The sequence below is a fragment of the Hydra vulgaris genome, chromosome 09 (assembly GCF_038396675.1).
Source record: "Hydra vulgaris chromosome 09, alternate assembly HydraT2T_AEP".
In the NCBI taxonomy this organism is placed as follows: Eukaryota; Metazoa; Cnidaria; class Hydrozoa; order Anthoathecata; family Hydridae; genus Hydra; species Hydra vulgaris.
In genome coordinates this window covers 51,016,833-51,075,381 of record NC_088928.1, presented here as the reverse complement: position 1 = coordinate 51,075,381, position 58,549 = coordinate 51,016,833, and the positions used below count along the sequence as shown (strand labels likewise).

General features: G+C 27.4%; 1 protein-coding gene across 1 annotated transcript; it reads left to right on the top strand.

Moving 5' to 3' along the window:
* Positions 1-3,927: 3,927 nt before the first annotated feature.
* Positions 3,928-34,181, top strand: LOC124811570 (equilibrative nucleobase transporter 1). Its single transcript, XM_065806003.1, has 11 exons — positions 3,928-4,309; positions 4,572-4,618; positions 16,206-16,282; positions 21,320-21,415; positions 30,425-30,603; positions 30,716-30,801; positions 30,944-31,039; positions 32,128-32,360; positions 32,887-32,960; positions 33,706-33,829; positions 34,019-34,181. Exons 1-11 carry the CDS (start codon positions 3,975-3,977, stop codon positions 34,151-34,153), a joined length of 1,482 nt encoding a protein of 493 aa, XP_065662075.1. The 5' UTR covers positions 3,928-3,974; the 3' UTR covers positions 34,154-34,181.
* Positions 34,182-58,549: the final 24,368 nt, after the last annotated feature.

The following is a 58,549-nucleotide window of genomic DNA, read 5'->3' as shown; positions in this document are numbered from 1 at the left end:
GGGGTGTCACACCCCTTTTCTGCGCCGGCCTTAGTTGCCAGGACGTGTTTAAGCACAAAAGTATTAATTAGATTGCGATGTCAGCTTCAATTCCACAATTGCTTAATATTCTCTCGCCTTTCACAACAACGTAGTTTTTTGAGGCAGCGATTTCAACACTAAATATAAAAATAAAATATCTATTTGCACTTCCAGCGATAGGGCCAATAATGCAGAAACAGTCATCCCACTAATAACAATCAGCATTGTCATCTTTTTGCTTTTAAATAATTAGTATTGAATAAATAAGGCTTGTAGAAATACAATTGTTTTAAATTTAGTGTTGTTTTTTTGTAATTTAGTGTAGTAGTATTTGAATATTATAATCCAATGTATTCAAGATATCAACATAGTATAAAAAAAATTTAACTTTATATATGTAATGGAGTGCATACTACGATGTTTTAAAATGTTATATACCAAAAATTTGGTTTGGGTTTCAATGTCAAAAGGGTTTCAAAATCGGGCCACAGTTTAAACAAGGTTAAAAAAGACCCTGGCCCATGCCTTTAAAATAATGTTGATGCACTTTAAACAGTTCAACACTAAGTCAATAACTGCTCCTAAATTCAAAAACTTACGAAGCAAGAATAATACTTAGCTTAAACACACTGAAAAAAGACGTTAAAGAGGTGGGGTTGCCACTGTCCTGGTTTTTCAGAAATTAAACGCAATAAAAAGTTTAATTTAATTAGTTTAGTGATGCGTTTTCTACATAAAAATTGGGACAATGGTTACCTAAAAAGAGATTAAAAAGAAGTTTAAGATTAAAAAAAGTTAAAAAAAGAGCCGTGGTACAGCAGTAGCTCACTTGCCTCAGAAACAAAGGATCCGCGGTTTAAACCTAACCTCTGGGCATGTTTTGCGACATCAGTTAGGAAGGAGGCGTGAACTTCCAAAAAAGTGCTCATCCGCGGTGCTCTGTGATAAGATCGTAAGGACTTCTTGGGGCACCTAAATAAAAAAAAGAAAAAAAAGATGGTTGAATAGAAAAATAGAAAATAACAAAAGTATTCAATAATATTGAATTAAAAAAAAAAATTTGTCACATATTTCAAAATCGGAAAAAACATTGTGAAAAAATGTCATTATTCTTAACAGTCTCTCCAATAAGGAATAAATTGATATCACCTGATTTTATCATTAAATGTTAAAAACATACTCTTGTTTTTTTTACCTGTTTTAAATGCCAAAATTATAATATTTATTTTCCTAAATTAATAATAACTTAAAAAACTTAATTTTCCTTATGTATATAGGAAATCTCAGAACTATTTATATCGGAAATCTTAATACTGTTGTTTATTCAGTTTCTTCGGGGTATTAAGTTTTGCTAATGAGTAAAAATAAAATAATTTATAAATAAGCGAATCAGAATGGTCAACGTTTCCTCAATTTGAGATTTGAGAAAGTCAACGTTTCCTCAATTTGAGATTTTCAAAATGTTTGTAGGGCTTTCTTCACAAAACATTATTCTGTTAAATTTTTTTTGATTTACACAATGCTGATTCTCACCAGCTCAAACGGTTGTTGCAGATTTTTAAATATTTTTTTTTGTATCTTTTATGTTATGTTTTAAAAGTTGTACTAAACTTAGTACAATTTTCATTTCAGTGGAATATTTCTTTAGCCCAAAATAAAGATCATACAAGCTCGGGTGAGTTTTCTGTTTCTGATAAAAACAGAAAACCTGACTTGTTTTGATGAAACATTTCCTGGCAAAAACACAGTTACAACCTTTGGTGAGTTGCAGATGTCTCAAAACATGTGATAGGTTATTCTAAAATAGAAGCTCTCGCGAGTTAGTTTAAAAATTAATAACATATTTCTAAAAGTTATTTATTAAAGTATAATTTATTTTAAGATTTTTTTTTTTTTTTTCAATATAAAACATTAAACTTATGTTTAACATTTGAAATTATCATTTGGCAGCTAAGGTATGGTTCATACCAAGGTATAGTTCATTCAAACTTACTAAGGTCCGCTAGATATAACGGTGAACGATGTGACGTATTATTTGTTTATTTATAAATTATTTATAAATTAAGACAACATAAATACTTGTGTTATGCTTACCCATTGAAAATATTTTCTAAAAAAAAAAACAGCAAACATATTATATTTTTTAATTCAAAATTAAATATTTTATTAAACACATTGAAACATTTTACATTATGTAAAAGATTTTACATTATGTAAAAGTAATAAAAATTAAATCTTCATAACTACTTTAAAGTAAAACTGTTTTTAAATTTGAAAACTATTATGTTAAAATTGTTTTTTTTTTTATAAATTAGTTATGGCGGGCATTGTTTACTAACACTTTACTTTTAAAGTTGTTTTCAATAGTTAAATGTCTGTCAGATGTTTACTTTATAAATCATAAAAGTGCTAAAGTATATTCAAAAACCATAACATTAAGAGTCAACTTTAACAAAATCGAGAGGAACTTTTTTATTTCAACTTAAAGACACTTATCAAGTGCTAGTTATTGGTCTTTAACATTAAAAATTCACCCGAGAATCAAGAGGCCGTATGTCTGACAAAAGCAAAAACGAAATATTTTTGTATCAATTACTATAAGCTATTCAAATTTTATTACATTGTTGAAACTCAAAATGTTTTATTATGTTTCTAAATGAATACCAATTCAAATTTTAGAAAAGAGAATAATTAGTAAACAAACAAAAAAAAAAAACCAGAATAATTTTGTCGATCAGTTATATGTATATATATATATATATATATATATATATATATATATATATATATATATATATATATATATATATATATATATATATATATATATATATATAAATTAGTAAAAAACACCATCTAACTTTTTTCTTCAACTTTAAGTTTCACCATTGCGGGATCATCAGGAAGAGTTACTAAATCTAAAAAAAATTCAATTTATAGGAAAAAATATTTTACAGGAAGTTATAAATTATTATAAAAAAAATTTTAATTACTATATTTTTTTGGTTAACGGGAAGTTACAGAAAGTAATTATTAAATAAATTTCTTTGGAATAAGAATAGTTTAATTTGGTCATTTGTTTTTATAATTTTTTAAGAGGTATTTATTTTCGTGCCTACATTTAGAAATTAATTCAGATTTTTTATTTAATAAATTTTCCTGATTTAAATGAGTAATTATTTCAAATTTTTCTTGCAAACATAGCATACATTTTTTGGAAATGGTATTATAGGCAGGGGCAGATTTTAGAATAGACCATTGTAAATTAAAATTTTTATTTTTTTATTTTAAACCCCAAATATATTTTGACAGCATAGTCTCTTTTGAATATTTTTTGTGTTTAAACGATTGTTTGTGGTTGGCATAACGTTTTTTCCATTCCCCCTAGGTTAAGCCAATATATTGTTTATCAGGGTTATTTTGTGAGGAAACAATGCACTTGTAAATTACATTTTTTGAAAGGCATTTTCCATTTAAAGGGCAATCAATTTTTTGTTTACAATTACAATAATCAGTGTTTTTTTCTTTTATATGTTCATTTTTATTAATTAACGCGTAGTTGTGGCCTTTTATAACTCTTTGATAACACCTCATCGGTGTTATCAAAGGCGCTTTATTATTTAAATGAGGTCATTTAAATAAGCAATCTGAAAATAGAATAACCATAAAAAAAATTTAAAAAAATATATTTATCCTAATTAAGAATTGTATGAAAACATTGGTCTTCAAATGCTAGAGTCGTAAGTAATTATAATCTGTAAGCCTTATCTCTTATTTAACAACGAGTGTTTTGGTTATCACTAAATCTTAATTCTATAAATTTTATTAAACGTACTGCAAAAATATATGCATATTAACTTCGCTATTAATCATTGTAGATTATTTGAAAAATATCTGTTTTAACTAGAACAAATAACCAGTTGATTTTGCCATTACCGTCATTAGAACAAAGCATGGCCATTTTATCAGAATCAGACTTTAAAAAACCCTTTGTTCTGATTCTGTTTTTAATTGCATGCTGTTTAGAAAACTTTATAGTAGGAGCACCGGTATATGGATATTCGTCGATGCTAGAAATTTTCAAGGCATCAAAATTTTTTCATCATTTGTGTGGTATTACTAACACAACTTTAACTACTCGAAATAATTTCGAGAAAACTTGCGAAAAACAGGATCTGGCATTAAATTGGGTTTTTATTTCTGGTATGTTCTTTCATTCGATTCTAAAGTTTCCAATTGGTTATTGCGTAGACCGTTTTGGACCTCAACTTTGCCAATATGTTGGATGGTATGATTATTACGTTTTTTAATTTATTTTATAGCTGATCACTATTTTTCAAGAATGGTTTTATAAGATTAAATATTTTGAAATACTTTATTAAAATCATATTAAATATTTAATAAAAAAGAAATAAATTTATAAGAATTTGATGCAAACAAGACTCGTTTATCCAAAAGTTATTGCATTGTTTTATATTACAACAAATATCTGTTTTTATAAAAGCCTCAACATGATCAAGCTTTTAATGTATGAATGATTTATTTTTTAGCTTCTTTCTTGCTCTTTTTGGAGTTTGTCTTGGTCTCGCTTCTCCAGGTTAACTTTTGCCTTAATAAATTTACGACATTTTGTTGATATAAAATATTGGATACTAATTATAGATTTTTGATCAAATATATTACGGCCTCAATTTTGTCAATTCTAGAAAATACACAAGTTTAGCAATTTTATTAAAAGCTAAATTTAATTTAATTTTAAGCACACTTAAAAAGCTTTATGTTTTTGTTGTAAAGTTTTTTATAGTATGAATAAAATGTTTAACCCTCAAGCATAATTAAAGTTTTTGAAATAATACTTAAGTTTACTTAAAACGTTTAGCTTTATACTATCATACTTTTTTATATAAGGAATTTATCTCTTAACAAAAATTAAAAATTAATGAATGAAGTAAAACATAAAAAAAAAAAAAAATGCAACGTAGACAAATTATATATATATCTAACATGTCTAAAAAGTTATTAAAGATGGAAATTAATTAAAAATTTCAATCTTAAATTCTATTTTTCTGATTCAAGACAAATTCACTGGTTCTCATAAAAAGTGAAAAAGTTTGAAATATGATTTGTGATTTGTTTCAAAAACTTAACCTATTTTGATTTATATAAAAGTATATGTTTATAATTTCAATGCAACTTCGATAAGCAAAACTTTTTTTTTACTGTGCTATGAGATTAGTAGTGAATATAATGCAGCAGTGTATTGCATATATAATGCAACTGTAAAGTAACTATAACGCTAGAGTTCTGGCATAGAACCGAAAGTTCCGAGATTCGACGCCAACACTAGTCCAATAAGCGATTTTGGTAGGAAGAAGGCTTAAATTTCCAAGTTAAATGCTCTTCCACGGTGCTTTGAGATAAGACCGTAAGGACTTCTTGGAGCAGCTTAGTGAAAAAGAAAAAATCCGGTCTTTAAATTACATAGGTTTGCAAAAAAAAAATTTCAATGTGTCTAGCGCTACTTTAGTGCCAAAGCAAGCTAAAGTGGCGCTTGTCACATTGAAATTTTTCAATGACTATTAAATTAGCCCACAAGTAATTTTTAATTAAAAAACGTTTTTAAAAAAGATTTGATTGAATATTTGTAGTATTTTACAACTTTTGCTTGATTTAAAAACGTTATATAAAATATTTGTTATACAAAATACAAGTAAATGTCATCAGTAATGTTGACTACGTTAACACAAAAACATTAGTTAGGCAACCTAATTAATAGTATGAATGGCACATCGAACATCTAGTGCAATATCATTCCGCTTTCTCTATGCTATCTTTCCAACTTGACTTCTTTTGACTTTTATTCTAATTCCTTCGTTCTTTTAAAATCACTTACTCTTGGTCTGTTAAGCGGGTTATGGTGCTCTTTAGTGAGCTGAACTCGCCTTTGGCGAACCTTGGTAATGAGGCCTCTGTATGGCAGTTAGCCATACAGAGGCCTAACCAGAGGATAAACCACAATACCTTATATAAAATATTGGAATGCAAAACGTAAACTAAGATTTTTTTTCTAAATTTGAACTATATAAAAATATAGATAGTGATAAAAAAAAAATGCATTGATTTTGATGTCATAAATTTTACCGCTAAATATGCCTATTTATATATACCTAAATTCCTACAGGTAAATATGTGCCTCTTTGAGACTTACTTTCGAGACTTTGACCTAACTTGCCACAACCTTGCTAGGACGCAGTTGACGATTAAAATTAATGTTTTGGATTAAAAAATAGTAACTTTAAAAAGATTTAAATTTTTCAACTGATACTAACATGTGGACAATTTATGTGTGCGTGTTTTAAAATAATCATACTAGTGAAAGAACTTTATTGTTATTTTAATGAATATTAAGATCAATTATTGGGCTATAAAGCAGCACAAAGAAAGAAAAACGTTTAAATCATATAAAATATTAAATAGGTTTCCATGCAACTTTTTGTTTAATGTGTTTTCTAATGTCACTTTTATATAAGTTATTATAATATAATACAGGTAGTGCTTTTATAATATGTAATTTTTATAACTTACTTAACTATAATCAGCTGATTTGAGGAAAAAAAAGTTGTTAATCCAAATATGACTCAACATTTCTTTTTGTAAAAAATGTTAAAATTTATTACTCTCATTATTTTTCATCTTTGATTTTATCAAGTGGATAAGCAATTGCAATGGGTAAATATACTTCACTAATTCCCGGTTGTTTTAGGCTGAATGTGTGAGCCACGATTGAGTATATGAAACGCCTTGCAACAACTTGAGAAGAGAACTTTGAATCATATGTGAAGTGCATGAACGTATTTATTAAAAAGTTAACTTTTTTGTTTTTCGGTACAGTTCTGGTCTTAGTTTCCTCAGATATTACCATTTTCTTATGAAACTTTGGCCACCAAGTTTTGAACTCGAGTACTTCGTTGGTGTCCAATTCTTTAACAATAAACTTGTGTTTTTTGCTTGACTAGATAACAATGCTGGTTAGTTCATGGAGGCTGCAAATCCTGTCGTAATTTTTTAGAGCTCTTTTTATTATACCAAAATCACGGTCACAAGGAAAGTAAGAGTGACCTCTCACAGAGAAAAATTGCTCAATTTTTTAAAATCTTTTTATGTCTGTATTATTTTGTCCTCCACAATTGTCTGAGAGCACACGAAGCTCTGTATAGTGAGATGAAACAATGTTCAAGTAGTAATAAACCATTGAACATACCTCATTTGGACCTTTTTTGGCAGCTCCTTTATGATATAGTAAAATAACTGAATTGTTCTTCTTGATATCATGAATTCAAAAAACTGTAGTAGTCAACTGCCTGAGGTAAAAAGTTTCTTGCACAGGGATCCTAGGCAGTCGGACGTTTTGCATATTTTCAAAACAAATTGATAAAGCATAAGACTGTTCTTTTTCTTTCACTTCCTGATCAAGACGTTTGTAAAATTTTGATGCCTTTCTTTTGTGTATTACCATTTCGGCAGCTGCAGCTCGTTTAGCTGCTTCATTTAGATGTGTACTTTTAAGTTTGTTTTTAAGTTCTTCGCAAGTGCAGCAACAGTTACTCTGCGGTCTCCCAAAGTGTAAGTTAAAGTTTTCCTCAAAGAAAGTAGAAAAATATGTCTGACTTACTTTGTTGCCTGTGTGTTTTTCAATGTACATTGAACACAACAGTTTTTTGTTTAATCGAGCATCAAAATACCTGTAGGGTTTTGAGGCATTCACTTCTTTAACGTCAATAAGGTGTTGTAGGTGTAAATCCTGTTTGTTTTTTGACAACAAATCACAAAAATGTCTTAAGATCTCTTCTTTTTCTTCCTCTGTCACAATTTCAAAGCAGCTCTTCCTCTTACAGCTGAAACAATTCGATAAAATAAGGTTACATTCCCAACTACATTTGTTTAGGGCTCAAATTAAAACAATAAAATTAAAGCTGATTATCAAACTTGGCAGGTCTAACTATTGCTTACTTTTGTCACTTCTCTCAATGGCTATAAAGGATAGAATCAATAAATTAATACATTATAGGCCTTAATATAATAGCCCTATTGTAAGTAAATTTATTCAGTATTGGCCATTTTTAGAACTAATCATTTGCTGAATTGGCTGGCCTAACTAGCCTAATATTATGTACTGTAATGTTACCTGCATGCAGTCCCTGTTATCTTTTTAGGAATAATGTTTCCTCTTGCATCAACAAACTCATCACCTCTTACTCTTGCTTTTTTCAAAACATTCCTTTTCCATAAATCTTTGTTGCGTTTTCGTTTTTTACCGATTTTGTCCTCATTATCCTCCATCACTTACTTTATAAAACAGTCAACAATATTAAAGTAACGTTGCGAAATGCACAACAGTACATAACACGTTTCTGAAGACAAATTATAAGTTATGGCAAGACATTGATTGAATAAGCAATAAACCTATGTAGCAGACAGCTGAGAGTGTACGCTGTGCATTAGTTGACAGACGGCAGTATTGTTAACTCATGTGGTAGAAGGGCTTCAGTCACTGACTGAGGCCCTTCTAGCACATATTTTAGTGGCCAGTATCTATGCCATCAATGCATGTGACTGAGATCCTTTTAGCACGCAGCAATGGAGCTATCTTTCAAGATGTGGTTTTCATCAATAACTTAATTTATGTATTTTTTTGACTGAGGCCCTTTTAGCATGTGCCAATTCAAATATAAAAATAGCCGTGGCAAAAAGAAGATACATAATTGTCTCATTACCAAGCCCCTAATATTTTAAATAATATAATAATAGTAATAATAATAAAAAAGTTTATGCATGTGTATTATATGCAAAATTCTATCTAAACTTGTAACGAGGGGCTGGATGATAAAACAATGTCTTCTGCTCCAGCTGGAAAAAAAAACTTGTTTTTTTAAGGAAAAATTTTGTTTCCAATTTAGCAACAAAATTTATTTCTGCAGAAAAATGCAATAAAAACATTAACAATTAATTTTATAACACCTGATTTTATTTGGGCGAATCGGAACAGTATTTAAAAATCCTAAATACTATTCTGATTTTCTAAAAATGAGTTACAAGCTCGAAAATTTTTTAATTTTCTAAAAACAATTTTCCATTTTTAGTGAAAAATAGTATTATAACCATTTAAAAAATTCTTAAATACTTTATGCTCAGAAGTTGGCTTTAATATTTGTAGAGATTTATACCAAATAAAATCAACTGTTGATGTTTTTATTGCATTTTTCAACAGCAATAACAATATACCTAACTTTTTGTAACAGCTAGCATAATTTCTTTTTCAAAAATAAATAGTAGAGATAAACGCGAGCTTACAAACGAGCAACGTATGATTTACAATGATTTATCATCCCAGAGCATTAATGGAAAACTGAAAGAAGTTTTAACTAAAAAAACTGCTGAATTCTTTTGCACCAAGAAAACGAAAATTTACGATCAAACGTGTGCTTGAAAAAAAATTTCGACAAAAGAAGACAATTTTTCAACTGCAAGAAAGAATCTCTTAACTTCTTTTGAACAAACGGAAACCATTCAAGCATTGGCAGGTTCTTTAAATTTTCAAACAACAATCCTTATCGTTGACTTAAAAATGGTAAATTTTGTCAGCTGTAAAGCCTTTTTTAACAGTTAAAAATAGAAAACAGCTTATTCAATTCATTCTTTCTCGATTACAATTCTTCAAAAATGGTACAAATTAGCTTGTAGATATGTTCAACACAGTTCATGTTGATGAAAAATGGTTCTATTTGACAAAAGAATTAGGACGGTACTACTTAGAGCTTGATGAACCTGAACCCCATCGACAGGTGAAATCAAAGAGATTTATTACTAAAATGATGTTCCTGGCAGCCGTTTCGAGACCAAAATTTGACGAATGAATGGTTTAGTGGAGAAATTAGCATTTGGCTATTTGAGAAGCAAGAGTCTGCAAAGAGAAACAGTAAGAATTGAATTAAGGGAACACTAGTTACAACTCCAGTTGTTGTAGATAAATTTTGTACTTTAATCAAGTTTTTACTAGCCATACGTTCAAAATGGCCAGGAAATTGTATTGAAAAGACTCAAAATATTTTTATACAACAGGACAATACGAAACCGCATATATCAATTGACAATCCAGAATTATTGGTCAACACTTCTCAGGATAAACTTGACTCTAAAATATTCAAGCCTAAGATATTTTAAAGCAACTCAGAGTAAATATTTTAATAACAGCCCCACTAATCTTGAAGAAATAATCCACCTTTTAAATGAAACGTTTGACAAAATGGAAGTTGGTACACTGTATTATGTCGCTATGAAATTGTATGATAGAAATATTGAAAATCAATGGGGGAAATTGCTATAAACAACCTCATACTGGAAAGAATTGACTAATCAATGAAAAAATTATGCCAATTTCTCTTTTTATTAAACGAAGTGTGCTTAGAAAAAAAGGGGTTAACCCCTTAAATTTTTTTTTTTTTAAATGTCTTTACAGTTTTTAAAAGAATTTTTAATGAGAAAAAAATTGATGGAAGAACTGTTTAATTGGACATCTACGTGACAGGGTATTTCCGCACCATACCGCAAGCTAATTAAGGCTTAAGTCTTAAGCAGCTTGTGTTATGGTGCGCAAATACGTATAAGAAAGAGTACAAAACCAATCAGCAAAAAAGAAGCGGTAAAAACAGAAAATACAATGAACCTCAAAATGGCGTCTGAGCGTCAAACAAAGCCTGGGCGTCTGGGCTGTCATGCAAAGCTTTAAAACATTTAAATTCTTTAGCACCTTTGGAGTTGCTAAAATAAAAAAAATATCTCATAACAAACTTAAATGAACACTGTTGGTTAAAGAGTGGTTAAAAGTAGTTTTTTTGTGCACCTTATTTTGTGTGAGTTAATTTATGAATTTAATTTAATTTTTAAAAAGTAATGATGCGCTGTTGAGACTGAAATGTAATTCTAGAATATGAAAAATCTGTCTTTTACAGCTTATTTTTAGATAATCTGGTATTCTATTGAATTCCTCTCTTAGAATCTATTGAAATCCTCTCTTAGAACTCTGTTTAGACATAAAGCAAAAGTTGTATAAATAAACAGATTGTCAGACTGTATAAACGAACAGATGCTGCGGACCAGAAATTTCGCTGTTTGTGGTTACAGAGACAAAACAAGACAAAAAACAATATAAGAACTAACATTAACTACGTTGAGCTCGAAAGGTTTTTTTCAAGTGTTTTTCAATTTTCCGTTGAAGTTTTATACACCTGAATTTGGTTGTCTAAAATTACCACGGTTAGTTAAAAAATACTAGAGAAAATTTTTTTTTAATGTTTTAGCATTAAAGTTTGTTAATTTATTTTATTATTATGCAAGTATTAACACAATCGAAACAATGTAGCAAACACACCACGTTTTAAATGGAGATCCAATGAACATATATTAAAACCTCAAAAAAAAAAAAAAATATATTACATCAAAAATAATTTCCAATAAAAGCAAAAATTTTCAAAATTATTATTTTTTATTATTGATGCTACACAGGTCAGATTGACCTTTAAGGTTTGATTTTGAAACACCCCAAATATTTTTATAGATTCTATTTAAGAAACCTTCGGATTATAAAAAACCGTGAAAATTAAAATCTTTCAGGTGGCACATTTGTAGAAAAGACTTCTAAAGGGGGCGGACCTGTGAAATTATCATGTTCAATTGAAGAAACTACCAGAAACGTTGTTTCTGGTAGTTTAAAAACCTTAAATTTTTACATATAATACTTATATCAAATAATGATGTTCTGCATACATAGAAAATACAACGCTTTCGGGGCACCGACCCCAAATAGGGCATATAAAAAAATCTGAAAATTTTTTTTTTAACAATCTCATAGTAAATGAAATTTTATTCATAGAATTCAAATTATAAAAAAATATATATTACAGTTCAAAAGTTATGACCAAAAAACGTTTTATTCCCTCCCCTTCCAAAAAAATGAGGAAACTTGAAATTTTATAATGAATTGTGATTTTGTTTAAAAAATTACAAAAATATTTTTCCAATGCACATATCCCCTCTAAATCAGGGCAGGTGGCCTCAAATTTTGAGGTTTTCTTGTTCTCAGACTTTAATCACAATTATTTTTTAGACACATTTGTCTTTTTATAACTATATGATACCATGTGGTTATATGACTCTATATGCAAAAGATTTTAGTTTTCAAAATGTCTGAATATCATAAGCCCTTTTATTGTTAATAAACATTTTTTGTTTTGCTTCGCTAAAAAGAATTTAATAAAATATAGCTCAATATGATCATGCCGGAATAAGTTCAATTTGTTTACTTCTTTCACCGTACTTTGAGCTAAGGACAGTAGCTACATTAAATCTATTCACAACAGGCCTCATTTTTTGATACGAGGCTTCTATTGATTGTTCATTATATTTTGACAGAGAGCAGCTGTGCATATCTATAGCATATAGCATAGATAGCTGTGCATATCTAGGCTCCTAGATGAGAACTTATTGCACGTACTTTCCATGTCACACTGTGGCTTTTACTTAAGAACTAAAATATATAAGTGTATTTAAAGAATATATAAAGTAAAAGAATTTATTAAACATTATAAGGTTATATCATACTTACTCCTTACCATTATATTTGAGAGTGTTCCAAACAATCTGTAAAGTCTTGGATATTATTGTAATACTGTGGATCTAGTAGTTTAGTAAATGTACCAGTTACAACTCTGTCAAACTTCCTTAATATATCAATTAATGGGAACAGCTCTGTCGGAATTTCTAATGCAAGACTGTCTACATTTTTTAATATTTCTCTTGAAACATTACCATCATATGTACCGTGATAACCCTTCCGTAAACATCAAGACTATTAGCCCATTTTTTTAAACCTAACCATAGCGATATGATATAATTACAAATGTGATTTACCAAACCCATAGGAAGATAAAGTTCTGGTAAAGGTATTACGCTTATGACTAGCTTCTCAGGATTATCTTCCTTTATAAGACAAGGCTTCGCTACATTCTAAGTGAAAATAAGTGGAACACATTATTAAGATTTGTATAAAAAGCTCTTCATTAGATTACAAGTATATAAAAAACCTAATAACCTTAAAATTCATCAATTAGTTTCTCAGGAAAGCCAGCATCAGCATACTGACGGAAACAGTTATCTAGGTCTCAAAAACTTCTGAGATTACCAGATTTCAGAACAGCTTCCCCGTTACACCAGGAACAACTGTATTTTCAATAAAAAATTTTAAGTTTTAAAAATATTTATAGATTTAAAAAAATAGTTCATTTAAAGAACAAATTGTAGTTATTTAAGTAATTTTAATACCAAAATTCCCAAAAAAATGTTGATGAGTTTGAGGTCTGATGCCAGAGAATATTTACAAGTATGAAGTTAAATATTTTCAATTAATACTGTGAGGTTGGTACGTGTTTCTTGCATATTTTCACAAAATGCTAAGACAAGAGCAAAATTTTTTCCAGAGTAAGTTCCTCTATTATTCTCATCATTGACTCTGTGTTGGTTTGGGTTGAACAAGTTTGCAATAACTTTCATTGAACCTCCACATTATTTGTTTTTATTTACTTATTATTCTTGAAATTTATAGTTTTCATTATTCATCTACTGTATTAAAAATCAAATGCTCAAACCTGAATCTATGCCAACTCTTACAAAGGTATTGAGGAGATCCTGCTTTCTGTACTCAATTACAAACTCAAGATATTCTGTAATATCTTTTACATAGATTAAATCTCTTTTTACATGATTAAGTATCCCTTTTTTTTATCCTCCAAGTTCTTAAGTATCTTTGTTTTATCATCCAATTTCTTTTCCATATTACTTTCAAACTCAACTCCATTTTACCTGAAGGTCTTCAAGAAAACATTTAATTTAAACTAAATCAATTGCAAACAAATAACTGACTTGTTAAACTCTGAAAACGGTATTTCTGTCTGTTTTATACTAGTTTGACCTAGAGTTATTGGGACTTTGGAACCACCTATATAATTTACAAAAACGTTTAGAAAGGCAAAACACTTTACAAATGTATACAAATAAATCAAGATTTATAATATACTATTGGAAAACAGCATTTCTTTACCTTTTTCATATCATTGTTTGAGTATCTTTCAGAATATTGGTCATTACTAAGCGTTGAATCTAAACTATAGGAAAGTGAAATATTAAAATGAGATGATAATAAAAAACATTCTGATTTTAAATAATAGTATTATTAATAGTTTTTAAAGAAATATATTTTATAAATATTTTACTTTAATATCTTTATTTAAAAAGATAAGTTGCCAGATTCTTTGATTCCTTTCCAGGGTAGCATTTATGATCTTTACCAATAACTTGAAATCATTTTTGACAAACTTTAAAGCAAGCAACATTTGAACTCTTACAAACACCAAATTTTCTTGAAATGAATTTTTTTATTTTTATTTGTCTATTTTTATTTAAAGGACTATTTGATGAACTTAATTCAAACTAATTAAAAAAAAAAAAAGCATAATATAGAACCTAAGATTTTACTATTTGCCAATTTGCAAATTTTGCATTTTTTGTAGCTATTACTTCATTAGAAATTGCTTAAAGATTCTTTGTTCCATTTCCGTTTAACTGATGTTGAAAGAGGTTTTCCAGCTTTAACCAGATACAGATTTCTTTTACACGTAAGACATAGTCTAGCTGGATACTCCATAACCCTAATTCTTTAGTCATTATGACAATGCTTTACCACGAGCCTTCCCAAATTTTATGTAACTGGAATACACTTAGAGTTTTTAGTATAGCAACAAGCACAGTCTAAAAGTCTGTTTAACTTATGAGATCTTTTAAACTTAAATCTCTTTCCTATCTTCGATATTTAATGAGGCATTATGAATTCTATCTATAATTTTAATAGTTACTAAAGTATCAGAAGTAAATTTACAAATAAACTTTAATTAAATAAATTTAAATACCAATTGCAAACTTTGTTTAATTCTGATTAATCATCATTACCTTTAAATAACTATAAACAACTAATAAATGGTAATTAATGAAGTTAAGCTAGTTTTATACAATAAACTATATTTTTTTGTATAAAAATACTAGTGTCAAAAAGACAAATGTGACCAAAAAAGATGTTTATTAACAATAAAGGGGCTTATGATATTCAGGCATTTTAAAGAGTAAAATCTTTTGCATACAGAGTCATATAATCACATGGTATCATATAGTTATAAAAAGACAAATGTGTTTAAAAAATTACTGTGATTAAAATCTGAGAACAAAAAACCCCAAAATTTAAGGCCACCAGTCCTCATTGAGAAGGGGACGTGTGCATTGGAAAAATATTTTTGTAGTTTTTTAAACCAAATCAAAATTCATTATAAAATTTCAAGTTTCCTAAAAAAAATCTTATGTGCTTTAAAAGTTATGGTCATGTAAAATTTTAAACCTCCTCATTTTTTCGGAAGAGGGAGGGGCAATAAAACGTTTCTTGGTCATAACTTTTGAGCTTAGTACAAATTTTTTTACAATTTAAATTCTATGAATAAAATTTCATTTAATATGAGATTGTTAAAAAAAACTTTTTCAAATTATTAAATTTGTCCTCTTTTGGGGTCGGTGCCCCGAAAGCGTTGTATTTTCTATGTTCCCAAAAATATATATATATTTTTTTTTGCAGAACATCATTATTTGATATTAGTATCATATGTAAAAATTTTAGGTTTACAGCGTTTCTGGAAGTTTCTTCACTTAAACATGATAATTTCACAGGTCCGCCCCCTTTAAATGCCTATTCTAAAAATGTGCCACTCACAGAATTTTAATTTTTACAGTTATAATCTAAAGGTTTCTTCAATTGAATCTATAAAAATATTTGGGGTGTTCCAAAATCAAACCTAAAAGGTCAATTTCTGACCTGTGGCTAATGAATTTAATTAATTTCTAAAAATAATATTTTAAGAAACATTTATAATTTATTTTTGCTTCAGACTAATTTTTAAATTGTTTTCAAAGAAAAAAGAATCCCTTTTAATTTTTGGCTTTTAAGTAAACTTTTTATTTTTATATTATTATACTATATTATATATATTATTATATTTTATATTTTATATTATTATATTATATTTTTTATTTAGGAATAGAAATCTTACTATATTTGGCGTTTGTTTTTCTAGCTGTGGCTTCTTCAACTTTGATGTTAAATGTGTATAAGGTATAAAATATTTAGATATTGTTTTAGTTTAAATTTTATGTCTATCCTCCCTGTATAAAATTGCTAAGCAACTAGCAAGCGATATTTGTAACGATAAAGTCAGCGGTTTGACTACGAGGATCACGAGTTTTCCTAGTTCGCAAAGCCTTATGCCAAAGATTTAAAGGATTAGCTAGCAAAAGTTCTCGTCACAATGTTGAATTACTTATTTGTTTAATTATTTATTAATAATTAATATAATAATTAACTAAAATATAATTATTTATTTATGGTAAGTAATTATCTTTTCTTTTAATTATTTTAGTAGTTCTAAAAAATAACTATAGTTGCAAAGCTGCGATATGAAGCTATCCAATAGAAACAGGCTTATCGCAATATTATTGTTAGCTACAAAAAAAAAACATATATATACGCTTGCTAAAAAGCTGCAGTGTGTATACACACCGCATCTTTTTAGCTATCAGTATCGACAACTTATAGATTTGTTTTAATGTTAAAAATATCGACAACCTATAGGTTTGCGTTAATATTTGCAATATCGACAACCTATAGATTTGTGTTAATATTAACAATATCAACAACCTTTAGATTTGTAGTTAATATCAACAATATCGACAACCTATAGATTTATGCTAATATTAACAATATCAACAACCTTTAGATTTGTAGTTAATATTAACAATATCGACAACCTATAGATTTGTGCTGATATTAACAATATCGACAACCTCTAGATTTGTGTTAATATCGAAAATACCGACAACCTTTAGATTTATTGATTATATCGACAATCTTTAGACTCTTGTAGTTATGTTTTAGTAAGCTGCAAAGCTACAATATGAAGCATAAAATTTTAGGTCTTCTGGCCCCTGTTGCCCTCCAAGTATTCAAGTTTAACAGCAGTTTAAAATACTTTAACAATTAAACTTTAATTGAGTAACATAAAAATGCAACAAAAAAAAAAAATTAATAATAAATAAAATAATAAGTCAAAAAACAAAAGTAGCAAATAGAAGTAAAAAACATCAAAAAAGAAGAAAATTAAAGAATGAAAAACAAAAGTAAAACGTAATGAAAATTAAAGTGCCAATCAAATAAAAATTAATTGCCGCATTCTCAAGATGAAGTAGTTAAGGAAAGTACCGATTTCGACTTTATCAAGTAATACCAGACCAAAAAAGAATGAGAGCCAAATCTACAACAAATAGTCAAAGTTTCTAATTGAGATTATTATTTATAAGTTCTTAATTTGAAAAATTATTACGTAATAAAACTACTAAAACCATTTTTAAAATTGAAAATAATTTTGTATTTTATTTGTTATTTTTCTAAGAAAATTATCATTCCGCGGATAGACGGAAAGCTAAGCTTACAACACTATGAAAACTTCTATGGATTGAGCTAATAGCAAAATTTGATCATTTTGTTGCCCAACATTTGACCACTCTCGGTAAAAAAGGAAAAGGAAGTACCTATCTGAAGCATATGTGAAAAATTTATTTGATTACCACCAACATTGTGGGATTTAATATGAACATCTTTAAAACATTGTAGTATATACTTTTTATTTACTTTAAACATAATTTCTTAGTTTCCAAAACCAAATTTGCGAAATATTTCTCAATCATCATTGATTCTACTCCGATGTGTCATATATTTACTAACTATAATTTGTTCAGTGCTACGTTTTAATATACGGAAAAGCAGTTGATTCTTGACCTCAATTTCCATGAATAATCTTGAATTTCCATGCTTAGAGACATTTGGGAAAAATTAAGTATGCATAGGATCAACATTGAAAGTTACCGTAGATACGACAAAACTAGTGATATGTTTGAAATCTGTTCTGGTTTACAATCAATTCTTTTGCCAAGTACATTCAATATGCTGCCTAAATTTATGAGCCTCGTAAAAGTATCGTCAAGTCCAACTGAGTTGCTGACAATTTCTTTGGCTTCTTGATGAGATGTCTTAAAGTCAAGTTTTTCCTCTCTAGAGTCTTTGTCAAAGGCCTTAAGCTTCTTCTTAAGCTTAAAAATAATCCTACTCAAAAAATAAAAATAAAAGCAGGGGCCTTCAACCTTTTGACCAAAATGAATCAACTTGAAACAGTTGTTCTTATCATCATTCAGAGCAGCACTGGAGTAGTATTAAGGTAAATAAGAAACTGCATCCATCAAGATTGATATAGGTATGGTCGAAACTGTACAAGGTCCTAATGCTTAAACGGAAGTCATTTCTTTTGTCAACACAAATAAATATGCTTCTGAAAAAAAGAATCTAAGAACAAGCAAAAAGTTTTACAATAAAATCAACAGTTTGAAAGATTCTGGGTGGTTTAATATGATTACTGAAATTAACGAGATGGAACAATACGTGAATAAACTAGTTTAATGGAAAAATAAACCCCAACATGAATCTCACAAACATTATTATCTACGAAATCATCTCCACTGCACAAAACTTTTTGCTCGTTACCCAACTGATTTTAATGCTCTCTTATTGAACAAAAGTCTCTATTTTGGAATGTCTTTATTTCAGAATACCAGAATGTCGCGAAGTGTCAATTTTGAAAACAGAGCTTTTATGATTTAGTTATATATAAGCTGACCAATGATTCGTTTCTTTATATAAATTTTATATCGATTATGATAAAATCTTTTTAAATACAAAATATACTCTGAAAAAACTTGGACGCAAAGAGTAAAGAAAAGCCATACACCGAAGAGCAAGTCGCGCTAACGTAATTTGCTATTCGGTGCATGTATGTTTGAAATACCATCATCTCCACAACCAGAATCTATGCCAGTACCATAACAATCAGCATCACTAACTACACCATTTTATTCCTTGTCATATGAATCTTTTTTTTTAACAACTATATTTTTTTTAGTTTATTGTTTATTTAATTACGCATAAGTTTGCGTATTTCATTATCCCCAAATCTGAAGGTAGAATGAAATATTTTTATATATATATATTATAAATAACGCTAGCTAGTCGATAGCCAATTTCCTATAAGGGAATATATTTTACGTATTATTACTATTATATATATATATATATATATATATATATATATATATATATATATATATATATATATATATATATATATATATATATATATATATATATATATATATATACATATATACATACGTATATACATATATATATATATACATATATATATATATATATATATATATATATATATATATATATATATATATATATATAATATATATATAATATACATATATACATACGTATATACATATATATATATATATACATATATATATATATATATATATATATATATATATATATATATATATATATATATATACATATATACATACATATGTATATATATATGTATATATATATATAGATGTATATATATATATATATATATATATATATATATATATATATATATATTAGTAGTAGAAAATCACTTAACAAAAATTTTTTCCAATTTAACACTGTGTTTCATCAACAAAGATTCATCAGAAATGGATGATCGAATTAATAAAACTTCAATTTATACCAAAAATTAAATTACATGAAGTTGCAAATGTCTTAACTACTGTAAATTTTCACACATTTGTGGAATTTGCTGACACTATTATAAAAAGAATTCTTTAGAAATGATTACTTATGCTATTTTTTTAAAATGTTTTTTTAAAAAGGGTATTTGAATTGGTCAATCCTTAAAACAGCGCCTGCATATAACAATATTTCCAAAAAATGCATACTATGCCTACAAGAAAAATTTGAAATAATTACACATGCAAATCAAGAATGCTTATTATACAAAAGATCGGAATTAATTTCTAAATATAGGCACGAAAATAAGTTTCTCCTAAAAAACTATAAAAATAAATGAGTTCAAATAATATTTACATTAACTACCCATTTTAAAAAAACATTTTAAAAAAATAGCATAAGTAATCATTTCTAAAGAATTCTTTTTATAATAGTGTCAGCAAATTGTTTAATTTTTATTTTTAATCCATTTATTTAACCAGAAAATTGAAAAAAATTACAGATTTATTCATAACTTTACAAAATTAGGTTCGGTGTCACTCGTATAGTTAAAAACTAGTCATCGGAGTGACACCTTAATAAAGTAAACAAATAAAGCAAAAAATAAACAAACAACAAATATATATATATATATATTTATATATATATATATTTATATTTATTTATATATATATTTATATATATATATATGTATATATATATATATATATATATATATATATATTATATATATATATATATATATATATATATATATATATATATATATATATATATTAGGAGTATGCATTGAAAATAAGCCTTTTCTTAAAAAATTAACAGCTTATTTTGAGAAGACTATCCGACTCAAATCATTTAAAATACAGTCCATCGGCAGCTACAACCTTCTCCCATCTTACAGGTATTATGCAGATTCCACGCTCGTAAAAGTCTTGGTTTTTTGAGACAATCCAGGCATCAACTCATTTTTTAGTATCGTCATAGGAAAAAAAATCGCTGCTCAAACAGGTCATGTTTTAACAAAACATGGCCTGGCTGAAAAAAAAACTATTGTAGTTCAACGGAACAAACTATCATTTTTTCCGGTCGATGGAAACTTATATTTATAATTAATGAATAATTCCGCACTTCCCATTGATGGAAATTTATATTTATAATTAATGAAATATTCCGCACTTCCCATTTGAAGTTCTTCATGTAGTTTTTTGCAAAATGGGATCGTGCATTGTCATTTGGAATAATCTTGTCATGTCTTTCGGCGTAACTCGATTTAGAAAACCTTTCCTTTTTTGTCGCGCAAGAAGCTGTTTACGAGTGAAGAATTGTCTTTCAATATCCCTTGGTTTTAACTCATGCGGCACCCAATTTGATTGCTTTTGAATCATTCCCAATTATTTCAAGCGCCCAGATACTGTTGATTGATCGACTTCCAACGCCGTAATTTATCCCTACAAAGTTATTTGCTTTCTTTGTTTTTAGGTTGTTAACGTTATGTGTTGGAAATGGAAATCAGTTGGAATATGCATGATCAGCGGTGCGGTGGATAGTTCCTCGGCTATTTTTTTCATTTTTTTAGTAAGAATTAGCTTTTGTTTATTTTATATAAACCATGGATTATTATATATATTATATTACATATATAGATTACATATTGTATATATATATAGATTACATATATAGATTACATACTATATTATATATATAGATTATATATATAGATTACATATTATATATATAGATTATTATATACATGCATTATCTATGCGCAACTGGAATAAAAAATTGCTATTGCTGGAATATTGTATTTTTATAAACTTAACAAAAATGATTTATATATATATAGAGAGAGTAAACTGGAGTAAACAAAAAAAAAGTGAACAGTTTAGCAATTTCGTTTTTTTTGTGCATTTATTGAAAGGTAAAACAAAAAATCTTAAAAAATGCGAGGCACTATATTGTAGAGCATTTTATGCTCTATGAAAAGTTGTTTTAAAAAGTTAATAACTATTAACTAATTATAACGTAAATAAATATGATAGCCTTTGATATCTATCTAAAACCTTTAACTTACATTTGTAAAAAGTAAACAATTTACACTAAAGAGCAATCGCAACTTGCAGTAGTAAAAATCAAAAAAGGCAAAATATCACTCAGTAAAGCTTTAGAGGCAAACAACTTACCATGGCAAATCTTCACAAGCGTGTGCACAACAAAGTCCTATCACACAATAGAGGTACAACTACCCTGCTAAGTACAGCGTTTGAATGTATTTTTGTTTCAATAATTATCAGTTTAGCCAATTGGGGATTCGGCAAAATGTTTGCAGATGTCATCGCAATAGTTATTTGGTATCCACAATTAAAAATCATCTGTTTCTACCAAACGGTATGTTAGAATGAGAATGGTATCAAAGTTTTACGAAAAAATGAAGTCACAAATTAGGTGTCAGATTAGCAGGCAGTATTTCTTCTTTCAGAGCTTCTTATTGTACTGTAGTCGAAATAACAGGTTATTTCAATACACTTCAAAAACAATTTCTTGAAGCAATTATCAAAAAAACACTTTGTGCAATTCGTGGAATTTAAAAAAAATTGGATTTTTAGGCGATTGAGGTAAACAACATAAAATATGCAGGCTTGGTGCTCAACGTCCTTAAAAATTAGTTGGTAACAACGAAAAAATTATTTAAACAGTCGGTAATTAAGTAACGCTACCGGCACCATTCTGCCACCATACTTTGTTTACAAATCTATATTTTTTGTAGTTATTTAGATGCTCCCAGAATTCCTTACGGCCTTATCACCGAGCAACGCGGAAGAGCAATTAACTGGAAGTTTGCGCCTCCTTCCTTACCAATGTTGCTTGTTGGGCGTCGAACCGCGGACCTCTGGGTTCTGAGCTAGAACTCTAACCACTTAGCCACGGCTGCTCTCAATATCACGTCTGTACAACGACTGGAGTGTAGGAGGACCACTAAACATTTTGTTTGCAATATCCAAGTTGGGTTGGGGGAAAAGAAACAATTTATTCAGTTTAGTCTAGTTAAATTGAGTGTTTTAATCACTTAATCAAACAATTTTTTTAATTACAGGAATTCACATTTTAGTCTTGGACGGACACGTCAAACTTTGATTTCAAAACACTAGTTTGATTCCACTTGATATAAGCAAAGTTGATTAATAAAAATTACAAATTGCTCTCAAGTACCATTTTAGCCTGCTTCAGTCAGCATCAAACTCCAATGATTCGCCAACTTTAAAATTTAACAACAACACCAGTGACTCCTGCCAAACGTATTAAATGTTGCAAGACTTCACAGAAAGACTCGAATACAATTTGAAAAATGTTTAACTGCGCCACCATTTTGTCACATAAAAAGCGTCACAAAACCCAAAAGAGTAAATATTTTGAGTTGAAAGCCAGTGTCAAAGTAAACTAAAGTAAGACGATCAGGCCACAAAATAAAAGCAATCGAAGAAACGCAAGATTGACTTCATTGAAGCTTCGGATAAAACTCAGCAAGTGCAACATTCAAAAAACTAAGACAAGACAAAGACATCTGAGGTGCAAAAAATGTTGCACCTCAGATAAGTTTGGGGTGGAGCATTGCCGACTCAAAACAACATGTGGTACCAATACAAAGCTTCTATTTGCAAGTCTTGGGTTTGTGGATTGTGTTTACTAAACAATAGAAAACTGATGAATATTTTTTTTTTTGCATAAAAAAATGTCGCGGCTTTTTTTCAAGAAACGACTCAAATTTATTTAATAAATAAATAGTTTTTTTTTGTATATTTGATAAAAATAGTTTTTTTGTAACTTTAATTTCTAATAAGATTAGTTTTCTTTTTTTTTAAATTAATTTTCTTAATATATTAATCAATCGTTATTTAAATTAGTTTAATTTTTATATATTTATATGATGTAAAAATCTCTCTATAAAAAAAATCAAAAACAAAAGCAAACTATAAAAAAATTTTTCTTTAAAAAAATAATTGAATTTGAAACTAAACTTAATCTTACCCCAGTTTACTCATTTTCACTGAAGTATTATACTTTTAATATTTAATTGTGTGTACCTTAAATTTTATGCAATAATTTGTATCATCAATTGTATTTTAACAACTAAAATAGTATATTATTAAAACTTACTATTATTTAATATAATTTTCAATTTATTTTCAACTTTTACCGCAAAATTATGTTTTATGAAAGAAATTTTTGAGAAAAAATGCTAAGATCTGCATACATTCAAAAATAAAATCATTTGTAAAATAAAAATAATAAAAACAACCCTATATAGGATTGAATATATATATTCAAACAAACATTGAACATCGAGCCTATATTTAAACATCAAGATCTTTTTTTGAACACAGTAAGCAGATAAAAACATTTTTTATTGTTAACCCAGACGTCGTTCCATCTCTCGTGAATAGTATTTGGATATCGTCATTAGGAGGTTACATAGTAATAACCGGCAGTTACCAATATATGCGTATATATCGACAGTATCTATACATATAAATACTGTCGATACTTACGCATATATTGCATAAGTATCGACAGTATTAACTGTATATACTAGGTTATATTTTTAAATTATATAAATTAAAGAGGTTCAACTAACCCAAGTGATAAAGTTTGCTGATGGGCAACTTTGTCATTTGGATCAGATAAAACTCCGTAATTTATATACTTTAAAAAATTGCTAGATCTTTCATCATAAAAAAAGCTATAATCTATATTAACATGCAAATAACATATTAGTTTCAACAGTAAATGAATCTCTGAGAGCTGTTAAATTTTCAGTTGCTAATATCCTCACTTTGTAAGAATATTTTGAACTAGATTGATACGGTGTAACACGTCTTAACTTATCTCAAACTTTAATAGCAACTTTGTGTGGTATATGGTTACTTTTTCAAAAACTTGTTGAACAGAAATGATGTAAACTTTTTTTGAGCCTTGCCATAATTTTGATATGGTAAGATACCTTTGATATGGTACATAATAATAAAACTTTCTCATAAGTCTTGCCAGCTTTTTTTTTTTTTTTTTTTTTGCCAAATAGCATCTTTAATAGAGCTGTTATCGACTTCGAATAAATCGACCAAAAATCGATTAAACGAAAGCCGAAATTAATCGACTTTAATAGGCTATTGATTTCCTATTATTCAACAAAAAGTCGATTTAGTCGAATATAAAATCTTTATCTACTTTTTCAATCTGTAATTTTTGTTTTTTCATTTAATAACAATAGCATGTACTATTATGACTTTCACTTGTTGCCAAACTTTTTGTTTACTTTTTTTTATCTTAACCCAGGAAAAAAAGTTCTATAGAATTTCTATAAACTTTTGAAACATATGGTCTATAGAAGTTTTAAAGAATTTTATAAAATTTCTATAGAATGTCTATTAATTTCTATAGAAATTGCTATAAAACTTTATTTTCTATAAAATAAAAAGTAGAAAAAAAAGTTCTATTGAACTTTTTTTTCTACTTTTTATAATAAACTCTAATTCTCTAATACCTCATTCACTCCATAAACTCTATGCTTGTGATTTTCATAAATACTTTTATAGAGTGCCGTTCAAAGATGACTCGGGGCCCTGTGAAAAAATTAAATTGTGAAGCTCCAAAATCTAGATGTCATCTATACAATCACATTGTTTATATAATTGTATTTTGATTTTTTTTTTTTTGTTTTAAGAGAATATTAAAATTTTATAATTATAAAGTTGAATACCATTTTTGTATGCTTCCTAATGAAGGTTTATTTTTGCTACACCTTTAGTAAAATAATTTTTGAATAATTAGTTCTAAAAATCTTTAACATGATACACAGTGTCATGGCTCATTTTAGAGTTAATATATAGTTTAAAAAGTAGGAGAACAAACCCTTCGCTTTAGTGCTATAAAAAAGATTGCAGTTTCTTGAAATGCGTCACATTAAAATTACTCAACTTTAATATTTTGATTCGTTTGCAAATATTGAAGAAGATAGAGTTATAAAAAAAATGTGTAACTCATACAAGTATGGAGGCATATATGTATAAAAAAAATTAAAGTCTAAAGTAAATACAAATTCTTGGAGTTTTTCGTATTTTAGCGTGCCTTATTCACTATTTAAAAAACCACCGACTTCTATTAAGCAATTAAACACTACCAATGTCAAAATTCAAAAATTCAAAATAAGTTTTACAATATAAGAATGAATAAAATACGTATAGTCAGAATTACAATTTTGTTAACGTTACAACAAGAACGCGGATACTCGCAGAAGATCATAAGATCTTGTCATCGAGAACCGCCTAAACAGATTTTAAATAATAAATAATCCTTTAATAATGCATAGACAAATATTCACACATAAATACAAATATAATTATTTATACATATTTAAACATACAAACATGTAAGTAAATATTTACACATCAATATATATATATATATATATATATACACATACAAATAATACGCACAAATACACATACATATATACGTATATATATATATATATATATATATATATATATACATATATATATATATATATATATATATATATATATATATACATACATATATATATATATATATATATCTATCTATATATATATATATATATATATATATATATATATATATATATATATATATATATATATATATATATATATATATATATATTATATATATATAAATATATACATACATATATATATATATATATATATATATATATATATATATATATATATATATATATATATACATATATATATATATATATATAAGTTAAGATAAAAGATTTCGTATATATAAATTACGATAAAATATTTCCTAAGAGTATTAATAAAAAACAAAACAAACTTAAAAATATATCAGAATGTTTTCAACTGAGAAAAGAATTTCTTTCAATTTTCTTTTAAATAAGAAAAAGTTCCATTCATGAGAGAAATCAAAAAGTTTTAACACTATTTTGTTCCATAAAAATGCTCCTCTAAATGAAATACAAAATTTACCAAAATTAGTTTTGAAAACTGGTTGAAGAATAAAATTTTCATTACGCAAAGTGTATTTATTTTTAACTTTTAAAGAATATAAATTGTGAAAAGAAATTGGAGATGTGCGAGACTTACATTTAAACATAAAACACAATGCATTAAAAATATTAAGTTGATATATATTAAGAATATTCATTTCGTTTAAAAGAAGCTTAGCATGATAAAATCGATATTTAAAATTAATAAGTCGTGCAACATGTTTCTGTTGGCGATAAAGTGGTTCTAATTTAGTTTTACTTACACTACCCCAAACCGCATTAGCATAGTTTAGATGGCAATGAATAAAAGAGTGGTAAAGCTGAATTAAAGTATGTTTATTTAGCATGCTTCTTATTTTAAATAGTATTCCTATACTTTTGGAAATTTTAGAGGATAAGTTTTCAATGTGTTTATTCCATGTCAGATTTTCATCAATAAAAACCCCTAAAAAATTTGTAGCCGTTACTCTTTTAATTTGAATGTCATTTATAAAAAGAGCAGGCAATTCACTTGGTAGAAGATGTTTTTTGTAGTATGGATGAAAAAGAGACCATTTTGTTTTTTCAATGTTAAGAGAAAGCTTATTTAATTTAAACCATTCTGAAATTTTAATTAATTCTATGTTCATACTTTGAAATAGGGTAATTATGTTACTATGAGATAGAAAAAAATTCGTGTCGTCAGCAAACATAATTGTCATTAAATTAGATGTTTCATAAAGATCGTTTATGTAAATGAGAAATAGGAGAGGTCCTAGGACAGACCCTTGAGGAACTCCGCATGTTACATCTAACAAGTTTGATTTCGATGATACGTCATAGTGAACAAATTGCTTTCTATTACTTAAATAACTTTTTAAAAGCTTCAAAACATTGCCAGAGATTCCATAATATTTAAGTTTTTTAAAAAGAATTTTATGATCTATCGTATCAAAGGCTTCAGACAAGTCAATAAAAATGCCTAAAGTAAATTTGGAACTTTCAAATGATTCAGTAATATATTGTGTTATTTGGAGTATAGCGTGTTCAGTGGAGTTATTTTTTTTAAACCCATATTGATTTTTGTATAGGATATTATTTTGAGAAAGATGATTAAAAATTTTATTATAAAGAATTCTCTCTATAATCTTTGAGAAAACAGAGAGAACAGATATTGGACGGTAATTACTAACATTAAGTAAGTCTCCACCTTTAAATATTGGTGAAACTCTAGCTATTTTTAATTCATCAGGAAAAATTCCTTGTTGAATTGAACATTTAAATATTTTAAAAAGGATATTTTTTATGATATCATATGAATCAATGACAATGTTTCCATTGATATCATCAGGACCGACTGCTCTATTTAACTTTAGCATTTTAAAAGCTCTATCAAATTCATCAAAAGACAATTCAAAAGAATTTAGATAAGATATTAAAGGAAAACTACATCTGTTTATTGTTTTGTTTATGTTTGAAATTTTTTTTGCTAAATTTGGTCCAACTGAAGTAAAGAAATTATTCATTTTATTAGCTACCACTCCTGGATCATCAAAGATTTTATTATCAATTTAAATAGCTTTAGGTAAAGAGCTAGCTTTCAATTTCTTACTGCCTGTAATTTCTCTTAAAACTTGCCATGTTTGCTTTGAATTATCTTTATATTTTTCTAGTAAATTTATGAAGTATCTTTTTTTTAAATTTTTTCTTTGCATTTCAAATTTTTTAGCGTAATTCTTATAAATTGTTTTACTTTCTAATGTTCTCGTTTTTAAATACTTTATATACAACTTTTGCTTAACTTTAGAACTTTTTCTGAGATCTTTTGTAATCCATGGTGACGTGAAATATTTTTTTTTTTTAGTATTTTATGTTTAGGAAAATTAATATCATAAATTTCAAAAAATGTTTTTAAAAACAAATTATAAGCTAAATTAGCATCATTAGAATCTATATGTTTCCAATGAAGTAAAGATAATTGTTCCTTAAAAGCAGAGCAATTCGCTTCCGTAAAAAAACGTTTGATGAAAGGTTTATTATGGTGTAGAATTTTTTTGATGTTTGTGTTTATGGAGAAAAAAATGGGAAAGTGATCAGAGACGTCACTTTTAATAATACCTTTTTTTAAAGATAAGTTAAAAACGTCAGTTGTAATTATATTATCTAATATAGAGGCTGATGTTGATGATATTCTGGTAGGCTTATTTATTAACGGTATCGCTCCAATTTCGAAAATGTCATTGTAAAACTTTTTAATGTTAGTATTAGTGTGGTATTCAAAACAGTTTAAATTAAAATCACCAATTATGTAGTTTAATTTCTTTTCATGTGAACTTTTTATATCATTATGTAAAAAGGCATTAAAATCCTCAATTACGCAATTTGGTGGGCGATAACAACAACTTAAAATTATATTTTTGGCATTTTTAGTTAAAATTTCAATACTTAAAACCTCTTTATCGCCATCAGAAATGCTTAAGTCTGGCCTGTTAATAAACCGCAAGTATTCATTCACGTAAAAAAGAATACCACCACCTTGCTTTTTATTTTTACGCGCTAAAGAAATTAAATGTCTGTTGGCATTGCAACGTTTAGATGCAATGAAAAAAACAGCACGAAAACTAGTTAACGGGGCTGGCTAACTGGAAACTTAACTGAAAAAATTAACGGAGCGGAAATACGTGGAGTCTTAGCGGTACGATTAGAATATCATTTATCCTCTTCCATTTTGAAAAATCCGTTTAGAGCTTTTTTTTCAAGAGTCGCTCAATTTCTCCGTTAGTTTAACGGAGAAAAAAGAATACGGTTGCTGAAAGTTATAATTATCATTACAATTTGTAATACAAAATCGTAGAATGATTGGCAAATTAAAAAAAAATAAACTATTTGCTATTGTTTAAATTGATAGATTATTTAGTAAATTCTGTAAATTATGATAAAAAGTATTATAAATTTAATTAAATAAGTTAAACTATAAATTGCTCTAACAATAAAATGTGTTTTATATAAAAACACATCTTCTTATATTTACAAACCAATTCTTAAATGTTATTTTTGTCATTTTAATATTTTATTAAATTTTGTTTCTTTTATTTTACAAAATAATTCTTAAATCTTATTCTTTGAAAAGCTATAACGATATATTTATATTCTCTTTTATATTATTAATTCTATAATTATATACATTGAAACCATACTTTATCTGGTAATGACGCATTTTTGGGGGCTTGGTGATAAGACTAAATTTGTCTTCTTATTTTTCATAAGTTACGACTGTAAATTTTTTTTTTGGCGAAAGTGTAAATAAATAAAATAAAATAACTAAATTTGTATTTTTCTATTAATGATATTTCCTTTTAAAAAAACAAAAAAGTTTGTATTTATTTTGCAAAACTGCTTTCTCGTTTTTCAAATAGAAATTTAAGAAAGCCAACATTTTTCACTCCAATTATGCGTTTGTAAGGCCTGTCACACGGTAAGCTATAATTTAAACGCATTTTGAAGTGAGATTATTCTAGGAGTTTTATTACTATGTGTACATTTTTAAAATTTAGACTGTTTTTGAGTTGGGTGTAACTGTTCAAACTATCAGCATCGGTTATACTGTGTCTACAATGGTTTTTGTTATATTTGTTACAATACTTTTTTATCCAAATAACGAGTATCTAGTATTGCTTATGAAACAAGATCAGGTTGATTGTCAGCCTGAAAAAACAGCAATCAGTACTAAACGGTCAGTGTATGAGCTTAAACTATTAAATATACAAATCATTCTTACTTTGAAGCAATTAACTTAAGTACACACACACACAGAAAAATGTATATTTCTACAAACTCTTTTATAGTTATTGCGAGGATAGCAAATTTATTTCTACATGCAGTTCAATGTATCATGAAAAAGACACACTACTTCACAAAAAAAATAATTTTGGTAAGAACATTTTCAGACAAAGTAAGAATGAAATTAGACAGTCTCAGGAACTTTGCCTCTAATTTTAACTGTTGATATTATCTAAATAATACTGTTTATAATAATAATTCTTAAATTTAATTCTCAATTATTTTTGACTTAGATAATCGGTCACTAAAAGATTGCTTATTTTCATGGATAAACTTTTTATCAGTGATGTCGTTTAGTCTACTGTTATTAAAGCTTTTATACTTTGTTGGTAACTTGGATAAATATTTAATAAATCTTACTGACAATCATGAAAATGGTTTGCTATTATTAATTTTATAAACTTTATACATACATAGACATAGGGTAAGACAGGGAAAAAGTGGGAGTGAGGAAAAAATGACTTTTTCTACAACAACAAAAAATAACTAATAAATGCGTGGAAACAATATGTAGCTGTATATGTAACAGTATGTTGTATTTTTAATTGGGAAGCTGCATAAGTGCGAATTTTATAAATACGAACTAGCATAAGTGCGAAGCAGTTGCAAAAGCTGACATAAGTGCGAATTGCAACAAGTGCAAATTGGCATAAGTGCGCTAAAAGAATTTGCAAACATTTGCATAAATGGCACACATATGTCACTTCATACATATGCTTCGCACTTATGACAGTTTTTGCAGCTGCTTTGCACTTATGACAGTTCGCACTTAAGGAAATTTGCTGTTATTAAATTTGCATTTATTGCCCTTTTTGAAAAACTATTTGATTTGTAATGACATTTTAATAAACGCAATTTATATATATATATATATATATATATATATATATATATATATATATATATATATATATATATATATATATATATATATATATATATATATATATATATGTATATATATATATATATATATATATATATATAAATATATATATATATATACCTTTGTGTGTGTGTGTGTGTTATGCATGTGAAGTACTTACTGCTAATCGGTGGTATTTCTTGGGTGAAATCTTTTTAGAAAGTTTTTAGTAATGCGTGTTTACTTTGTAATAATATAAGAAGAGATTTTATAAGTTTCTGAAATTTTATGAAATTGGGGATAAAAGTTTTATTGTAAAGCATTTTGTCCCGATCACGTTATCAGATGACAAAATTATGAATTTAAGTTTCATTACGATTTTTTCTAATTGGTAACTGAAAACAGGAAATGAATTATGAAAAAAATGTTCTATTATTATTATTATTATTATTATTATTATTGTTGTTATTATTGTTATCATTATTATCATTATTATTATTACTATTATTATCATTATGATTATTGTTAATATATTATTATTTATTTTTGCAGTGTTGAAGTACCTTAAATATTTTGGTTACATCCAGTTTATGGGCGTGTTATTTGCGCCAATATCAATTTTGATTCTTCGTAAATCAGAGCCTTCTTTAACGCTTACAGAACGCAAATCATTGCATTGGAAATATATTCAACGAGTTCGATCTTGCATAGCTCCTTCAGTGATCTTGACTTCAGTAGTTTTAATATTGGATGGTCTTCAGCTTATACAAAACCTCAAACTAACTGTAAATTTACATTATTTACATATTTTAAGTGTTGTCTTAAACATTAAGATATAAAGATTTTTTAAATTCCTCTAGTAATTAGATTTTATAGGATCACCATGCTACCAGAAAAAAGATGAAAATGGGAAAAAACTAATATTTGTAACTAATTACTAATTTTTAAGTAGATTTAATAGCTTTTTTTTATAGTTCAATTTAAATTTATAATATATATAATAATATGATATTTAGCAAAGTATCAAGTTTTAAATTCAGTATATCCTAAAAATTTAAACTGTTAAAGATACTACTTATATAGTCAAATAATATATATTTTTTAAAACTATCCTACCATAAGGATCATAACCATGTTCGGAGGATGTTCGGATATTCTATGACTAATAGTAGCGAATTATTATAAATTGTATTTTGTATATATATATATATATATATATATATATATATATATATATATATATATATATATATATATATATATATATATATATATATATATATATATACATATATTTTTTATTTATTTTAGATTCCTCTTTTCATATTATATTTGTTTGGACTCAATTTGCAGTTTTGTTATGGATCAATGTTTGTTTCATTAGCGTAAGAAGCGTATACTCAAAAAATAAAATTAGAATATTTAAATTAAATAAAGATTTTAAGAATACTTTTTTTTCTAAAAAACTCTTTTTTATAAAAGTCTAAAGTTTCTAAAACTTGGGGTGTTTTGCGTGTCAAACTTTAATGTTTTGTAGTAAAAATGTTTTATAGAGATGCTTTGAAAATGTTTTATAGAGATGTTTTGAAAATGTTTTATAGAGATGTTTTGAAAATGTTTTATAGAGATGTTTTGAAAATGTTTTCTAGAGATGCTTTGAAAATGTTTTATAGAGATGTTTTGAAAATGTTTTATAGAGATGTTTTGAAAATGTTTTATAGAGATGTTTTGAAAATGTTTTCTAGAGATGTTTTGAAAATGTTTTATAGAGATGTTTTGAAAATGTTTTACAGAGATGCTTTGAAAATGTTTTTTTCTTTGAAAAAAAAAAAAAAACTGCTTAGAGTTACTATAATCGACTAAAATGAAAAAAATAGTTTTATAATTTGAGCACTTCAAGGTTGTTTTTTTTAATTTATTCCAAAAAACATGATAAAACTATTTATTATGATGTATTAACATGATAAAACTATTTACTTATGATTTTGCTATACTTTCTTCCAGGATTTTTTATAACATTTTTTTATATTATATTATAAATATCTTTCTTGCGAGTATTCAACAATCTTTACCAAAAATACACATAAAATAACCTAATTACAAATTATATTAATAATTATTCAAATATAGATTTCCCGCCAAACATTTCTGTTCGATTTACGGCTTCATGACGTTGACAGCAGGATTTATATTGATGATACAACATCCTTTACTATCACTCGAAGAAACTGTTTTTTCAGGAAATCAGTTTATGGTAATTTTTTTTTAGTTTCCTTTTTTTTTTAGTTTCCTTTTTAAAAGATTTTTTGTTTACTTTTATTCTTTTTTAAATTTTAGCTTTGTTGTTTTTTTAAATTTTAGCTTTGTTGTTTTTTTAAATTTTAGCTTGCTTTGTTGTTTTTTTAAATTTTAGCTTGCTTTGTTGTTTTTTTTTCTAATTTAGGTGAATGTTATACTATTTTTTTTGTCATTACTGACTTTCTCATTACCTATATATCTCTGGTGTCATTGCAACAAACTTTTAAAGCAATATAATATGGATGAAAAAACTTTTTTGAACAAACCTCTCAGATTTTAAAGATTGAGAATGTAAACTATTTTAAGAAACAATATTAAGTTATAAAATATATTCAAATAGTATTGACTTCTTTGGTTTTACTTTAAATAGATGTTTAAGTTTCTAATAAAATGTTGGCATAATGAAGAATGATACTTGTTAAACAAAAATTAAAATAAAAAAAAGCTTCAATAAATTTTTCGCTAAGCATATAAGACTTAAATGCGACATTAAATCATAGTATACTACAGTAAGGACCCTATACTTAATACATATTTGTATATTAACATTATTTAGGACCGTACATCTTCATAAGAACCGTAAACTTCACATGATCTGTAAAAAGAGTCTTGTTTTGTGCATGTTCCTCAATTTACTATTTTTTATTTTCAACTTATCGTCAAAGCCTAACTCGATAATTTGCAGGCGACACAAATTTTTTCTTTCAAATAATAAAATCTAGCAACTTTACTCTGACATGAGTTTTAAATTATGAAATATCAATGAATAGTTAAAGTTAGTGATCGACCGAAGCCGAAATTTGAGCCGAAACCGAAAGTACCGAAATTTCGGTTCAGTTAAGCCGTAGCCGAAACCGAAACAGAAATTTCGGCCGAAATTTGAAAAAGAATGTTTAAAATCCCTGAACCTTTTATGATCACCGAATTAAAGCTAAAAAAACTATTTTACATATATCTAATCTTTTTCATGTTTTCTGGCAAAAGTCTGTTTCTTTAATTTGAAAGAATGTCTCCAGCAGTTAAAAACAACCTTTTTACTTCGGTAGATGTTTGTGGATGTCTAAGGAATCTCTTTGCTACTTTTGTCAAACCAAACTTTGCTTTTAATGTTGTTTTCTAATGTAAATCTATGAAACTTCAGACCTTCTTTGGAGTTTGAATCAATTTTTGAGATATTTTCAACCAAACCAGGCATTGCAAATTGCAACATTTCAGCCCTCTGACGTTTTGTTCTGGTGTCAAATAAGGGTATTGTTCTTTTTTTAATTGTAATAGGCTCAACTTGATCTGAAGTTGGTATATTTTCATGACTGCCAGTAGTTGTGAGTATTGCTTTTTCTGTTAGGAGATTTTTTAGAGTAAATGACTTCTTAAATGGGATAAAAGTCCGCTAAGTGATTGAAGTTTTGGATTGTGCGATCCACGAGATATTTTCAAATTGCAGATATATCCGTATTTGAAATCACTAGCTGTCACGGTAAAATGATTCCATAAACCAGTTTTTTATCGATTATTTTCCATTGTAAAATTTAGCTGAGAAACTTTTGATTAAACTATTAGTTTGGGTTGCTTTACTTAAATGTTAATTCATTTTAAGAATGATTTGAGAATAGTAACTTAAAACTATTATGTAACGTGACTTCAATTAAAATTTCTACAATTGTTATAATTAAAAATTGATTTACTAACAAACGATTACAATTAGGAAACCGTCATGATCGCACTCTAAATTAAAACTTAAAAAAAATCTTATAAAAGTTTCGGCTCATTTCGGTTGCGGTTTGAACCGAAATTTCGGCCGACACAAGAAAAGTAAAAAAATTGTTGAAGCAGAAATTTCGGTTTCGGTTTCGGCCGAAACCGAAAGTTTCCGTTCACTAGTTAAAGTCTTATAAACTCTTACTCAATGTAGATTAAAAAAATACTTTATTCCATAAACTATCACTTAAAGGAAGTTTTCCATTAAAATAACTCAATCTCATTTTAAATGATGATTGCGAAAAATGAGTCCATAAACTTCTTTAAAAATTGTATTGAAGAAAATCTATCTTAGCTTCCTGACAAAAACTATATTTGATAAAAAATTATTTAAAAAAATTGGTTTGATGTACTGAATTCATCCATATGTATCTTCAGAAAGTCTGAAACAAATACATTTTGGCTTATCTGATTGTTTTATAAGAGCTTATGAGTCATTTTTTGTAAGAATCAGGCAGTCAATGGAAGTGACCTCCTCCAAATTGCTTGAATTTTTTATATATTGATCAGAATATAGAAAAAACCTGTTCACTCGGAATCTGGGCTTAAATTTTTGAGATTTTTTTAAAAATTTTTAGAAATTTAGTTTTTGCCACCTTTAAACCCATTTTTTTGGCAAGGCAAAAAGTTGCACATAGCTTTTGTAGTTAATATCAGACGTAACCCAAAAGCTCTCTCCAAAAAATATAAAAAAGTTGCGTGACACTGTGCGGTTGGCTAATTATCATAGTTCAAAAGTACAAAATCAATCAGTTTTGTCAACTTTTAATCGGAGTTAATTCTAGCGGCGAAGTGTTGCACACAATTTTTCTTTTAGGATTTGAAATTATCAAAGGTATTGAGTCTAAAAATGCAAAGAAAGTTATGTGATACCTAAGGCCTATTAATATATTAAGGCTTGAAATTGGAAAAAAATGTTTTAGTATACTTACAAAATGAACCATTACGGCAGAGGCGCTTAGTTTTGTAAAAATGTAAACATATCCAACTGTCAATACAAAAAGGTCCTAACATAATAATAAAAAAAATTCGTGTGATCTTTAGATATTAAGTTAAAAATAAAGGTACAAATTGTTAAAAATGATTAAATACGAAGAGATATTTTTTTGGACACACAGATGAGGTTTTCGCTCACAATAAAATTTCTATCATCCAAAATTAGCATTTAGCATTACACAAAACATTGCACGTAATGTTAAGAAAAAATTTAAGCGTTTCTGACTATGATATAGAAATCATAACAATTGAAATAAATAATAATAAAAAACAATACATGATCAGAAGTGAATTATTTAAATTTACGTCATAACCAAATAACTTGTGGTGATCGAATGGAAGAAGAATCGCTGATATCACGATTGTGGAGAAACAAGTTAGTGGGCGGTTGTTTACTTTACCATAAAAATGTCTTAACTTTATTTTAACGATCTTTAAAATTTGCATAAATAGAGTAGATATTTTATCATTGCTATTGAGAAATAGGTACTGCATAAATAGAACTTGTTTTTAGTTGAGTATGAAACAAAACAAATATTTTTATGAAAACTGTTGTTGCTTTTCAAAAGGAAATTGTGGATCATTCAAAAAACATAAAATTATAAACAAAATGTTCTACATTCATCAGCTGGGAGATGTTGATGTTAAGAAACACCTCATCAACTTAAAGGTAATTATGTATTTTAAATTTACGCAGACTGTAATATAATTTTTATAATTACATACTTTATAACATCTCTGCGATAAGATTTTGAGACAAAGTTCTTTAAACAAAAAAAAATAGCTCTTTTAATTAATTCCTCACTCTTTTAATAAATAATCACTAAATTAATCACACTCTTGCAATATTGTATTTTAATAATAACAACAATGTATTTCAAACTTGTAAACATTTTTCGTGAAGAGTCAGATTATAAACAATGCTTTAAATGACACACTTAATAATTGTTTAAAAAATTGTTTTTAGGTCATGCGATTAAACGATAATAATATTTGGGAAGAAAATGGACTTATTGCAAATAGACTTAAAAGAAATCTTGAAAAGGATGAACAAATATGTGCTTTTCACCGGTACACGTTTGGTATTGCATGGAGTCCTCCAAAAACATGCTTTCATCCTCACCATCTAAATATAAAAGGAAAAAAATCTCCCGCTTTAAGGGCGTCACCAATACATGTCGTCATATCAATGTCAAAGCGATACAATGAAGTATTTTCAGTTGGTGCAATGCTGTGTTTTACCCATTTAAAGCAAGAAACTGCTTTATCTAGAGTCAACGAAAACACCAATTTATGTACAGAAACACAAACACAACAAGAACAAACATATATGACACCTGCTACTCCAGATGAAGAATTTGATCCCGGTGAAATTAATGTTTCACAGGAGATTTTGGACAAATCTCTAAGAAGCCGTGAGAGTGTAACTGAGGTTCTTAATGCAATTCCAATAAAATTTAGATTAAATAGGAAGTTCGAATATCTGGAAGATACTACTAAAGATAAGTTAAAACGCAAGTATGTTCGCCTAGAAAACTTATTAAAGAAAAAATTTGCGGAAGCTGTTGCTCCTGGACAAGAGGAAATACTTATAGATTTTCTTAACAGTAAAAATGTTGATGAAATAAATAGCCCTCTCCCAATTGAAATTATTCGTGCTCAGAAAGTATATAAGCAAAGTGATTCCATGGGAAAGTTAGTTATCCTCTCATTATTAGACCATACCAAGTATACCAAAAAGTTTATAATGAACACATTTGAGTGTACCAAACATCGTATAGAAACAGCAAGAAAATGGCATGCATCTCATAAAGGGTTGGCATTTCCAGAGAAGAAAGTATTCGTCCGATCTAGTCTTGATCAAACAAAGTGTGAACATTTCTTAGACTTTATATTTACAAGCGGTATTTTGCATGATGTTGCTTATGGAATAACCAAATTAAAATACGACAGCGGTGAAGAACAAAAGATAGTGCATGCAATACTGACGACAAAATATAGCCACGCTATCATGTTCTATCGAAAAAGTTGTAGTGAAAACAATTATATACCATTATCTGATTCAAGTTTGTGGAAAGTATTGCATGCAATAAAACCTTCAAGTCGAAAAAGCTTAGCTGGATTAGATGATGTTACTGCTTCAGGCATGAATGGTTTTCAAACATTACAAAAATTGGCACAAAGATTTAGTTCTAAATCTCTCGAAGCTGCCCTTGAAAAAGGAAAAAGGTATTTGAAAACAAGTTATCAAACCAATTGTAGTGTCAATGACTCAAACATTTCTTCTCATAGCTCAAAACATGCCTTATCAGATCCATCTGAAAAAAATCTTCAATCCAACACAGAGATATCAGAAGTGGTATGTGCCGATTGCTATGATTTGTGCAAAGCTATCGAGATGATCAAAGAACTAACAATTCAAAATTCTGACGATGCTGATTCTATTTATGATTTGGAAATTGCTGTAAAGGATGTATTCAACTACATAAAACACCTGATGAGAGATTCTCAACAGAAAAAGGCAAAAATCGAAGCTTTTAAGCAATTAAACGATGAAACTACTTTCTGGCTTAAAGATTTTTGTCAAAAAATTCTTCCGGTTCGATACAGAGAGGGCCAAAGAGAGTATTTTGGCAAGAAAGGAATGAGTTTACATGTGGATATATTCTTCATAAAAATAGCAGGAAAGTTATTCAAACGTGTTTACTTTACTTCAATGTATAGGTGGGATCAGGGAATATGTGATGTTGTTTCGTTAGCCACTGCAGTTTTAGACCAATTCAGAATTGATCAACCGCATATCAAGAAAATGTTTACCAAATCTGATAATGCCGGCTGCTATCAGGGAAATCTTTCAGCTGAAGCAATCTACAATGTATGCAAAGAGAGAGATATAAAGTTGCTGAGATATGATTATAATGAACCCTGTTGTGGAAAAGATCAATGTGACAGGGAGAGTGCAGTTGTAAAGACAATCTTAAGGAGTTACGTTGACTCTGGTAATAATCTTTTGACTGCTGAAGATATACACAAGGCTATGCATTATAGTTTTGGCGCTAAAGATGCAAAAGTAGCAGTTGCTCAAATTAGCAATGATAAAACTGTAGTTACTGGACCAAAGATTAAGAACATTAGCAACTATCACTCATTTGAGTTTGGTGAGAAAAGTATGAAGATGTGGCGTTATTTCAATATCGGTGAGGGAATTGAACAAGAGTATGGAAATCTTAAAATTCAACCCTCGATTAAGTTGTTGTTGCCATATAGAAAAACAGATAATTCAATTAAGCGTAACAAGTCACTTAAGGAAAAACAGAAAAGAAGTGACAGGCAATTATATTCATTAAGATTTTGCACTGAAATGAATTGTACTTTATCATTTGAAAGCGATGCTGAGTTAGAAGAACACATGCTATCCGGTCTTCATACAGTTCCGAAATCATTAACATCATTGGATAAAGTTCGCAACTCGTTTGTTCATAAGATGAAAATTACTTCACAACTAAATATGCCAATTTCTTCATCCTTTAACAGTGCTTCCGTAAAAGACAAACCACATTGCATGAACATTTTTCTATTGCAAGGTTGGGCATTACCAGTTCGAAGTTCTTTTAGATTTTCAAATCAGCAGAAAGAACTGTTGTATAAATACTTTATTCGTGGAGAAGAATCAGGTAATAAAATGAGCCCTGAGCAGGTTCACATGCAGCTGAGGAGAGAACTTCCGCCTGATCAATATGTAACTAGCCAACAGATAAGATCTTTATTTTCAAGGTAGGCAATGTTGCTATCAAAACTTTTGCAAATTAGATTATGTTTCTGACTGTTAAATAGTTCTTTTACAAATATGAAATTAAAATATAGGTGAAAGTTATAACTTTGTGTGTTTGTTTACATATGTTTAAAAATATCTACAATTGATATTGTTATAGATTTAGTAACCTGAAAAGAAAAGGTAAGCTGGTAGAACCGACAACAGAAAATAATGAAAATAGTCAGGTTAACGATAACAAAGAAGTTTATGGCGAAAATGATGACTTTAATCTGGCAGGAGACAATGAAGATGATAATAAATATGAGGAAGACATCGCCAATCTTGCAAAAGAAATTTGTCTTGTATGGAAAGTGAATGATTGGGTTGCTGTTGCATATGAAAAACAATGGAATATTGGATATATTGTGGAGGTAATATTATTCAAAGTATATATTAGTTTCAAGTTTTTATTTTGTTTTACAAAACAGTGCTCTAAAATAAAAGGAATATAAATAAAATGTAAAAATAATTTCAGAATGACATTATATAAGACTTTACAAGTTTTATTGAATGTAAGCAAAATTAAACAAATCATAAACTCTTTATTATATTATTTTAAATGTTGCGCTAATACTTTTAGGTATCTATAACTGGGATCAGAGTTAATTGTATGATTAACGGGCAAGAGAAGAATACTTTTCGCTGGTCAGTTACTACCGAGGAGATAAATAACCAAACTGATAAAATTATCTGTTTAGTAAATGCTCCTTTTCTAATCAGTGGTTGTGGCGATTATTCATTATCCGAAGAAGACTATAATACAGTCATATCATTATTCTTAGAGAAACTTACTGCAGCAGAGTAGAAATTATGTGTGATGTGGTGGATAATGTGTGTAAATGACTCTATTAATAAATGAAAAACTAATTTTTAAATGGAAAAACATTTAAATGTTTGATTTATGTTTTATTTAATTAGCAATATAGTTATCTTGATGTTAAATTTTTGTTCAGTTTTTAATTCATGTTATATCATGCGTGTGACAAAATCACACGAATTTTTTTTATTATTATGTTAGGACCTTTTTGTATTGACAGTTGGATATGTTTACATTTTTACAAAACTAAGCGCCTCTGCCCTAATGGTTCATTTTGTAAGTATACTAAATCATTTTTTTCCAATTTCAAGCCTTAATATATTAATAGGCCTTAGGTATCACATAACTTTCTTTGCATTTTTAGACTCAATACCTTTGATAATTTCAAATCCTAAAAGAAAAATTGTGTGCAACACTTCGCCGCTAGAATTAACTCCGATTAAAAGTTGACAAAACTGATTGATTTTGTACTTTTGAACTATGATAATTAGCCAACCGCACAGTGTCACGCAACTTTTTTATATTTTTTGGAGAGAGCTTTTGGGTTACGTCTGATATTAACTACAAAAGCTATGTGCAACTTTTTGCCTTGCCAAAAAAATGGGTTCAAAGGTGGCAAAAACTAAATTTCTAAAAATTTTTAAAAAAATCTCAAAAATTTAAGCCCAGATTCCGAGTAAACGAAACATTTTTGAAAATTTTTTTTTCCCCAACAGGTTTTCTCTATATTCTGATCAATATATAAAAAATTCAAGCAATTTGGAGGAGGTCACTTCCACAGTTTCAGGAATTTGCCTGATTCTTAGAAAAAACGGCTCTTATATCATTGCTAACAAAAGTCATGGAATGGTAAACCCTATGATTGTCCACTAACATTCTGATATTATGATGAAACGATATGAGATAATTAGTTCCACCACAGTTAACTTTGCATATCTTTTAGGCCTCTATTTTATTACAAAAATGTGAAACTAACGAAAAAATACAACACCAGTTTAGTAAAATTATAACAGAAATTTAAAAACCTAATGTATTCTGACAGAAAACTAAAACTAGATTTTTTTGACACTTGATCAAGTGTCAAATTTGATCAGATTTTTCTTTCCTCGAGGAAAGAAAAATCTGATCAAATAGAAGTATAAAAGATGTTATATATATAGGGTTGTCTACAATATCATATAAAAAGTTATTTAAATTAGTCACAAACAAAAATAATTTAAAACATAAAAACAATTAATAACCATTCATAAAAATGCGTTTTTGCTCGTATTTTAATAACAGTGTTGCTTAGTTGTTCACAGTTTTAATAAGATAATATTTTATGTCCTTATTTACTTGAACAAAAAAAAAAAAAAAACAAAAAAAAAAAACAACTAAGGGCAATTAACTTGTCATAATATGACTTTTTGGGGCAAAAATTTAATTTTTGAGCCCGTGACCGGGGTCTAAAATTTGAGCAAATAAGTTAAATTTGGTTTTCTATTAATCACAGTGTACGCCCACAAAACATCCAACTGCACATGAAAAACAGTGCCTTTTTTTGATTTTAAAAAATAAGGGCTATATATATAAAAAAAAGGTCACTTACACGAGTAAATCATAGATTTTCAAACTATATAGCTTCTTTATTCATAACTAGATTGTTTTGCAGTACTGATCTTAAAATCAGACATTTTATAAACATCTAAAGAAAAAAAAAGGGCTACTTTTTTAACAAAAGGATTAATTAAAATAAAAACATTTTTATCAGATCTTTTGCATCATAAATAACCTTTAAGTTAAAAAAATTTTAAGTTAATGCACAGTCAATAAAAAGAAAAATTATTAGGTTTACTAATATATTCATTTTTCATGAAAAAAACTTCATTTTGTGCAAAATTTACAAATATACAAACAAAGAGTTTGAAAATCTAAATAATTATAATCCTCCAAATTGTTTTCTAAAAATTTTTTTCAGACGTATATATCAATATTCTGTAGCAAATACCAACAATGTTAATAAATTATTAATCTCTTCATTTTTTTATTTTATACATTTTTTATTTTTACTTATAAACAGGACCTAATACCCAAAGAAAATAAAAAAAGAAAGTTATTCCTATTTACAATCTTTTCCTTTACGTAGATTATAACTTCTCCGACTTGTTTATTAGTTTGTCTTTCGGACAAAACTCTTTACATATCTATGTGTTTTAAGTGTCATAAGAATGCGCTTTCTTGAAAGCTGGACATGTGGCTAGTCGATGGTTTGTCTGTTTGGCACACAAAACAGTGGAAATGCTAGTATTTTCAAACCGTAATTGGGACTTTCTTAACCCGAGTATTTAAGGTCGAGTAAAATTTAGATAAAAGGGAAAAAGAAAAAATTTAAATAAATGACATTATTGAATGAAAATTTTTTATTGAGTGTTTAAACAAATAACTTTTTATTTAAAAAATATTTTTTATTGGGTACCCTGGTACCCTATAAAAATTTTTTTAAATAAAATTTTTTGATTTGTGGCAGTCCTATTCCTTATATGATTTTCCATTTAAAAATTACTGATCTCCATGTTGATTTTGTTGGTAAGACTTTAGCAAATGTGCACTGTTCAAAGGTAAGAAAAAACATTTTTCAGAAAATTTTTTTTTTAGCTTTACAAAATTAAATTTAAAACTACAGCCAAATGTCAAACTATCACCAATAAGAAAATTTGGAAAATGTCGTTAATATGTCTGAATAAAACAGTAGCCGTTAAATTATCCATTGCTTTTTACAGCTAAATTTATGAAAATAATTTTTTTTTTTCTATTTTTAAAACAGTACGGCTTTCTAAAACAGCTTAGCGTTAAAGAACTTAAAAACGTAATATTTAAAACTTTTACGTCTTTGAATTTGAAAATATTTTCTACTTGTATATCGGGATAGTTATTAAAAATGATATTTTAAGAAAATTTACTAAAATTGATAAGTTCAGTAAATTTATAGATAACTTTTTTTAGTTCAAATAATTAAAAAAGTAAAACCATTGATAAATTGTCTTCAACATTCAAATCTGAAGTTAAGTCAAATTTAGAAGTAGAATCTTTAATTAAAAATGCAATGATAAAAGATGTAAAAGTTAGCAATGGTAGATCATATAACAGTTTAAACTCTGAAGAAGAATCAAAATTTCACTCAACTAATCTGTCAGCAATACAAATTCTGCCAAGAGATGCCTTCAAAACTGCAGAAACTAACAAAAGAAAAATTATCTAATAAAAATGAAAATATTATACTCAACATATCGTTGCATATTAACAAAACTGACATTTTATAAAACCAGCAAGATAATTTTTAAATTCAGTTTATAAAATCAACGTATGTCGTTTTTCGGTTATTCAGGCGTAAAATGAAATTTTAATGTTTACTAATAGAATGTCTGAAAAAAATTAATAATGCAGTGCAATACAAAATCCAAATAGCTTTTGCAGACATCAAGAAGATTGAAGTTTTATTTGATTTGATTTCTTCTTGTAATAAAATACGATGTGTCCCACATAAGAATAATTTACAGTGTAATCTAAATATTAATTCTGAAAATGAAAAAATCACACTCATTTGATTAACTTAACTTTTTTACGCCGTATAAGAGAGAAAAAGGATCTGTCACTTTTACAAACTTAATGCACAACTTGTGTGTGTGTGTGTGTGTGTGTGTGTGTGTGTGTGTGTGTGTGTGTGTGTGTGTGTGTGTGTGTGTGTGTGTGTGTGTGTGTGTGTGTGTGTGTGTGTGTGTGTGTGGGTAAAACTCTTATAAAATTTAAATGTGATTTAAAATTTATACAAGTTTAAACAAGTTTAAACGAGTTTAATTAAATTTCAAAATTAGAGTAATTTAATTTTACTTTACAAAATAATTTAAAACGACTCTATCAGGGTTGGAGTTAGTGGTTCTAGTATCAATTCATGGTATTGGTAAAGGCCAGATCTCCTACTATCAAAAAAACAACCGATTCAAATCACCCGGAAAAACAAACCGAGTGAACCATAAACCTGCATCAGCCAATGCTGGGTCATTATTATCCCCCTCAGCAAGTTTGATCTACCAACAGCCAGTGCTGAGTCAACACCCCACCAAATAATATAGTAAAAAACACCAAATTTTATTTAAATACAAAAAAAATTTTTAAAATCTAGAACTAATAGTTATTATCAAGGTTTTTGAATTAAATTGCTCTCAAACACTTTCTTGCTTAAAAACTCCTCGAATATAAAGTCCGCAAAGAAGCTTTGGACTTTCCTTAACCTGACACAGAAGATTGTGTTCAGTTTTTCTGTGTATCCTTATCTAACCAGGTTACCGTCATCTCTAGAATTGATCTGTTAAATAAATAGAAATCGTAGTATAACTAGATAAATATGCTAAAATTAAAACAAATAAAAAGTTTAAAACTTTGATATTATACTCTTTTTACTTTTTCTCTCATAAAGTTGACGTCACCACTTTTTTCTTGAGGGAAACTAAAAAATAGGGCTTATGTATTATAAAAAATGGCGAAATTTCTTTGATTAGAGCACCTTTGATGGGTCACATGTCCGAAATGTATGACCAAAGAAGTAATAACAGCAACAAAAAAGTCTTTAAACTTAACACCAATCTTATGGACAGCCATTATAATAATACTCAATGATTTTATCAAAAAGATATTAATGCACTTGTTTACCCAAAATCGGGAGTAAATGTTCCCCCGTATATTTAAAACATAAATCTTATACTCGATTATTTTTTTTTAAATTTAATGAATCTACAAGATGAACAAAACGTATTAAAACAACATATCTCACTTTTTTGTTTTCAACAAGTTTTTGTTTTGTTGTATAAAGATGTTGCTTAATTGTCCAACGCTGCAATGTATATTTTTTATTGTTTAAGAATGTAATTGCAAATATAGTTTGAAAGCAATATTATGACACCTAATTATTGTTATCAAAGGCCTTTTATTAATTATAACTGCTTATGCGACACAATGATCTCATATAGGTTACCAACGGAGCCGTCAACGGAGCCGTCGGTTACGTAGACCTGGGAGATGTGATAATAAAAATAGATTGTAGTTGGTGTCGTTGAATAAAAACCTTGGTCGACAGCTTTTATAGTAATTTTATTTTTGAATTGTTTTTTGAAAAAACAATTCAAAAATAAAATAACTATTAAAGCAATCTGCCTGGACCCGTAAAACGGGTCACTGTAGGTCTATATTCCACACCTACCATTTGTATATTTATTCTATTTTTAGTCTATTTATTCTAATAAGTTTAAGTAAATGGCAGAAAATGATATTACCCTATAATGGTTTTCAATAAACAACTAATACTTCATAACTTTCAGTTGAAAATCTTTAATGATAAACCGCGATTGGACGTTTATTGATATTTTTTTGGACTCCCATCTCCTCGCATAATACTCATGTAAATAGTTAAAAAATGTACATGTAAAAATAGGTTCGCAATGAGTTGAACAATAGTTTTGCACAAAATTTAAGATTCATGTAAAATACTTTTGAAATATTTTTACGTTAAGAAAGAACTATAAATTTATTTAACTAGACTTATACTAATTAAGCAACTTATCTGTTCTTAAAATATGCCTTACTTTCTCTTGTATCTGTTTTTCAAATCGCTCTCATACTTTAAATGCTACGACTTTTGTGAGCGTTTGCACGAGAATTCCTTCATGCCTATTGTCCAATTGCTTGCTATGTTTACTTTGGTTAACAATTATTTTTTTTAAAAAAAGAAAAAAGAAACCTATAATATTATTACAATGGTTTGGTTATTTAAAAATAACCAAACCATTGTAATAATATTATATAATAATAAATAACGTTCTGTACCCGCTGGAAATGAAATCTCGCAGGAGAAAAAACTTTCATTGGAGATTTCATTTCCAGCGGGTACAGAACGTTATTTGGTCGTCTTAAGGACATTGTACAAACTTGTGACGTTTATAAGACGTTGTGTAAACGTCTTACAGACGTCTGTACTTGCTGAGTTGAAGCAAAAGGATTTATTGATAATTTCAAGTCCATGCTCTCAGCAAGCTTACGTTCAATTAAAATTAATGGTAATACAAAAAGGCATTTTTTGTCAATGTTGATCACAAATTATTTTTGATAATCTTTAGCTTACTGAAACTAGTCTCATCATAAGTAGATGGAAAAGGAATAGTCAGGTCAATTTTGTAGAGTATAAACAAGTTAGAAAAAACTGATATCATCTATTTCTCAATTAAAAATTAATGAACTATTTTTATTTGTCGTTCAGTCGTCATTGTTTGAGATATTGATGCAAATCTTTGAGAGTATCTGAAGCCGCCACTGGAACTTTGTATCTTTAGTTATAAAAGTTTTAGTAACAATGTTAGATGAAACTATTTTATTTTAAAGATTTAAAAAATGTGATATAGCCACATTGAAAATGTTTTGAGAAAATATGTATTGATAATTTATGAAATACTTCATATAAATCAAAGACGAAAAAAAAGAATTATTTTTGATTAATATATTTAAAGATGCATTTGTAACAAAATTTCCTTAATTTTTATTAAAAAATATATTTTTGTTGATGTTCTTTTTACGGATAAAGATAACTAAATAAGAGGAAAAAAGAAAAAAGGAAAAGACAAAAATTATAAATTAAACGAAAAATAAAATCATCTAAAAAGAAGAATAAATAAATGTTTTAAAACATTTATTTATTCTTCTTTAACTTTTTTAACTTCTATTTTCAATACTTCTTTACTTATTTTCTTTCAGATATTTCTTTTTCTTTCCTTCTTTTTACGGATAAAGATAACTAAATAAGAGGAAAAAAGAAAAAAGGAAAAGACAAAAATTATAAATTAAACGAAAAATAAAATCATCTAAAAAGAAGAATAAATAAATGTTTTAAAACATTTATTAAAAAGAAGAATAAATAAATGTTTTAAAACATTTATTTATTCTTCTTTTTAGATGATTTTATTTTTCGTTTAATTTATAATTTTTGTCTTTTCCTTTTTTCTTTTTTCCTCTTATTTAGTTATCTTTATCCGTAAAAAGAAGGAAAGAAAAAGAAATATCTGAAAGAAAATAAGTAAAGAAGTATTGAAAATAGAAGTTAAAAAAGTTAAAGAGTGAAATAAATAAAAAGAATGGAAAAGAAAGAACAAAAAACTATTTAAACATCGAAAAAAGAATGGCAAATCAAGATTTATTATTTTTTCAAATATTTCTTTAGTTTTATTTCATATATTTCTTTAGTTTTCTTTCATATATTTGTAGGATTTTTTATTTACGATTTATTTTTTAGTTATGCTGTTATGCAGTCTTATAGTAATGACTTTTCTTTAGTTTTTTCGCGTATAAAGTTTTACTTATTATTTTTTGTTAATAATGATTGATTGATTAATGTTTTAGAATGACTTTTATAAATGATCAATATATAAAACTGGTCTTAGTTTTTCAACAATGATAGGCCTCATTCTAAGGCCTTTCATTGTTGTATGCATACTTTTTATTTTTTAATCTATTTTTTGTTTTATCTTTTTTTGTTTGGTGATTTATGTTTTGTATATCTTCGTTCATATTAGTATTTATATAACAATTTATTTTTTATTGTTATTGTTAGTACTGTTTAGGTGCATTGTCTGTCTTATTTATATTTTAAATATTCCTCTATTAATCTTTATTTTTGTCTTGACAATTGTCAAAATATGCTTTGTTTGAAAAATAATTCTCCATTATTCTAATGTACTTCATTTCTTCCCTCAGGCGTTCACTGCTCGTGTGTGACCATTCGGCGAATATTATATATGTCAGAATTATATATATGCCAAAATTTATAAATAATGATCAATATATACTTTTTCAAAACTTTTTAAATGTCGTTTTTTCCTGTGTGCTCTTCATTTTGTTTTCATTCGTAAAAACCAAGACCAACTGAGAGTTGAATCAGAAACACATACTCTCGAACCATTTTCACTGACTCCACTTGACATTGTGTTAAACACAATGCCAACTCGAAATTTAATTTCAGAATACTCCTTGAATCTCTTTGAATTTACTAGATGAAATATATGGAAAATGGCCCTTCCATCTAACAGTGTTACCTTCGAGTGAAATAGCGTAATATCTTTGTGGATAAATGTTTGAGAATTTAAAAAATAGATTTCCGAAAACTTTTTTAACTTCAATAAACTCTAATACATTTTCGTTATGATTCTTTTCAAAGACTGGTGTCACTTGGGCTATCTAAAAAGTCAGTTGAGCTGCCATCTCTTTTTATGATTTTGATGTTTTTTTAATGGGCTGAATCTATAGCCATAAATGAAAAAAGGCGTCTTGTCTTTTGAAATGTGAAAAAACGTTTGCAGAACTCGGTGTAAACCTCATAGTGTCTATGAACAAACATCTTCATGTCAGCAAGAAAAATTGAAAACCAACGTGTATGATCTAAAGCAAACATCCATGAAATGATTTGTCGCAAGACACTGCAAATATAATAAAATTTTCCATTCTAAAACTATAACTAAGCAACAAGACTATTGCATGTAACTTCGTTGTCGTAAATCAATAGTTAAATTGGATTTATGCAGTTATTTTTTGATGTATTCACAAGCCAAAAAAGATGTAGGTATTTCTTTTAATAAGGAGTATAAACCAGCTAATGAAAATTTTGACCAGTCAACATAGATTCAGCTTGCCTAGAACCAACCACTATCTTCTAATCAATCTCCAATTAAATATAAGTAAGCCATTTCTATTGTCAATCATCATTAAATGTTTATCTCACAGTTCCGGTTAGCGGAACTCGTTTATCTAACGCATGCACTGGTTTGTCAGCAGTTATTATGGGGACTTGACTTAAGTTCATATTTGCTAAAACATTTTTAACTATATTAAAAGTTTATTTTATCATAGATTTTGAGTTGACTGATTCATTGATAATTGGCAACAATACAGAAGTATTTTTTATACATTGATGATTGGCAACAAAACAGTTTTTGTTTTCTGTTTATCTTGGATTCTGTTTATCTTAGAACTAAAATTCACAAAAAATAAAATTTAATTACAAATATATAAATAATAAACAGACAAGTCTATAAGAAGATTTGGATGACAAAATACCAACCTAACCTTTTCATAGAGCCCCTGCAGATCATAACAATATTAGTAAAATATGGTGAATAAATCAAGTAGAAAAATTAGCTAAAAAATAGTAAAAAAAAAGGTATTATATTTAAAGATACAAATAGAGAAAAAAGAAGATATATTATTTAAAAGTACAGATATTCGCAATTAGTCAAAAAAGAAGATATAATATTTAAAAATACATATAGTGAATAAAAAATATATAGTATTTAAAAATAAAAATAGTCGCCGATAGTCAAAAAAAGAAAAGAAATTATTTAAAAATACCAATCAGAAAAAATAAAGCGCCGGATTCTAAATCAGATTACATATTTTAATCAGTATTAGTAGGTATGCTTGTAAAAATTTTAAATTCTTTAAACAGTATATTACTATATATCATTGGAAAGTGGATAAACTTAATATTACAAAAGTGAAAATCTAATATAAATTGGATTAATCCACAAAATTTTATGTAAATTTAAGTAACGAAAGTTGAAAGTTAAAAAAATTAAAAACAAAAAAAAATAAAAAAACGAAAATTGTTTACTTTGTTACCTTCATCCATCGGATTACAGAGAGATTTCAAACTCTGAAACAGCAATGCAGGTTATTTTCCTTCATCTGGACTACACCTGAAATCAATTCGGATTTAACAAACAGTCAAGAATCTAAAGTTAAAGATCTCGCACTTCTGTATCCAAATAATCTTAGTGAGGACAAGTTTATTGATGAGTTCCGCAACTTTCCGTCTGTTCGACGCCATCTACTGACTAATAATCAACCCTTAGATCTTCTGAATAGCATTTATGCAAAAGTATTTGAAAGAAGATTCCCCAGATATGCATCCGTCTTCGTATCTTTCTTACTTTGCGCCAATAATGATTAAGAAATTTATCCTAATTAAGAATTGTATGAAAACATTGGTCTTCAAAAGCTAGAGTCGTAAGTAATTATAATCTGTAAGTCTTATCTCTTATTTAACAACGAGTGTTTTGATTATCACTAAATCTTAATTCTATAAATTTTATTAAACGTACTGCAAAAATATATGCATATTAACTTGGCTATTAATCATTGTAGATTATTTGAAAAATATATTTTTTAACTAGAACAAATAACCAGTTGATTTTGCCTTTACCGTCATTAGAACAAAACATGGCCATTTTATCAGAACCAGACTTTAAAAAACCCTTTGTTCTGATTCTGTTTTTAATTGCATGCTGTTTAGAAAACTTTATAGTAGTAGCCCCGGTATATGGATATTTGTCAATGCTAATGTCAATGGTTAATGAAGCTTTTTTCTGGTAAAAATCTGACATTCAAAGGACGTATTTTTAACTATCGATTATCTTGGACTAGACGAACAACTGAAAACACATTTGGAATTATGGTCTAATAACCCTAGAAAATGTTGAAAACATTATAAAAGCTGCAAATTGTTTACATAATTATCTAAGCATCAATGACGGCATTAACTATGTACTATCTGGATTTGTTGATTTAGAAATAAGTTCTCGTACAGTTATTCCTGGAGACTGGAGGAAAATAACACTAAGGTAATGCTTTACACGATACACAACAGACGCTAACACTGTAAGATTAACGCTAACATAGTATTTTAATCATCCAAGTGGATCATTATTATGGCAACATAACTATGTAACTAGCTGTGGGCACGATCTAGCAGGAAATATAATTTTTTTGGATCAATGAAAAAAAAAATCTTTTGTTTGTATCATTAATATATTGAAATAATGGTTTAAATTATGTATAACAAAATGTTAAACATCTGTTAACAAAAACAAACAAATTATATATCAGTCAACAATATGGAAATTCCAGAGCAGCTAAATATTGTTGAATGTTTATTTTAGCAACTGCTTGGGTTTTAAGAGGTAGTCTTTTGATTGTAGCACAAATAAATATACAAAAATGTGTAGTATTGTCGCTTTCTTTATGTGCACTAACTCCTAATGTTGCAATAATATTGTTCATAGTACTAAGTATTGCATCTTGCATTTTTGTATTTTCATCATATTTTTATCTTATATTTATGGGAGATTTTATTTCATTTTACCATTTTTGTTAATTACTGAATGTAACTGATTTATGTGTATTAGAAGAAAAATTCAACACAAAAAATTGCACTCTTCACTGATAACAATCGCCCTGAGCCAAAGGGTGTACTTTTTTTTTTTCATTAAAAAGCGTCCTTAAGCCGATCTTATATTTTTGTACTTTGATTAACATTTTTGGTCAGTTAAACCAAACAGAACACCAATGGCTGTCCAAGCATAATTTTTTATTAATATTGTTTTTAAATTCAGTATCGAATTTGTCGTACAGCACAGGATACTTTTGCTCTTCCAGCATAAAGCTTTGCTAAATTCTTTGATAAATCTTTCTTGTTCAAGTTCCATTTTATGTTGATATGTAAAAATCTACTTTTTTTTAATATTTGGTTTTCGAAATAGTCAACCAATTATACTTTAGGGTCGCGTGATAATTGTCGTAGATAACTTTTTCTATCTCTGCGACACCTATGGCACGACCATAAAACAGGTACGACCAAAAAACAGGCACGACCATAAAAAGCGAGATAAAACTTGTCGCACGAAATATGTTTCCATATGGTCGCGCGACAGTCGCACGACTGTGACACGACCATTTTAGATATATGGAAACTGACCTTAACTAAACCTTTTAAATAATTGACTATCAATTATTGTTTAATTTGGTTCATAAATAGCGGCACAATGTGGTAAGGCCTAACTATTGCCTAATAAGCCATTCAATTTTGTCACAGTTTTTGAAACGCATTTTTACGGCAAAATACGAATATAATAATATACGCATATGTAAAATGCCTATATTTTATAATAGTTATTAAAGTTTATATTAAATTTTGAAAACAGAAAATTTCTTAATTTAATAGTTTTTCTATAAAATAAGTTGAGTGTAGGTATTATTTATAATAATATGAAAATTGGAATTCTCAAAATAGTTTTGAATTAAAAAAAATGTTATGTTTTGTTTATTTTCCTTTATTTTATTTTAGAACTTGCTACCTCTACATTTTTAAATAAACTTTTAATAACATATTATTAGCTAGAACAGGGTTACCACAGCTCAAAATTTGCTCTGCCCATTATGCAGATGTAGGGTTTTCAAATAATCCGGAAATTTTATTTCACAGCTGTATAAATAATTTATAATAATTAACTGAGTAAAAATTATATTTTAGAGTTCTTTATATCAAATTTGTTAAAATGTGTGAAGATGAAGATATAATACTTAAAAGTTCTCCTCTTGATAGATATTTGAAGAATATTACTGATACACCTTACTCTAATTATGAAAGTATTTTAAACAAATCAAAGTCTTCAGATAAAGTGTGCCTTCCTGGTGATAGTAATTTAAAATGCAAATCTGTTGTACCACTATTTTTAGCAAATTCTTGCTTACAGATTATAAACTCAGGACTTCTACTAGATAATGATGAAAAACTGATTTTGGAATTTAAAGAAAATTTAGCATCTAACTACAAGTTTTCTACTCCCAAAAAGCAGTTATTTGAGAGCGAATTTGTATATATATTGCCTTATTTAGTTTGTGTTTTGAGTATATTCATACCTTTTTTTGTGCAAAAAACACTCCTGTATATCTCTTTTATACCCATTTTAGGTATTTTAGCTTTTTTTTTGCATAAAATTTCATATGAAAGGAAAGTAAAACAGTTCACTAATTCAATTGTAGAATTTTGCTATGTGTTACATGAGTTTAATTGTCTTTTGGATAAATGTATTGTTCATGTAAAGGAAGTTGAGCTTATTAATCATGGAATTCCTAATTTAAATTCTTTTAAATTAGCTGGACTTGATTTCAAAAAATTTAGTGGACAAACATGCAGTCTGCTTCGAAGTTTGCTTGTTAATTCAATTTGTAGTAGTTTTCATAAATGTAGAAATTTGCAAAAAATAATTTTAAAAGGAAACAGAATTAATTATAGATTTGATGTTAAGGATGAGTATATAGCTTCAATTTCATTAGATTTTTTTTCTGAAATACTTAATTTAAATGGAAATAATGCTGATTTGAAAGATATCAAACAACTTATTGCTTTATATCGTCTTCAATTAAGTGAATTAGTTTATAAAATGGTGTATGAGATTTATTTTTCAGAGTTTAACAAAAGTTGTCAAATTATTGATTTAACTAATGACATTACAATTTCAGTAAAAAAATGCGCTCAAGAAATTCAGCACTGTCTAAATCTGTCCATTAAAAATATATTTGAAAAGAGGGAAATGATTCCATTAAGAACCAATCAAAAAGAAGGTAGTACTAATCAATTACTTCATTCATCAGAAATATATTTGTTATGTGCTCTAAACTGCATTGAAAAAATCAGGGATATATTCCCAATAACAGCAGATTTTGAAACTGATAGTAAACTAGAGTTATTGTTATGTGTTTGTATGCAGTTCAATGTAGCTTTAGAAAATGCTAAAGTGCTTATTGAAAATATTGAAAACAGTGTTAAACCCAAAAAAGTTATAAATCAAACAGTATCTGAAAAATGGTCAAAAGAACAAGGAAATGACCATGTAGTTATGTTTCAAGAACATGAAAAACAAGGTGACATGCTCTATGAAGGAGAAAGTGAAATATTTACTTCTAAAATTGTTGATTTTGAAAATGCAGTGAACTCTGAAAAATCAAAAAAACTAGAAAGTAGAAATTTAATAAGAGAGTTAAAATGTATTCTGGCTGTTAAAGAAAAACCAGAGGGTCTTATTTCATTTCCGCTTTCTAAGCCTACAGACATAAATGATTTTGAAGAAGACTCCAGTAAAAAGTCTGATTTTAATTATAAGCGCAATAGATTGTACACATTTGATCAAAATGATTATATTAAACCAGAATTCCAGTTACCATTACCAGTTAAGAATCTTGCTGAAGAAATTTATGGGAATAATTTTGATAATGACCAAGAAAATGATCAAATGCATTAAAACAGTTTAACTTTTGTAATTCTTTTTTATGTAGTTTTTTTTTGTTAATTTTGAAATTTTATTTCTTTAAGATATTTTGTTACAAAAGATTATTAAATTTTTTTTTAAATACCAAACAATTAAAAATATTAGATAATTTGTTTATCATATATTGGATCTTAGATTTCTATCTTTTAATCTTTCATGATTTTCTTATCCTTTTTTCAAACCTGATAGCAACTGTGAAAAGTTTTATGAAAGATAAATTTGAAGTTGTTAACATAAAATGTAAGTTATTTTTGTTGTTTTTGAAGAGTAAAGAAATAGTATTTCCGATAAAGTACAGTAGGATTGATTTGAACAGTAGGATTGATTTAAGAATAGATATTAAATTGATTTTATTGGTTGCTTTGGGAATATCATAGTATCATCATCAGTGGTGGATGCAAGATTTTTTGATACTTTAGTAATAACACTTACAGGCATTGTAAAAATTTGAATATGCTTATGGAGAGGGTGAAAAATTCAGTCTTTTTTAAAAAATAAAAGATTATTTGATAAAATTTAAAACCTGTTGATGAATTTAAACTAAGTATAAGATATTAACTTGAAATATTTTACTTATTACCCTCACATTTGGGGTTGGGACTGCAAAACTTTTTGGTTTTTTATTTTCCCAGGCTTTAACCATCACAATTTTCTGCAAAATATTCTTATTTGACATAAGCATGAATATACTCAAATTTGGAGTTTTCACAATGCCTAAAAGTGTCATCACTGATCTGAAATATAAAAAAATTCTGTGTCTGCCCCTGCATTTTTACAGAATCATTATCTATGCTTGGGTGACATCTCGGCTTTTAGAACATAGAAAGAGTTTATCGTAAATAAAATAAGAAAAAAGTGGATTCACGAGATATATTAAGTATTAGAGAGGTTTTGAGGAAGTAATGATGTGATAAGTTTTATTTATAAATATCTTATTTAAATACTAAATTAATGTTTTAAAGTTATTCAAATATTGAAAATGTTTATTATAAAAGTTGTTTTGTTATTTAAATATAGTTTACTTATTTATCAAAGGGTTTGAACCAGAAAGCGTTTGGTTTAAATCAAATAATCTGAACCGTTATAAAAACGTTTGATTTAAATTAAATGGTCTAGATTTGGTTTGAACCATAGTAAAAATGTTTGGTTTAAATTAAATAGTTTGAACCATTGTAAAAACATTTGGTTTAAATTTGATTTGAACCATTAAAAAAATGTTAGTTGTTAAACTAAATGGCTTGGACCAAAAAAAAAATACTTTTTTTAAACATATAGTTTAGAGTTCTAGTTCTGGAACTTTATGGTTAAAGTTATTTTTTGAAATGTTTACTAGTAAACAGTTTTCTTAATTGTTTTATAAAATATAATTGTATATGGTTATAGCTGTTCTATTATTTATTAAAAATAATTAAAAAATTTTATTTTATGGTTTTAGGTATGTATTTTTATAGGGTTTTTGTATTTTGTATCTAATAACTGTAAAATATTTTGTATCAAATAACTGTAGAATATTTTGTCGATTTAATCATCTTTGTTTACAGCGTTATAAAAATTATGGATCGCAAAAAAGCAGTAGCTGCACGTGACACACTTGATACTCTTATGGAGATATCAAATCTTCTTAATACTGGTTTAGATATGGAGACTTTAGCAACTTGTGTGAAACTTTGTGAGGCTGGAGTGCATCCAGAAGCACTAGCTGCTGTTTTAAAAGAACTCCGAAGAGAATCTGCTGCTCTGCAGAATACTAATTAATAAAATTTATTGATTTGTTTGCTTAATTATTTATTATTTACCTTATTATAAAGTTTTGAACTATTTTTCGAGTTTCTCTATTGAAAATTGATATTCAACCTGTGGCTGGCCTTTTTTTTTAAATTATGGTCCATTAATCAAAAAAAATTTAATTTTATTGAGAGCATGCGCAATTTATTGACTTTTACTTGTGTACAAAGTGTTAACAATATATAAAAAACCCGAAGATAAAGTCGCTAAATTGACTAGAAAAATCCTCCCAAAAATGGTTTCATAAACGTAACATGTTGCTTCTTTACTAATTGCCAATTAGTAATTGGCAATCAAATTCTTAAAACTTTATAGTTTTACATTTTTTTAAATCACAAGAAGCAAATAAGGAAATGAATTTAGAAATTGTCAAATCCATAATAGTATTTCAATAAAAATTTTTATATTAATTTTTCAAATTTGTTTTATCTTTTGTAATAGAAAAGTACACAAGTCTTGTATACAGTTTTCTAAAGCCTTGAGTAAAAATGTAATTGAAGGTTTAAAGAACTAAATAAATAATATTTAGTTCTTTAAACCTTCCGAATTCATTTGTATTAATTTGCATTAAATTGCTCGTTAGAAAGCATTTCAAAAAAAAAAAAATTTGTTTTAACCCCGTTATCAACCTAACTTCAAGTCTCTTCTACATAATATAAACTTTAAAGCAGGGCTGCGGAGTCGCGACATTTTTAGCGGAGTCGCTAAACAAAATCGCGACTCCGACTCCAATAGTAAAACTTCTCGGTATTGCATGAGCATGTACAAAATATTCAATTAACCTTATGTTCATATTAAACGTTCAAAGAACTTTTATGTTCATATTAAACGTTCAAAGAACTTTTATGTTCATATTAAAAGTTCAAAGAACTTTTATGTTCATATTAAACCTTCAAAGAACTTTTATGTTCATATTAAACCTTCAAAGAACTTTTATGTTCATATTAAACCTTCAAAGAACTTTTGCATGAATTTAACCTTATGTTCATATTAAACCTTCAAAGAACTTTTGCATAAACTTGGCAAAAAAAAAAAATTTAAATACCGCGTAATATTTTTTAAAGAATTGAAAGAATTTTTAAAAAATTTTGCTATGGAGTCGGAGTCATGCTCTGAAAATTTTAACAATCGGAGTCGGTACTTTTTTTTTACGACTCCACGCGCCTGCTTTAAAGAAGTCTTAGAGAGAATGTGTTTAATTAATCTAAAATCGTTTCAAACTACGAAACGAGCAAATAAAAAATAAACACACATATGCACATACACATAAGTATACACACTCGTACACAGCACATTTTACAAAGTATTTTTCATCAAACTATATATAAC

What these genes read in the sequence shown, in the direction of transcription:
- LOC124811570 (XM_065806003.1), top strand. Translation starts at nt 3,975, where the DNA reads ATGGCCATTTTATCAGAATCAGACTTTAAAAAACCCTTTGTTCTGATT. An exon ending in ACAGCAATCAGTACTAAACG is followed by an intron (nt 30,604 to 30,715) that starts GTCAGTGTATGA and finishes ACTCTTTTATAG; the next exon opens with TTATTGCGAGGATAGCAAAT. An exon ending in AAAGCTTTTATACTTTGTTG is followed by an intron (nt 31,040 to 32,127) that starts GTAACTTGGATA and finishes TTATTTTTGCAG; the next exon opens with TGTTGAAGTACCTTAAATAT.